This window comes from Miscanthus floridulus, chromosome 2, assembly GCF_019320115.1.
Source record: "Miscanthus floridulus cultivar M001 chromosome 2, ASM1932011v1, whole genome shotgun sequence".
Taxonomy (NCBI): domain Eukaryota; kingdom Viridiplantae; phylum Streptophyta; class Magnoliopsida; order Poales; family Poaceae; genus Miscanthus; species Miscanthus floridulus.
Genome location: NC_089581.1, coordinates 122,808,405 through 122,879,985, shown reverse-complemented (window position 1 = coordinate 122,879,985; position 71,581 = coordinate 122,808,405). Strand labels below are relative to the sequence as shown.

At 47.8% G+C, this 71,581-nt stretch overlaps 3 protein-coding genes and 3 pseudogenes across 3 annotated transcripts; 4 read left to right on the top strand and 2 right to left on the bottom strand.

The window, feature by feature from the left end:
- The first annotated feature begins 19,388 nt into the window (after window positions 1–19,388).
- On the top strand, window positions 19,389–20,647 carry LOC136536985 (uncharacterized; annotated as a pseudogene).
- A 2,632-nt stretch (window positions 20,648–23,279) lies between these two features.
- LOC136536984 (protein FAR1-RELATED SEQUENCE 5-like) lies at window positions 23,280–25,516 on the bottom strand (annotated as a pseudogene).
- Window positions 25,517–28,622: 3,106 nt separating this feature from the next.
- Window positions 28,623–29,435, top strand: LOC136536983 (probable glutathione S-transferase GSTU6). Its single transcript, XM_066529097.1, has 2 exons — window positions 28,623–28,949; window positions 29,043–29,435. Exons 1-2 carry the CDS (start codon window positions 28,623–28,625, stop codon window positions 29,433–29,435), a joined length of 720 nt encoding a protein of 239 aa, XP_066385194.1.
- Window positions 29,436–42,276: 12,841 nt separating this feature from the next.
- LOC136528957 (probable glutathione S-transferase GSTU6) lies at window positions 42,277–43,097 on the top strand. Its single transcript, XM_066521969.1, has 2 exons — window positions 42,277–42,603; window positions 42,714–43,097. Exons 1-2 carry the CDS (start codon window positions 42,277–42,279, stop codon window positions 43,095–43,097), a joined length of 711 nt encoding a protein of 236 aa, XP_066378066.1.
- Window positions 43,098–44,861: 1,764 nt separating this feature from the next.
- On the top strand, window positions 44,862–45,859 carry LOC136528964 (probable glutathione S-transferase GSTU6; annotated as a pseudogene).
- A 19,909-nt stretch (window positions 45,860–65,768) lies between these two features.
- Window positions 65,769–66,949, bottom strand: LOC136536981 (pentatricopeptide repeat-containing protein At5g02830, chloroplastic-like). Its single transcript, XM_066529096.1, has 4 exons — window positions 66,868–66,949; window positions 66,689–66,769; window positions 66,190–66,287; window positions 65,769–65,820 (listed from the first exon to the last, which is right to left on the bottom strand). Exons 1-4 carry the CDS (start codon window positions 66,919–66,921, stop codon window positions 65,769–65,771), a joined length of 285 nt encoding a protein of 94 aa, XP_066385193.1. The 5' UTR covers window positions 66,922–66,949.
- Window positions 66,950–71,581: the final 4,632 nt, after the last annotated feature.

The following is a 71,581-nucleotide window of genomic DNA, read 5'->3' as shown; positions in this document are numbered from 1 at the left end:
CATGCGAAAGGCCAAGAAGCTGGGATGGTCTGTAATTCCTGTGCCGGTGTGTGTATTTGCTTGGCGAAGAACTGACATCCTTCACAGCGTCGTACGAGGTCTTCTACGTCGGAGATGGCCGTGGGCCAGTAGAAGCCAGCTCGGAAAGCTTTGCCAACCAGGTTTCTTGAGGCCGCATGATTGCCACAGGAACCAGAATGAATTTCGTGAAGTAGCTTCACTCCTTCGTCTTGAGGGATGCACTTCTACAATACCCCTTCCTTGACACTCTTCCTCATCAAGTTACCGTCTACCAACATGTAGTACTTACTTTAGCGGATTAGGCATTCGGTGTTGGTCTTGTCGGCGGGTACTTCAGAGTTGGTGAGGTACTTGATGAATTGCTCCCTCCAATCGGCGACCGGCGAAGGCACCGCAAGTACCAATTGCTCGGTAGGGGGAACCTCCTCAACTTCCTTTTCTTCTTTAATGGATGGCGCCAGGAGATCTTGCACGAAGACCCCTGGTGGAACCACGGCGCGAGATGAACCTATTTTTGAGAGCTGGTCGGCTGGTTGATTTTGATCTCGTACCACGTGGTGGTACTCGATACCGTAGAACTTCCCTTTAAGCTTCCTGATTTTGGCGCAGTATGCGTCCATCTTCTCACTGGAACAGGACCAGTCTTTGTTGAGCTGGTTGATAACCAATGCGGAGTCTCCATACACCATGAGGCGTTTGACGCCGAGCGCAACGGCTATACGAAGACCATGGAGACATGCTTCATATTCCACGGCATTGTTGGAGGCCGAGAAGTGTATCCAAAGAACGTAACGTAGCTTATCATTGGTCGGCGTAATGAACAGAATGCCCGCACCAACACCATTGATGTTAAGGGTGCCGTCAAAGTACATCACCCAGTGCTCGGGGCAAGCGGCGGAGATGGGCTCTTGGATCTCGGTCCATTCAGCGATGAAGTTAGCGAGCGCCTGTGACTTAATGGTAGGTTTGCTTCTGAATTCAATGGAATAGGTGCCAAGCTCAACAGTCCACTTAATGATGCGGCCATTGGCTTCTTTGTTGCAAAGAGTGTCCCCCAAGGGAAACTCAGTGACCACGGTGATCTTGTAGTATTCAAAGTAATGCCAAAGCTTGCACGACATAATCAGAATTGCGTATAACAGCTTTTGTACCTGAGGATAACGAGTTTTTGGCTCATTGAGTACTTCACTAATAAAGTAGACCGGACATTGCACCCTGTAAGCATGCCCGACTTCCTCGCGTTCGACGACGATAGCTGTACTCACGACGCGAGAAGTGGCGGCGATGTATATGAGCAGAGTCTCATCTGGCCTTGGCGCTGTCATGATCGGCGGCTTTGTCAAGAAAAACTTGAGCTGCTCAAAAGCTGAGTCTGCCTCCTCTGACCAGGAAAAGTGCTTAGAGGCCTTGAGGAGCTTAAAGAAGGGTAACCCTTTTTTGCCGAGGCGAGATATGAAGCGGCTTAAAGCAGCCATGCAACCTGTAAGCTTTTGTATATCCTTGACACATGTTGGTCGTTTCATATTGGTGATGGCAGAGACCTTGTCAGGATTAGGCTCGATGCCTCGAGCACTGACGATGTAGCCTAGCAGTATACTGGATGGAACTCCAAAGATGCACTTTGAAGGGTTCAGCTTCCATTGGTACTTGTTCAGATTGGCAAAGGTTTCTTCGAGGTCGGCGATAAGCTTGTCGGCTATCTTGGTTTTGACGACCACATCATCGATGTATGCTTTGACATTGCGGCCAATTTGCTAGTCGAGGCACATCTGAATGGCCCTTTGATAGGTAGCCCCAGCGTTCTTGAGTCCGAAGGACATAGTTTTGTAGCAGTGTGCTCCTAAAGGTGTAATGAATGACGTCTTTATCTGGTCTTCTTCCTTGAGGAGATCTGATGATAGCTGGAATAATAGTCAAGGAAAGAGAGTAGTTCGCAGCCGGCGGTAGAGTCTACAACCTCGTCTATCCGAGGCAAGCTAAAGGGGTCTTTAGGGTAGTTTTTGTTAAGATCAGTATAATCAACGCACATTCTCCATTCTTTATTCTTTTTTTGAACGAGAACAGGGTTTGCTAACCAATTTAGATGATACACTTCTTTTATAAACTCGGCAGCTAAGAGTCATTTTATTTCTACCCTAATAGCCTCCTTGTCTGTCGCGAATCGGCGAAGTTTTTGCTTGATCGGTTTGGAGGTCGGTGAGACATTCAAGGAGTGCTTGATCTTCTCCCGTGGCACCCTCAGCATGTCTATAGGTTTCCAAGCAAACACATCGGCGTTGGCACGTAGGAAGGAGATGAGCGCGCTTTCCTATTTGGGGTCAAGGTGAGCCCCAATCTTCATGGTCTTAGAAGTGTCATTGAGGCCGAGGCCGACCTCCTTGATTTCCTTGGACTTGGTGGAGGCGCGGGGAAGCTCAAGCTCTGGAATCTCCATGTCATCGGCGGATACTATCCTGGCTTCGGCGACCACGCTAGCCATCTGGATGGAGAGGTCGATGGCTTCGGCGAGGGCGAGACTCTCTGTCTCGTAGGCGTAGGCGATGGAAAGGTTGGCCTACAGAGCCAGGACTCCTATAGGCAAAGGCATCTTCAACACCAGATACGCGTAGTGTGGTATGGCCATGAATTTGGCCAGAGCTAGCCGGCCAAGTATGGTGTGGTAGGCGGTGTCGAAGTCGGCAACGTAGAAGTTGATATGCTCGATGCAGTAGTTGCTTGCCGTGCCAAACTGTACTGGTAGGGTGATCTCTCAATGTGGCTTGGATGCCCTTCCAGGTACCACACCCCAGAAGTAGGAGTCCGAGGGTGTGAGATTTGATATCATGAGGCCCAACTCCCTTAGGGCTCCGGCGAAGAGTAGGTTCAAAGCACTACCACCATCAATAAGGACTTTTTTGAATAGCACCTTCTAGACGGTTGCGTCGAGGACGAGGGGGAAACGCCCTGTATATGGTATGTCTGCCCATTGGTCGGCCCTACTAAAGGTGATGGGGATCTCAGACCATGGACGATAGCTGGGGTCGGTGGTAGTTTCTTCTGAAGCGACGGCGAGCACTCGTCGAGCAGCAAGCTTGCGTTCCCTTCGACTCTCAGTGGAGGCGAGGCCCCTAAAGATGGTGGCGACCACCTTATCGTGGTCCTGAAAGGCGTTGTTGTTGTTCCCAGGTGGTCGGCGACCTCCTGTTCCATTGTTGGCATCGTCGTTGAGCCTCTTGTCCTAGAACTCTCTAGCTAGACCAATGCAGTCCTTCATCTTGTGTTTGGCGTTCTTGTGAAGAGGGCATGGGCCATCAAGTATCTTTTGGTACTGCTCGTCGTAGTTACGCTTGGCGCAAGGTTGACTAGCGGCGGTGAAGATGTGTTCTGGCCGGCGGCGGCGATTTTGGCCTGGCCTGTGTCCTCCTATTCGATCATGGCCGCTATCGCGATGATAGCTGTGGTCGTCGGGTCGGCGGTCATTGTGACATCGGTCGTTGGGGCGATCGTCGTATCGATGAGGTGGTCGCTGAGTGCCTGCATCCTCGTTGAAGCGCACCTCAGCTTCCTCTGCATTGGCGTACTGGTTGGCGGTAGTTATCATCTCGCCAATACCGGTCGGCGGCTTACGGTTGAATTTGGAGCGAAGTTCACGATGGTGGAGTCCTCGGATAAAGGCGGTGATGACTTCAGCTTCCGTGATGTTGGGGATAGAATTCCTCATCTCGGAGAAACGTCGAATGTAGCTGCGGAGGAGCTTAGATGGCTTCTGGTTGATGTGGCTGAGATCATGCTTCGTGCTTGGTCGAGTACACGTGGCCATATAGTTGTTGGTGAAGACTTTCTTCAGCTCTTCCCATGAGCCGATGGAGTCCGGCGCAAGGCTGGTGAACCAGCTCATGGCGGGTGGCATGAGCATGACAGGGAGATAATTTGCCATAATGCTGGTGTCTCCTCTCGTGGTATGGATGGCAGTGGCATAAGCCTACAGCCACTGAGTTGGGTTCATACTTCCTTCGTAGGGCTCGACCTCGGTGATCTTAAAACCATGGGGCCATCGAAGCATTCAGAGATCCTTTGTGAAAGCTGAAGGCCCCTCAGGATTGTCGACACCGTAATCTGTGGCGTTGTGGTTAGGGATAGGCTCGAGGGCTAAGTCTGGGTTACCGTACTCCCTTTCGGAATCCTGGCAATGGCGTACTTCATCTTTGTGGCGACCAAAGCGATGATGCTCGATACACCGCCACGCATCCCAGAGGTTGCTGAGATGTACTCTAGCATCCTATTCGACCTCCTGGTCGTGTTGGCGATGGTGTTCGGCGCGATGTCCCCTGGGTACCCCTAGGAGAGGTAATGACGGGTCGGTGAAACAGCTTTGACTTGGGCAGCAGTTGAACCTTGGCGCAGCTGATCGGTGAATCATGCTTGTAGAGCACGAAGGTCTCTGGTCCTCGCAGATCTCATTGACCTGACAGTGAGCCGCTTTAAGCATGGCGGCGATTTTGGTGAGCTCAGGCGTTTGAGGGAAACAAGCGAGCTCATTAGCGGCTACTGCCAAATTGGCGCTTGGAGTCTTGAAGACGTCGTGGCCATCGACGTGGAGAAATTCTTTGTCGAGGTCACGGTAGAGCGGGAGTGGTCTTCCTTGAGAGTCAAGCCGATTATTCCAAGCAGCCTCGGCCCTTATGATGGCTGCCTCGTTTTCTCGCCGCTGCGCGCGGTTGACGTTTCGGCTTTCCCGATTCAGCGCGCTCCTCCTCGATTTCGCCGTTTCGAGGTGGGCTATCGATGCTGACGTTGAAGATTGCACCACCCTAGAAGGGTGGGAGGAGAAATTGATCGGAGAAGGTTTCGGCGAGGGTCTCCATAGAGCCCTAAGACTCAGGGCCCGGAGTTTCTTTTGAGATGGTCTGGAGGTGCGCCCCGGGGCCCCAGCCTAAGTGTAGCATGTTGACAACCGGCAAGAGCTGGATGGTGATTTGGTCGGCGAGTCTGCCCCTTAGGGCATGCTAATAAGCGGTGGTGGTGTTGGAGAATCTGAAAGGTAGGGCCATAGCCCTTGCAGTTTCCCGAGGACCCTTCGATAGATCTGGATCGGAGGGTGGTCGGCGCTGAACCAGAGTGCCCAGTGCCGATTCAGCGACAGAGAGACAATCAGCGAGCTTCAGTCCAACCTGATTGATGGATTTGATTAGATCATCATTGTTGATCGGCCTCCTCTGGTAGCAAGGAAGTGGACGGCGAGTTGTTGCCGAAAGAGACCTCGGAATCGCCTCCGAGATCGGATCTGCAGTTGTAGGTGTAGGGGTGGCCGGGGCAGAACCGATCTGCTCCGGCTCGAGAAGCTCTCTGACTCCATCAGCATTGATGACCCACGAGATGGATCCGCCCATGAAGATCTGGCCAGGCTATGGAAGGGATGAAGAGCCTGCGGAAAAAGCCATCTTGTTCGACAAGGAAACAGCACGCACAACCCCTACCTAGCGTACCAACTGTCGATAGATTATCGTCGGCAGTCCTCCGAGGGGTATCCCACGAAGGTAGATTGATCGGTAGAGGAGCGTGAGATCAAGAACAAGAAGGCAACAGAGACACACGAGTTATATAGGTTCAGGCCGTCAGTATGACGTAATACCTTACTCCTGTGGTCTATTGGTTTGTACTAGCTATCGTATGATATGCCGTGATTTTAGAGGGGGTCCCTACCCGCCTTATATAGTCCGGGAGGTAGGGTTACAGGTCGGTTAGATCTAAGAGATAACCGGAAAGTAATAACTGATTACAGGAATCTTGGGATCATACATATCCTAACAGATCTTGTATTATCTTCAGGATATCTTTCCGATGTCTAACGGAAGGCGCCGAGCAGAGTCGTGCCTCGCAAGGCTTCTTCTTGTGGGCTGGGCCACCCCTAGGGGCGCAGCCCATGTAGTCTATCGTGGGTATCCGAGGTCGTACACCCCACAGTTCCCTATTTGGGGCTTAAGTTTGTGTTGTTGATGCTCTAGGGGTTACATACGTATCACTACCGGAGACCGGCTCTTTGCCGAGTGCCAAGTGGTTTGCCGAGTGTTGTTTTTCGGGCACTCGGCAAAGATGCCTTTGCCAAGTGTTTTTTTTGACACTCGGCAAAGAAGCTCTTTGCCGAGTGTTTTTTTACACTCTGTAAAGAAAATTTCAAAGCACATTTTAAAGCAGTAAATTAATTCAAATGAAAAAGTTTTCAACTACAAAGTTGTATAACTCATCAAGATGTACAATGTTTGTTTTGGTCTTTTCTTCATATGACAAAGTGAAAGTAAATTTATTTACAAATCTAACATATCTCTCTTGTAGTTTATGAAACTACAAGAGAGATATATAAGATTTGTGAACAATATTAGAACGACCATGTCGGATGAACAGATGATTAAACAACCAAAATAAACTTTGTATATCTCAAAAAGTTATGAAACTTTATAATTGGCAACTTTTTGATTTGAAATCATCTTGTCATGCAAAACTGTGTTTGAATTTCAAAATTTAAAATTTGAACTTTTCAAACAACCTCGGATGGAAAAATAACCAAAATAAACTCTGTAGATCTCGAAAAGTTATGAAACATTGTGGTTGGCAACCTTTTGATTTGAAATCATCTTGTCATGCAAAACTGCGTTTGAATTTCAAAATTTTGAAATTCAAATTTTGTAAACGACCTCGGATGGAAAAACTTCCTAAACTAAAAGTGTAGGTCTCGAAAAGTTATGAAACTTTGTAGTTTACAACTTTTTTATTTAAATTTGTTTAGGGCCTCAAACAAGCAATTTACACTCGGTTCAGTATAATATATTGGGAACAAAAATGGAATCTAGACACAATTGATAGTGTGGTGTAGTGGTAGAGGAGGCTCACGCGCATGGGGAGGTCGCGGGTTCGAATCCCGTCGGCCGCATTGCTGTGAATTTTATCCGAAAAATGCCAGAGATGGGCGGGCGCTAGCCGGTGGGGGCCTCCACTGATTAAAAAAATTTCCATTTTTTCCCCATTTTTTTGGGTTTTTTTCGGTTCCAACTTTGCCGAGTGTCGGGCACTCGGCAAAGGCTTTGCCGAGTGCCCGACAAAAAACACTCGACAAAGACACCTTTGTCGACCCATTTTTTGCCGAGTGTCCTTTGCCGAGTGCAGCACTCGACAAAGCCTTTGTCGAGTGCAAATTGGGCTTTGCCGAGTGCCCCTGGCACTCGGCAAAGCCACTGAGTCCGGTAATGTGTTGAATTGAACTAGATTATTCATTGTACTGTTATGTTTGAAAAATATCTTTGTTGGCACATGATTCCTATTTCTAATTGCCTAATCTATCAAAATTGGTCATCTTGACATCTTTTTCAGCGTGTAGGTGTTAATCTGTATGATGCATACTTAAGGAAAATGACACCTAGCTAGGGTCATTAAGTGATTTTTGTGATTGAGTGACTACATGATCAAATAGACTAATGTTGTTTGCTACTATACAAGGTTTTAGTCTTATGGATGCAATGATGGGTTTGGGCAAGGCTACAAGAAGATCAAGTGACCAACACCTCAAGTAAATATCAAGGAGCTGCTAAGTACATCCTAGAAGACAAGCAAGAAGTCCAAGACATCAAGTGGAAGAAGCCCAGATGAAAAGACACAAAAAAGCACTCATTGGGCACTGGAGTGCACCATTGAAGATGCCCGGTGCTAAGCACCGAAGATTAGTTGGTTGCACAGTCAGAGGTTGTGAAGAAGAAGACATCACCTTTACTTCCAATGGCACTGAAGTGCACACCACCGCATTTTAGGCTTTGAGGTATGGCCCCATTCGGCTTGCTGAATCTTGGCTGAAACTGGCTGAAAAACATTGTTCTGACTGAATTGTTGTGAGAGAAAAACATTGTTCCGGCTCAAAAAACAAGTCGAATATCGGGTAAGCCCAACACTGTTCTGGAGAGCAGTAGAGGGCATCAAACAATTGCACACTTCCTTCGACATCCGATGCTTAGTGCTAGGACCTTTGCTTGGATGCCAAACGGGGGAGAGAGTGAGACTAAGGGGGTAGTCGTGAGTTTGGGTAGCTTGGACCTTGGTTTTATTGCATTGTATTTAGGTTCTAATATACTTCTGGTATATTTTGTTTGTCTAAGCTCAGTCAAACAAGGTGACAAGTTTTGTTTTAAAACTTTTGTTATATATATCTCTTGTCATGCTAATGCTTGTTTTGGGACCTTTTGTTATAAACTTTGATTGAAACACAAGTTTTAAAACAAAACTTGTCACTAACAAAATTTGGCGATTTGGGCTTTTGGTGGTTGATGAACACAAGTGGTTGTGCACTAACATATGTTTTGCATAGGTTAATCACATTGTGTTAGTTATAAGAATGGCCACAATGTTAGTCAAGAAGTGCATGCCATCCAGAGATTTAACTTTTTTACCTCTAAACTGGCAATACTTCTATTAAAATATGAGAATTTTACAATGGTTGTCGGAAAATGGACGGCTCACGAGGGCCGATCCGACGGCTAAAAAGACAGAGGAGCCAAGAGGAACCAATTAGATAGGCACGGAGTGCATACTAAATGGTGGGATCATACGCACCAAGTGCATACTAAAATTGGTGAGATGAGCCCTTAAAAAATGAGATAATTATATTTTTGAAATTGTTTTATGTAATTAAGGGTAGAATAGTAAATTTATAATAATAAAATAATGTTTGAATAGTATAGGAATGATTGAAGTAGTATAGTTTGTCACACACTTATTTCTCAAATTCAACCAAAGCCACTCTCTCGTATGTCTATCTGTTCTTCATTCTCACCAATTGTGTGTGCTGCGGTGGCACTGGCTACCAGGGCGAGGGTAAGGCAAGGCTGCGGTAGCGCTGACTACTAGGGCTAGGGCGAGGGCAGCAAGAGCAAATGATAGCTTCTCACCAGTCCCTAGCGAACGGCGGCACCACGTAGATCCGGCAAAGGCGGTGGAAGAGGCGAGATCCGGGCCCGGCGGCGGCGGCGGTCCCAGTTGCCAGGAGGGTGTGGGCGGCGTGGTGCGTGCGTCTGCGGCGGTCTGAGGTTGGTCAAATTGACCACCACAAAGACGGTGGAGGAGGCGAGATCTGGTACTGGCGGCGTCCGCGCTCCCGTTCGTCGCGCTGGGGGGCAGGGCCTAGCTCAGCCACCGCGCATCAAGCACTGACTACGAGTGGTTCCTGGAGTGGCCCATGATCACGCTGGGGGTGCACCTCCACGTGCTCTCCCTCACGGGCCTCACGGGGGCGCTCTACCGCACCTCGTGCCTCCTCTGGCTCTTCCTCCTCATCCTGCTCCTCTTTGCCTTCACCGTCTTCATGTTCGTCGTCACCAACCACGGCGCCGGGTGGGTCATCTCCGGTAGGGGGTACAAGAAGTACCGCCTCGGGGACTACTCCACCTAGCTGTAGAGGAGGGTCGAGGACTCACAGAACTGGGCCAAGATCCATAGCTACCTCCAGGATGGCGAGGTCTGCCAGAAGCTCGTGGCTAGGAAGGAGACGGTGGCCCAGTTCGTCAATAGCAACCTCTCCCCGATCCAGGTACATACACCGATTCCCTAGTTCTTAAGTTCTCCATGTTCTATGTATTCCTAGATTGTTGAATTTGTATAGAATTGCTGATTTTGTTCTGCATTTCACTTCATGAGCCAAATGTTCACTAAATATAGGAGTTCTGTTAGTTTTGTCTAGCAATCACTGCATTAAACCTACAATTTCTTATTGATCTCAACCTGCAATTTCTTATCGATTTGATTTGCTTGGTCATCTCAAAGTGATGTTAGCCTGTGATGAGTCAGAGCCCACTTAGTACTTTGAACATAGAATGCATATTGGCAGAGCCTACCCTACTTATGTGCTCCTTTCTTGGCATTGCGTGCTGGGTAAACGAGAAAAACGCTGTGCAAGTTCATTTCATTTCTAAGCTATGTTATGTGAAGGTTCAGAGCAGATGCCTAGGCGAAAGACTTGTGGTTACGATGAAGTCTCAGAGCAAATGCCTAAAGTTCATGATAAAGAATATGCCGTCCTAATTATCTGCACTGACAAATGGCTGCCTTAGCAACAGTTGACTTGTGGTTCTAGAAGTTTAAATGTCAAAAAGGTTATGCCGAAACGTGTCCAAAGTTGCACCTTCTTCCAATCTTATTCCATCACCTTCAAATATTCAAATTCGACCCCTTTTAATCATTCTATCAGCCATATGACTAAACTGTTGAATTTTCAGCATGAAAATGCTAGGCTCTGGAAACAATTGAAATTTCAACACAAGAAAAATGCATATCTGATTCAACAACTTTTCATTTCTCGTGTATTCAGATGAATAGAACAGAAGTACAGAACTACAAGCAGTATATCGAGAAAAAAATTAGAGTGTGTGTACTGGCGCTAAATTTGACTTGTCGAAGCTTTTCCTCCTGAACAAATCACCAAACTTGCGGAATATCGGCCTCTTCTTCTTGTGCTTCATGGAATCCTCCATGTCAACGTAGTGGTTCTCGTCGACTACTATCAAATGCGACTGCCATCTCACTGGGCTACTGTATATGTCTGATAAGCACTATCAGTCTGCTATCATGTCCGGTTTTGTAATTATTAGCCTTGTCGATTATTAAATAGCCAAATTAGTAATGGTACGTACCCATATTTATAGTGAACTTACCCATACTACATTATTAGCTTGTGTACTTTTAGTTATGTCCAATGTTACTGATAATGATTTAGTGGATCATTAGTAAAAATAAAGTGATTGTACTATTTTTTCAGGCTATTGAATTAGAGGCTGAAGCTTACCCATTACAAGATGAGCTGACAGCAAAAATTATTTCCATCAACATGGAACCAGTCTGACGCTGATAATTTGGCAAGCTGGTTGCATTGACAAGGAGAGTCCAGAAGGTAAAAGTATGGTCATAATGATGCTTTTGCTTGGTGCGATCCTTTTAAAACTTTTTTTTCAATATTCCAATCCATATTTTCACTTAAGGTCAGAGATGAGATAGAGCAGCTGATGGATGACGATGGTGATATGGCTGAAATATATCTCACTGAGAAGATTGAATGCTACTTTTTGTTTTTGATAGTAGCATAATAAGTTAGCATGGTTTTGTTAGGTGCACGACTTAGCAAGGTTGAATGCTCCTTTTTGTTTGAGAATGACATGTTAAGTTGGCTTGGAAATGTTAGGCACAATACTTAGTGAGTCTGAATGCTCCTTTGGATTTGTGAGTATAGCATGGCAAGTTTCGGTGATATGATATGATAATGAGCCTAAACTAGCGCCAGTAGCATGAGCCTCAGTTGAGCTGCAGCATTGTGCAAACGAGTTTAATCTTGGCACATATAGAGGCTTTAGGCAAACTCTAGTTGGCTTGCATATCAGATGTCTGCAGGTGGGTGCTTGCCTTCAACTGCAAATACCTTCCATGTTGCTGTAATCATAAGGATTTTTAGATTTCTGTGTGAATTTTTTTTCCTTTGAACCACTGGATGGAGTGCAGTTGTCATGTGTGTGGTCCTTGATTTATGATGAATCTGCATCTAAATGTGATGCATGCCAGCCCTACAGGCACCTTTTAAGCACGGGATGGAGTGCATTTGTCAACAAGAAGAAGCTTGTCTCAAGGGACACCAGATGCATATCTTTAGAGTACCCAAAGAAATGACAATTTACGGAATGACTGGAACTTGTGGGATCATATATTTAGAGTACCCAGAGAAATAACAAGTTTGTCAATTTGGGTCAACTGGAGCACTTGTCTCGGTAGTTGAAGCAAAAAGTGATGATGTAGAAGACTATATGACATTTGCTGATTTAGTATTTCATTTAGAAGGCTAGTTTTACTATGAAGCCTAGCTATTGTTATTTCCCTATTAGTAGTATTGCATGCTTGTATGAGGGATACATTCCATACTTCCAGTTAGACATGTATCATATGGATGTTTGTACGAGGGACACATTTTGTGTTCAATTTTTTTTCAGATAGAAACAGGAGACGATTAGTTTCTTCTTTAATTGTGCATGTTTGGTTAATGTCTCAGCGATTGTTTCCTTAATAATATTAGTAAAATTCATAGAAAATGCTATCTGTTTGATCTATTAGAGGTGACATCCAAATTGTTTCATGTCCACATATCCAAATTGTATCCAAACTAGCATGATATATTATCAGACAAATGCTGGAGAAAAAAAATTATCAGACAACTAAACACAATGTAAGTTTGAACTCTTTACTCGCTAGTAGTTTCACATATGAATTGCTGAAGAAAATGTTTGACTAAGTATTTGCGCCTGAACACACATGAATTTAGTTCAACACATCATTTAGGTCTGAACACACATCGTTCTAGCCATCTAGACAAACTAAAGATGAAATATAGCTTACTAAATAGATAGCACATTATTTCTAAAAAAAGGCCTAAAAGGGCTGGTCTGTTGTTTCCCTGGATGCTTGGCCCTTTGAACTCGTTTAGCGATAGATTCGCTACTAAATTTATCTGCGACAGTAGGAGTATTGACAACTAATTTCGCTAGCTGTCGTCTTCTTTTCCTATTTTGAGCTCATGTTCCTTTTTTAGATCCTATTCCTTTCGTTCCTTTCCCTCCTTTCCTCTATTATTTGAACATCGTTTGAATTTTCAGCCTGTTCGTGCTGGCGTTGTTCATCCGGATTGTTTACATAGTACTCTTCCACCTAAGAAAGGAACAAGAAAAATGTTAGACCCAACATATTTTATACAGTCTGGTATAAGTTGATGCAACTGGATCATTTTTAAGATGAATTAAAAGTTTAGACCGTGATAGGATTTTGGTATGATTGTTGTCGTCTCATGTTGCGATCAGAAAGAAGCAACCTCGTGCATATTCTTCGTTTAAATCCTTGCATTTGTGTCTATACAAGTGAAAATAGTACACTATCATATAACAATTATTGAATGAGTCTGTAGATATTTGAAATTAACAAGGATTGTAAGACTCGCGTTTGTGAAATGATTGACCATTTTTTCTCCATCCCATGCCAGCATATAAAATATTATGAACGCCCCGCATAAATGACTACAATGAACATAAGAATTAGTAATTGAAGTAGAACATTAATGTAGAAAAGGGAAAAGGAGTACCCGTCTGTTTGTTGCGGTATGTTACAATAAGGAATTCATTTCCAGACGCGCAAGTTAACCAAGCCATCATTGCCCGAAGAATCAATGCATTCTTGTATGCTTTCCACCTAGTGGATGGTGAGATAGATGTTAAATTTGATCGAGCTGTAATTGTAATTGAATAGGTGGTACGTAACCAATGCCTTCTCTTGGTTTTCATCTCGAGTTGAGGCTAAGGAGTTAAGTAGTTGTATCTCTTTCTTTATCAAATTTAGTACTAGGAGAGCCCAGTGGTTTTTGTTTATATGCATAGGCACAAAAACCTGAAAACAATAATTGCAATAGAGATTACCAGAAATACAGTAAACCGTCCTAATTGATAAAACTTTGAAAAATAAATACGGATATTATCCTGAATGCAAATGTCAAATAAAAGTGTCCAAACAAAATCAGTATTACATACCAAATGCCTTCGATCACATTTGTCGGCAATTAACTTCTTAAATGTCAGGCGTTGGTCACCTAGATTATCTATAGCGAACTTCCAGGCTTGGTAAGTTGTTATGAATGATGCCTCTTTAGTCTCCACGTTGCTGAAATCAACATAGGCATTTATGACCTACAAAGGGAGGAGTTATTAGTACATAGTAGGTATTTGCATGTTATTATGGACAAAAAGGTTTTGAAATCAGTTTACCTCATCTACTATAAAGCCATCTGTGAAATTAGGGCATAGCTGTTTAGCTGTAAGAACATGGTCACCTATTTGTACAACCTTAGCATGGTCGTAACTCATTACTACGAAGCATCCGGCTTCTGTGTCTATGGGACTCACTTTGTAATCGTTGTCGACAATTGGCTTCCTTGGTGTGATGTGTGTAGAGGCGTCGCCTTGGTGCTGTGTAGAGGGGTTGTTCTGCTGCTGCGTGTTCTTTTCCATCTTAACTTTGTTTCAGTATGTGCTTTAGCATTGATTCTCGCCAGTGCATGAGAGAAATGCAGTGGGCCACCTGGTGCTGACTTCTTGACTAGTATCTGTGGTGATTCATATAGTTGGTATTTTTTGTTAAATTCCAAAATGTCAAATCCAACATTAGACAAAGGAACTGAAGCCACATTTGCATACCCGAACTTGTGCAGATGTAGGCATGGATAACCGAACTTGCGAAGATGTAGCCATAGACAGCTGACCTTATGCAGATGTTGGCGTAGATGGGTCAACAATACTTTGCAGTAGCTGTAGGATTTGTTGTTATACCTGTTGCATTTTCTATTTTTTATAGAAATTGTGTTAGACAATGAAGCACGGATGGGAACCAAAAATAAGTACTCACACTGCTTACCTTGATATCCATTTTCATTTCTGCAGTATTGTCTTCTATCTTGCTCACCCTAGCTTCTAGTCTTTTGTCCAGCCTTTTCTCCTTTCTAATCTTAGCTAACTCCTTCTTTTGTGATAATATTTTCCTATCATATTTGTGGTCTATATCTATAATTTTTTCCATTGCTAGTGCAATGTTTGTTTGGCTGTCGTTTGCCCATTCTTCAAGGAATTGCTTCTACATAAATAGGAAAGAATGAATTAGGCACACAAACGAGGTTGTGCACATAAATAGATGTCATACATACTTGTTCGTTGCTTAGACCCTCCTTGCGTATTGGTGCTTGTTCTAACATTGATGTTTCTATTTTTATATTTTTTGGCTTGGTGGTCTGCTGTAGGGTGGTCTAACCAGTAGTGCGCATCATAAGCTGGAAACAATTAATAAGATAGTTAGGATGTATGCATATGAACAGCAGCATATTGATGGTATGTTTCGAAACTTACAGTTCCTCCATCTAGGCTGGTCTGATTAAAAGCATGTCATTGAAGACCAGCATTGTCTTCAGTCCACCTCGCCATTAGCGGTGGTTGGATTGTCTCGTAATTGATCCCATACTTGGTGTACGCAATGACGCGCTCCTAGTACCAAAACTATGAACACAATGCAAAAAATACATAAGACCAAAAGTAAACATTGTTTTATAGGTGGTTGTAGCTTGTACAACTTACCTGCAGCAAAGTCAAATTGCCATGTATGTTGACTTGTTTCTTAACTATGTAATTATTACATGAGGTTAATAAATGGTTCAGCGTGAATTGGCCCCAATTGAATTTCGGAATGTCTAATACTTTTCTAACCACGGGTAGATAACTAGCTTTAACATAGGGCTTCATAGTTGGTGCTAGAATGACACCAATTGTGAAAAAGACAAATAGTCTTTTGAAGTCATCATTTGGAGTGCCTGATTTCATCATCATTTGTTTCAACTTGCTTATCGTGAGAAGGTGGTCTGCATCTTCATGCCTCTTCATCAATTCAATATCCACTTTTTTATCTTCATCTCTTGTCGCACCCAATTTTGCATAGCAAAACCAAGTACTCATATATGTGCCCCTAGGATGTCCAAACACACACATATATCACAAATTGCAATAGTATCAAAGTAAAGTACTTATTACATCACATATCTCATCATAAACTTAATACAAAGTTTGCTCAATGGCAATATTATTACAATCATAGCTGAATAACTAGCCCAATTTGCCACAAGGACTCCAACTGGTGAACGTCTCCCTAGTAGTCCTGGACATCCTCCGGGAACTCTTCATATCCATTATCTGTTACCTATCTGGGATTTTCATTGGATGTAAAGCAAGTGTAAGCTCACCATGCTTAGCAAGTATATCAAAGGGATCTATGAGGCTCAAAAGGCTTGACACTGTTTGACTGCAGTTCACAATTTTAGTTGATCAAATTTTAGTATCCTGAATCACTACTTTAATGAACAGTCCCAATTCCCAAGTGATATTTAAGTATAGTCATGTTTATCTCAATTCTCAACCATCCACCATCCAAAGTAACCACGAATCTTGAAGGATCCAGACCGCTCATATCCGTGAGCATGGCTATTATAACAGGTCAAATATTTCTGTAGAAATTGTACATCTTTACCCACCGAGCCGTGATTCCCAATGCTGGGGTTTGCAAGGCCCACTACACCTCTACCTAGGAAGTGTGGCAGGGTTTCACTATGAAACCCTTAGCTAGTTGCACTAATAAGTCATAGCTACTAAGGAGTGACACACATGGGCAACGCAGCACGGTACACACATCCTAGCAGAAAAAGGAAAGATACCCTCTTACCCTTACTAGAAGCTACAGACGAGCTAGTACAATCTAGTTAACAGGTTAAAGTCAGAGCCATATAACACTCAAGGTTGTATGAAACCTCCTGGGTTGCCGCTTCAAGATTAAGTCTTTATGGAGAGGCACTAGAGTACTCAACCCCGTACTCTAGGCCCCTATCTGTTGCTAAAAAGCTTCATATTATCATATTGCATAATGTCTTTAGTCATGTTTAACTATTATTCTATATTCAGCGCTGCTGCATCTATCCAAAATGCATACCCAAACCATAGGTAACAAGGATTTGTGGTACAAGAATTCATCTAGGTAAACTCCTTAAGGGTATATCAAATTAAACACATGCATGAATATGAATAGTAATTGTCCATAGGTACAAGGGGCCTTTGGTACACTTGCCTTCTTCAAAATTGTCCTGGAAGTACTGCTAATCCTACGGTGGGTCCTCTGTCACCTCAAATGGCTCACCCTCTAATCTTGTTCCAAATCACCAATCAAGCATCATTCCAATCATTACATGCATACAAGATAGACTTCTATTAGAATAGTACACCAAACAGTAAAAACATAAGTTGAAAAGCTTATAAATCTATTCTACATACTGCTACGAACACATAAGCGAAAGAATCACTCAAATCGGACTTAAAACGCGAAAATTATGCATGAAATAAGGTGTAATGGCATTTCTATAAATAAACTGAATCTATTTTTGAATTAAAACAATTAAAAATATGAATATACATGGTTATAGGACTGTGGGTACTAATTCTAGAAAATACAGGGACCTAAACGAAATAAAATAGGACTAATATGCATTTACATTGAATTAATATGAACTGCGGGTTGATTCTACAAAAACAGAAGGGCTTTAATGCAAAAAGGACGTGGCTTGACTGGATGTTGACCCTGGGTGCTGACTGGATGACTCGTGGCATGCGTGGATTGGATCAGTGCACCACGTGGCGTGGTGGACTGGCCAACGCGGCGCCATGGGCCGGGTCTACGGGTCCATGGTGGACCGGTTATGATCCAACCGATATGGTTGGATCTAGGCCGTCCAGTACCGAACTGATGGCATAGGAGGCACAGGTGAGACCTACGCCGCTGCACAGCACCACCGGCGAGCATGCCATGGCCGACAGCGAGGCAGACACGGCGGCGAACGCTAGAATGGCGCTCAGGACTTTCACGATCAAAACAAAAAGCACGAGGATGATCTACAGAACCTAGCAAACACGGTGGAATGTTAATTTTGGGCTAAAACACGCTGGTGGGTCGGTTCCACAGTGGTGCCATGGCCGGCGGGTTTGGAGGTTGCGGTACGGCATTCTAGAGGGCCAATTGATGAACGGGAAACACGGGGAGGACTAGGAGCTCACCACGAGTCAACTGAAGATGATTGCGACATCCGGGTCGAGCTCCAGAGATGGGTCGTCAATGGCGGCGGTGGCTGGAGAGACAATGACGATGTGGGTTAGGTGAGAACCGAGCATTGGTGACCAAAACAGCAAAATCGGCGTTACCTACGGTTGCGGGAGGTCTCGGTGGAGCTCGGGAAGTCATCGGCGTCGAAGTCCGCAGCACGGGTGTAGGAGAATCACGGCGGCGGTGACTGGAAAGCGTGAGCAAAGGATGGTAGAGGGAAGGGGTGCAGCGTAGAGCTTTATAGGTTGGGCGATGCGCAGAAAAAGGAAGGGGAGCAGGCAGGACTGGTCTCCTGCCATGTTTGGGCGATGGCGGCCGCTTGCCCTGCATGGCCGCGCCATCGGCGGGCGCCGAAGAGAGAAGGTGCACCGGGGAGAAGAAAGGAAAGAAAGGGACGCGACACTGATGGGTGGGCCCGCATCGCATTGAGGGAGAAGACAGCTTGTGGGCGGCTGGCTGGCGGGGCCAGCGCGTAGTGAGAGGGAGAGAGCGGATGGGTGCGGTGCTGCGGGCGTGGGCGCGTGGGTGCGGGAAAAGCCGAGCGGGCCAGGGCGTGAGCTGGGACGTGCAGTGCGAGCTGTAGGCGCGCGCAAAGCGGTGCGGAGGAAGGCGCGGAGCACGCCACCGAGCAGGCCAGCACGGGTAGGCCGTGTGGGAGGAAAAGAGAAGGGAGGAAGGGGAGGCGTGGCTGGGCTGCCAGCGTGCTAGGGCGGGAAGGGGGAGAAAGAGAAGGGTCAGGCCTGTGCTGGGCTGAAAAAAAAAGAAAATGAAGTTTTTCAAAATTAAAACATTTTCTATTTCTAGTTTTCCAAATTCAAGCCAAATTCAAATCGAATTTGAATTCAACCTCAAACCATCTAGCCCTACACTCAACCCAAAACAACATGCTTTGGCATGAATGCAACAAACAAGTTTTTAAACCTTATAGTTAATTTTATTAACCAATGTTTATTATTTGACCTAAGTTAAAAGTATATAGAAAATTTAATAAATGCTAAAAAATAATTGCTAATTTGTAGTTGAAATTTATTATTTCCATGTTAATGAAAAAAAATGTTTATCATTTCCATGTAAATGAACAAACTGATACTGTTTGCCTTCCATGTGAGTAGATTTTAGGTCTCTGTTTCCTCGCTTTGCATGACTCAAATGAATTGATATGCGCACAACTGGTTGACTGACTGATCACAATGGTTACGCCTCGCTAAGTGCTCACGTATGTTGTTGCGTAGACAGGAGAAGCTGTGATGAACTTGCCTCTCGTGGCCACAGCTCCCTCCTGCAACTTTCCTCTGCCCTTTTCTAGCTTTTGGGATCAGGTATTTGTTTTGTTCGGTAGTAAGTGGGTTTCATGTATAAGTTTGCTAACATCTTATTTCACTCTATATGATTGCAGTGCTCTATTTTCCTATTTACACGCTTTCTTTTTCAATTTATCATGCAAGTTCAGTTCTTCCCTCATGAATTTATCACTGGTTGGTCAAGTACATGTATGCTTTTCTGATGGATTTCTGTTCTCATCAAGACATTTCTTTCTTATTTACCATCTCTCCCTATGTTAGTAACACAACAGTGCAATCCTGAAATTACTGAAGCTTCCTAGAGACACATGATGATTTACGAAACTGCTACGTCAAACTTCAGGTACCATGGATCTTACAAACCACCTCAAGGAGTGGGATGAGATGGCTATCAAACTAAAGGCGGACTTCGAGGATATGAAATTGAAGTTACAGCTTGACCGTTCCGACGCTGACATCAGAACAAAACAAGTGTGACAACAAAATGAGCGGTACATAATTTCTCAGCGAAAACTGCTGGTCGAAGGGTCAACCATTGAGCAGAATGACGTTGCTATGAGAATGGAGGTCGCACTAGGTTGCCTACTAAAGCAAGAATTACATGAACAGCGTGCTGCCTTTGTCGAGAAGATGAAGTTGGAACGCACCATCTTAAATCAATCCTTATCAAAGGTTCTCAAAGAAAATGATGCCAACATAAAGAAAGAGCAAGCCAACGTTGACTCCATGATTAAGCAGGCAAGAAAACAAATGGATAAGGAGTTGGATAATGAGATCTCAAAATTGAAGTCAATGATTCAGCCCTTGATCGAACAAGAGGAGGGCCAGTCCTTGATCCAAGAAGAGGAGGTCCGAGCCAACATGAATGTAGAGGTAACTACAGTACGCTAGTATTTCATATTTTGCATTACATAGATAGCCATTTGAACTCCTCGAATCTTTACACTTTTAGGTACAAGATGGGATCTACATACCACGGAAATACATGCATATATTATTGGACAACGAGTGTGGCCCGGTATATGAATTTTTCGTATAGTTTCCGTGTAAGAACTCTGTGTGGCCAAATTGTCCTTATTCATCTAATCTATACATGCAAGATGTTGTAATGCGATTTATCCTTCACTCGGTGAAGGAACTTTATTCGGATCTGAAGAAGTACTACGACACTCGACAAGAATTAGGGTAGTTTACAATTACAAAACCAACCACTACTGCTGAGTTTGTCACGATGTTGGGGGCTTTGAAACCTTTTGGATACAAAGGAGACAGACAATTGTACTACCTCAATCCTGCTCCTGGGAGTCAGCCATCAACTTGGTTAGTATAGATTGATGGGAAAGAAGAGGTAAATGAATTGGTGCTTGCTAATGAAAAAGAGGGGACTAAAATTTTTCATCTGTACCTAGTGAAAGCATGTAACGACGATTTGCACGGCGTGAGTATTGGTTCCTCTCCACAAAAAAAAAGTACTTCATACAACCATATATGTATAACATGAAATGAACTTAATGTAGGACATGTTGGACATGGAAACAGACTACAATGAGGAAGAAGAACAAGGCTACTATGATGAAGAAGAACAAGGTGGCAGTCCCATGCCATGATGAAACGTGTTGTCCATACTCCGAGGAAGAAGAACAAGGCGACAGTTCCTCTACGCTTCGTCTTTTTAGGTTGCATTATGTTTTGGTTTGAAGTTACACTCAGTGTGTTACATCTTTTTTTAAAGTTAGGTTGGAAGTTTGATTATATATTAATTTAAGATGCGTGTGTTAGAACTCTATGTGTGTTACAATCTTGAGGAAGCCTTCAGTACCAGAAGTTTAAATGGTGTGCTTCTAACAGGGAAGCTGATGTGATGACTTTCTTTCACATCTGTTGTGTTGTTGCTGTGCACTAGTTCAAGAATGGCGGGAAGTTGAGATCCGTGGAGCATATAGTGAGTTTCCTACTTGAATGCTTCTTGTAACCATGGCTAAATTAGGCCTGGGTTATTCAAGTTTAGGAAACAGAAGGGCCAACTACCCTCCTGATAATAAAATGAAAACATTGTAGTAAAACTCCTTGTATCTACCACTAGTACTTTGTAAGCACTATTTTCCAACATTCGATTCAGCAATATTAATCTCCGTGTGCCTCATTTCGTGCAGGCGAAAAGACGAAGGTTATCCCACCGCCATGTCAATATATGGAGCATTAAACAGCCTTACAAAGTCTGCTAAATGAGAACATTTGATTCCATATAGATTCTTCAGCTACGAGTCCTATGATCTTCACATAATAAGATTGATCTGTTCTATTATTATGAGTTCTATGGTTGTTATTCAAAGTACATTTTGTGTTCAGATCTAGCGCAAAACCTGAATCTCAGCCTTCTGGTGTTGGATTACAGACGTGCTCCTCTAATTAGAATGTTCAGTGTAATAAGAAATTTTCATGTGATTGGTTTGGTGTGCGTGCCTCTAAAAAGGAGGAGCAAATTTGTGTTTAACTGGTATGTCTGGACCAAGTCATGGGTGAATAATGTCCACAATTCAATTATACAGTGTCGAAAACTTCCTACACATTTTGGGCTGCTTGGTTGGGTTCCAAAATTTTGGCTTGCCATGATTTTAGCATGCCTTGGTTTTTGCTAAGCAGGTTTTTGAACCCGAACCCAACCAAACAAGCTCTTCATTTAGTCAGTCTCTGTCTATCCTAGATTACACACCAATAGAGAGGCACATACACATTGGGTACTCAAATTGCAGAAACACTTTTTGAGAGTAATGAACCAAGTGCACCCCCAATGTCAGAGCCAGATCTGAAAACTAATGGCAAAGCACAAACATAAAAAATGCTATAGAATTTTAATAGATGCTCATTAATGTACACATCATAATCCATAGAACAAAGATAAACTTGTGTAGGCTCATAAGTTGCAACAAGAAGCATTGCCACCACACTAAACCATGCAAGCAAGCTCTAGTTCACCATATGATACACAAAGACATAACGTAGTAATACTTGCTACACCACATCTCAGTTTATACTAGATATAATTGATTATGTAGTTTCCATTCCATTTCATCTTCTACTAGGAGGGGATAGGCTGCATCTTTGGTGCTGGGGCAACGTCAGCCATGGGTTACGAGAACAAGCGGGTGAGCCACTTAGTGGGCACAAGCGGGAGATAGGTGGCCACGGTGTTCCCACGCTTGGTACTGTCACGCACCGCTGAATTGTACCTAGCTAAGAGCTACGCGGCCATGGGGAGGACAGCCCTGGTGACTGAAGGCATGGGCAATGGCTGACTTGGCAAGGCCAATAGCTGTGCCCAACAGGCCAGCCTAACGGACCTCCTTTGCAGCCGAGCGGGCAAGGGTTCGGGCTTCCTTGAACACTAGAGGGACACGGTGGTCAATCTCCACAATAGACTCGCCAACCTGCTAGTGGGGGACAGAACATGCAAATCATGAATCCATTAGTGACACACAAATCGGATGTCAAAATAGTGTAAGAAATTGACAAACACAGTGACTTCAATATGCAATGTGTATTAGTACAATATAAGGGGTAATGACTATTGAAACGTCCACACTTGCAAGAAGTGCATGAAAATCCTAGGCACAAGTGACAACTTTACATAGGTAGGCAAATTCAAGGCGCTGATGAATGTCCCTAAAACATCAGCTAAAAGTGGACCACGCTGATTAATCAACTATATCAACAAACTTGTCCAGAGGTTTTGTGTGTTAGTAGTGTTTACACCAATTTAGTATACTTCCAAATAAAACTGACCAAAAAAGAGTGCTTGTAACCTACAAGCAATAAGCCTCAAATCTTGGCTAAACAAATTTTGGTTGGTTCATCAATCATGGTTGATGCTTCTGCCTTGCAAAATCCCAATTTGCTACTCTAGTTGTCAAACTAATCGTACCATGATACCAATGTCTTGAGACTTACATTATATGTAACATCAAGAACATGTTTCTAGCAACAGGTCAATTAATATCATCCAGAATAACCTATCCAAACCCTTAACTACAAGGCCAAATTGACAAGATTTCAACTAAAAATGATACCAATGCCTTAACAATTAAACCTTTTGAGACTGACAATATACGTGACAACAAGAACATATTTCTAGCAATAGGTCAATTGATAGCATGTCAATTTGCAAAGATGATGGAAAATCATTAGTTGTTCACTAGCATACCTATAAACAATAGCAACAACAAACTCATCATTGGCAAATCATATATCAAGCACATCTTCAGGGAGCTTTGATTCCTACAAATGAAGGGGACAAACATCAGTCATAACTACACATGCCTCGCAGATGGCCTGTTTTCAACTTAGATGAACTACCTCTTTTCTCATGGAGCATGTTCACCGATTGTGACCCTTATCCTTACACAGGCTACATTTGACCTTAGATTTCCTCATATTTGAAATTGACTTTAAATTTTTCTTCGGGCCCCTCTTCCAGGCACATGCAAGGGATCCAGCACATTAGTGAACGCTACAGAATCAACATCCGGGGCTTGTGGTAGCACCGTACCATATCTCTTGCCTCAATTATCTCCTTCATTTGGCAGGTTCATAGCAACTTCATCCTATAGAATGTGTTTCAGCTGCTCATATGATTCAAGTGAAGGAGATGCTGCAAAGGCTGCAGTGTGACTGGTAATGCGTAGCTCACGGTACCTCTGTATGCTTTCGGAATAGTCATACATGGTGCTCTTCCTTTTCAGAGGAAATGCACTCTTCGCCCCCATTGTCCACCTTTTCAAAACACAACAGTCTAGAAGCTTGTCTTCATCCAGATCGCCCAATACAAAGAAGATGTGTGAGTAGGAGGTTCCAATCAATTGTAACTTACCACAAGAACAAGAAATCCCCTTTAGATTGCCTTCATCACAAAATTGACATTTGACATAGTACATCATGTCTCCTTTATCCTTCCTGCCAACAATATACTCACTCATATTATCGCCATCTAGAATGTCAATCAAAAAACACTTCTTGGCTGCCTTTATGCTGAACTGCACCATGGCGAAAACTGTTGGAGTGAATGATTTCACGGCTTCTATCTCAATAATTGAAGCATTTGGTTCTGTGCATGCCTCATATTGCAATGCATTAGTGTCCAACTTTGCCTCATTTGTGCGTAGCCCTAAAAGGTAGTGCTCCACGTGCTTTACCATGTCAAGCAGTGTCATTTTACGATCTAGACGCATATGAAGCCTAGAGTTTAGGCTCTCACTCCATTGGTTGCTCCTCAGTCCTAAGTAGCACTTACCAGCATGATACGAAGCACACCATATTTCCCTCATATCATACATCTGATACAATCATGACTCCTTATTTGTAACCTTATGCTTATCCAAAAATTCCTGCCATTTTCTCTCGGTCTCTTCTATGGACCAACGATCATAAAGGAAACTCCTAAATTTATCCTTGACAACATCATCCTTAAGATTACACACAATGTTCTGCTCAATATGCCACATGTAGAGCCTATGCGATGAATTCAGCCACACCAGCCTGATTGCTCTCTGCATAGCAAGGTCTCCATTAGTGATCACAGAGATCGGATGCTTCTGAGTCATGGACTCAGAAAATGTACTCAACAACCACACATATGACTCAATATTCTCATGAGAAATAATTCCACATCCAAAAATAGCTGTGCTTCTATGGTGATTCACCCCAACAAAAGGAACAAGGGGTAGGTTGTACCGATTACTTTTGTAGGTGCTATCAAATACAATGACATCACCAAATGCTTCATAATCAAGCAGACATTGACTATCACACCAGAATAGTCCCTTCAGGTGTCCTTCCCCATCAACTATGTACTTGAAAAATAAATCAGGATCTCTGCGCTGAAGTTCCGTCAGGTAACTGATGACTGTTTGAGCGTCACCGACAACAATTGTCTCCGCCTTATAGCGATGGCAAAAATTATGCAAGTCCCTTGTTGTACACCCAACCTTATTATACCCACCATACTACATTTCCAAAATATCCATTATCTTATGTTTGTGGATCCTAGAACTCTCCATCTCTATAATCTCAGCTTTCTGCTCATCGCTGATTCTTTAATGTGAACGTAGCAGACAAGTAAGCTCTACTAGCGCCATCAGATGGTTGTGTTCATCGATGAAATCCTTCACAAACCACTGCCCTGTGATCTGATCTCGTGCAATCATAAATTTAGCAAGGCATCCAACACGGGTAATATTCCACGGCTTTTGCTTCTTAATCGCCCTCTTCAGCTGCTTCTCTTCACGAAAACCTTGACGACTACAAACAAACTTCCGAAGAGTCATCTCATTGTGGCCATTGTCCCACTCACAATAGCTTCTCCTCACACTAAATCCTTTCTCAAAACCGTAGTTGTTATAGAACTGAAATCCTTCTTCTTCATTAGCAAACATCTTCTTGACAATTTCATTGTACTCCAGCAAAGACTCAAGATCTGACATTTCCTCCTGTATCCATCAACAACATTAAACAAATTAAAATTCCACATAACAAAATTAAGAGTTCAGAAACCTAAATAGCACCACACAAGGACAAGTTTTAGGACTGCCCTTGTAAAACAATGGAGTGAGCTCAAAGAAAGTAAAGAGGAAGGCTAAGCAGGTTGATGAATGGGGCTGGGCTACAAGGTTTCATGAACCTTCATCAAATTTAGTAAAACAAGACAGTCTGAGAAAACCCCTGAATCCTGCCACTACCCCAGGTAGGACCTCACCAATATAATAGGATGGTGCCCAGCTATTTTTTGTGGGGAGGCAGAGCAAGTTTTTTTGGGTGCATGCCAGGATTTGAACCCTATCTAGCTGATACCACTACTTGGTGACCAACCACAACAGAGAAATTTAACAATACATCAAACTCGAAATATACACAGTTTTCAGTTATTTACAAAGGCTTCTAGACTATTTGGACCAGCATTGACATGTAAAAGGACCATCTGCAAATTTAGCAGAATCGTCCTAGCAATGTCCATCCAATAAAATCATTTTCACCATCATTTCCCTTCCTCAGAAAATCCCATTTGTCTAGGAGTCCACTATTGGAAGACAACAAAGTAAATTGAAATTCAGAAAATAAAATAGCAGCTCATTAGATAACTATTAACATAGATTTGTAATGCTTAGAGATGTTGAACATTATCAACACAGTGTGTTCATACAGAAAAGATATCCATATATCAAGTCTAGTCAATGCTGACTAACAAATATTTGGTCCTGATTGATGTAACTTTTCTATATGAAGTGGCAATCTAAGGCTCTAAGCATACACATTAGATATAATAGACACTTAAGTTGTTAACACATGTCTGACTAGCAGGGGAAGATAACTTGTGTCATCAATTCCCATCAAAAGCAATATGTGATCGTACTCAAAATATATTAGAGAGAAGTATAACACATTTTAACTCAATGACAGAGCTGCTACAGCAAGATAAAATGATCTGATTGTCTATGGTTAAATAAGGAGAAAAATGACATACACTAGAAATGACAGGATAAGAATCGATATGAGTCAGTCCCATTCAATGAACAGTAAATTCAAGTTTCAGGCCAGAGTCTAATCTCCAAAACAAATTCATGGCAATGGGCAATGGCATGAACCATGAAGATGAGTTCGTGCATGTCCGTCGAACCTTGGCCTTGGGGCAGCTCGCGTCAGGCGGGCGCGCCGGGGAGGAGGGAGAGCGACGGCTGGCCGGCGACGGCGGCGCCGTGCGACGGCGAGGGCGATGTGGCGAGGGCGGGTAAAATCTGATAGGGGAATGTCGTCATTAACTATACAGAATCTTAGTGCAGCTCCAAGCAGATAAGAACTATATCTTCTTCATTAGCAAACATCCATGTTCGAAACACAGCTACTTATCAATCATCACTTTGACTCATGCTAAAATAGGATGCGGCCTCAACGGTTTTTGATTAAAAAATTCTTACTCCACAAAATCAGAACATTTGAGAAGAGACAACAAAAAAAAGACATACGAAAGCTATGACATGGGATCCTTAGTCTAATCTTATGTACTATTTTAATACCGCTGCATCATTGAATTTAATTTCTCATCAGTTGTTTACTTTTAATCATGGATAGTACATTAAAACTTAAGAAATTAAACACCGTTCTAAATAAACAACTAAAGTGGTGGATAATAAACACTAAACATCCCACACACAACAGCATGTTGTTCTCCTCCTCTAAACCACTACGAACATACACTACTCACTCCATCAAAAAAATCTCAATTTATGCTATGAATCTAAACAAAACATACGGAAGTGTGGAGCATGGATCGAGCGAAGGTCTAAGTCAAGTTATTAAAATTCGAAACGGTTGATATAAATCTAAACAAATAGTAGGAAAGCATAGACCACTGATCGAGTCAAGTCGAGTTATTAAAATTGAAAACGAAATTGAGGAGCACGGCGTGGTATGTATGATACGGAAGTGAAGAGCAGTACGTAGGCACGTACCAGATCCGGTGAGGACTCGACTCGGGAGAGAAGACGGAAGCCGGGACCGGGACGGAGTTCCTTCCCTTCCCTTGCTGCTGGCACCACCGGAAGAAGATGTCGATGAAGACGAAGATGGTGGTAGGAGTCGGTGCTGCAGGCCGGCGGACGGTGGGTGCGCACAACGGCGATGAGGCGGAGTCGGTGCTGTAGGCCGGCAGACGGTGGGCGCGCACGACGGCGATGGGGCCGAGATGCAGATGCCGAGGTGCTGCGATGGGTGTCGCGGAGGATGATATTCTGTCGCCGCGATGGGGTTCGGGTGTGCGTGGGCAAGGGGTGCCGAGGTGAGGAGGGAGGAGCGACCAGTGGTGGCGAGGGCAGGTCGGTGGCGGCGGCGCCACGCGATGGCGATGGCGAGGTCGAGGGCGAGGCGGCCGTGGCTAAGGCCGAGGGCAGGGAAGCCTCGCGTCCACGGAGCTGCTGCGCGTGGGTGAGGCGTGCGGGTTCGGGTGCGCATGGGGGAGGGGTAGCGGGGGGAGGGGGAGCCACAATTACCATATTAACCTTCCACTCATAAAATTAATTAGCGCTAATTAATTGCTTAGGAACTAAGAGGAACCAAGAAATACCCCCAACCACAGTAAAAGAGCTCTTAAAATATTTATCAATCAGATGAATAATATCAAGATTTTCCTTGCTATAATATTTACGTTTTTTTTTCCAAATAAGGATTTCTACTATCCAATTTCTGCCCATAGAGCCAGCCCACACGAAACGAAAATAGAACCTTCTTCTTCGATCTGTGTAACTCCTGGGTCTTGAACCACTCATGGATTTTCTAACTCCCTCTAGCTTTTCGTTGACTGAACCACAAGTGCGTCCTATGGTTCTTCGCAAAATTCTCATCAGTCAATCATCATTGGCTCATAAGCGTCGATGGAATGACGGAGTAACCAACGCCCAAGCTGTACTTATACCGCTACTCTGCTTTGTCCAAGAACAACCACACAGCAAGGCAACAAACAAACACGTCCGGTCCGGGAGATCGAAGAAGACGACGAAATCTTAAACACGCCGCTAACTTACTGCTGGTGCAGGAAAAATGTCAGGTGGAGGCGACGAGCTGAAGCTTCTGAGCACATGGTTCAGCCCGTTCGGGTCCAGGGTGAAGCTCGCGCTCCACGTCAAGGGCCTGAGCTACGAGTACGTGGAGGAGGACCTCATGAACAAGAGCCAGCTCCTCCTCGAGAGCAACCCCGTCCACAAGAAGGTCCCCGTTCTCTTCCACGGGGGCAAGGCTCTCTGTGAGTCCATGGTCATCGTGGATTATATCGAGGAGGCCTTCCCTGACGCCGGACCGCCGCTTCTCCCCTCCGACCCCTACGAACGCGCCGTCGCTCGGTTCTGGGTCGCTTTTATCGAAAACAAGGTACCATGCATGATGCTTTCTGAACCAACGCACATGTTGTTGGCGACTCGATAGATACTACAAACTCAAGGATTTGTTTATGTGCGCATGCAGTTTGTGGCGCCGTGGTGCCAGATGTTCGACGTCACCAAGACGCGCGAAGAGAAGGCCGAGGGGTTGAAGCAGATTCTTGCGGCGAGGGCAACCATGGAGGGCGCTCTGGAGGAGTACTCCAAGGGGAAGGGGAAGCCCTTCTTCGGCGGCGACAGCGTCGGGTGCGTCGACATTGCGCTGGGCGGGCTGCTCGTGTGGGTGCGCGCGTCCGAGGTGCTGTCCGGCGTCAAGTTACTCGACGCCGCCACGGCCCCGCTCCTGTCAGCATGGGCGGAGCGCCTCGCCGCGCTTGACGTGGCCAAGGCGGCCCTGCCAGACTTCGGCAGGGTGCTCGAGTACGCCATGAAGATGCGGGGCCCCGCGGCAGCAGGCGCTGTGGCGGCCAACAAATGAATGAACCTACGAATCTTGAGCTCTATGAAGGTTTACAGCGTGCAACACCGAATAATGTTACGACTCATGTAGTCATGTCGTGTTCTTTGGTTGCATCGTGCATGCACGTTGCAGTTAGTGTGGTCGTCTGTGTATGCATGTTTTACAGTTATATATGTAATGTAGTCATTTTTAACAATATATGGTTATGATCAAGCCGCACGTCCATGGTTTATTAGTCAATAATGTTATAATCATATAGACGTTTGATTTGGATGTTATGTTAAATAACGGCAGCAGAATACAGGAGACTAGCAGTGTTTTTTTTAGAAAAAAAAGGAATTTTTAAAATTCCCGTCTCCCTAGTTTCTATAACTCATACACTTAACCATTCATCATTACACGTCTAGCATCCAGTTGATAACAACAAACTCCCAAAGAGCAAATAAAATATATAAAAAAACCACTCATGCACCGAACTAAACGCTAAATTTCAGTGTTAGCTTCTACTGCTACATTCAATAAATTTCACTAGTACTCCTCCTATAGGCTATAGAGCGACTAACAACATACAAGTTCGTTGTCGAAGAAACGCCTCCAAGATGAACTATATGCTTCATTCTTAGACATGTGTTATCTCTCCTTTTTATATCCTCACTGGCAGGGCCGGCCCTGGGGGCGGGCAAGCGGGGCGGCCGCCCTGGCCCCCCAACTCCAAGGGGCCCCACCCTAAGGTATGTACACAACACAGGTATATCTATTTGACATGTTAGCAATCAAGGCCCAGCAGCGTTGTCAGCCTGCCCAAGGACGCAATTGGCATCTGCGACCACGAGAAGCTATTCCCACCCAGCCAGTCCGTGGGTGACACGAACACACCGATACGTGCTCTCCTCGACCTCGACTCCTCCTGCGCGGCGGTGATGCGAGACGCGAATCACTGTCCGCGGACCATGCACATGAGACGGCAGCGACGCAACGCAAGACGTGATTCACCGAGATACCAAGACGCAAGTAGCATTTGTCAAAAAAAAGACGCAAGTAGCAAGCTTCTGCAGTTCTGCTCCGTGTGAGTATGATCTAGGTATGCAGACCAAGTCCACAAAAACCCGATGCCAGTGCCGGCGTTTAATCAGAATAGGTTTGTACGTCCTCTGCTGGCCTATTATGCTCTGGAATTGAACGTGATTATATATTTATATTGGTTGAGTTTGACTGATTGCAGGAGTGCCCTCACCATTATAGCATTGAAGCATAATGCGTAATCGCTGATTCTTTGCTCATGCTCAATTAAAATTAGGGTGCAACCATACAAAAATTGATTTAATTTCGGATTTAAGTTAATGTGAATTATCAGATTGGTGTTTTTTTTTTTGGCTAATTCGTTCTCCAAATTTTAACAGTAATGTCATCAAGAAAGTAAGCTTCCGGCGGTGAAAAAAAAAACACGAGTAAATGAGTTGATACAATCACAGAGAGGGTCTATCCATAAGTTTTAAAGATAATTTATATGTATGAATTGTTTCATATGAATGTTGTTTTTGCATATGAAATTATGTGTTTATCATTGACATTGCATATGTATTTTTACGTATAAGTATTGTCACTATCATATACTTAAAGGGCCCCGGATACTGGTTTCGCCCCCGGCCCAAAAAAACTCAGGGCTGGCCCTGCTCACTGGGCTACAGGTATTGAGTAATTTGGGTTGGGCTTGATCTTCCTCTTTGTCCGTTGATGACTCCTAAAAGAGCATCTAGCCCCGTAAATGGTTTGTGTAAACCATGCAATTAAGGATCCAATGATATCTACAAAATTATGACATGTTATAAGTGATTGTGGGTGCATGACAACACAAGAGACCCCAACACAAATTCAATGGAATACGACAAAAGAAAAAAATGAAGGCTTACTTATCTTTCATTTTAGAATGGAGTATATAAGAGAAAAGATGTACTGTCAAGGAGATACAAAATTAGCAGCATACACTACCGGAAACAGGCCCGTTGCCAAGAGCCAGCGTCTTTGCCGAGAGCCAAATGTCGGGCTCTCGGCAAAGAAAGGTTTGCCGAGAGTCGGCCCTCGGCAACGGTAGGCCGTCGGCAAAGAATTCCTCTCGGCAACCGGGCCCTTCGCCGAGGGTCCGGCCGTCGGCAAAGAAAGGCCGTCGGCAACCTGTGATGGCAGGCAAACGGCCTTCACCTGCCGTCTGTTTTGCCGAGGGTCAGAATTTGGCCCTCGGCAAAGAATTACTTTGCCGAGTGTCGTTTCTGTGCCCTCGGCAAAATATATATTTTTTTTTTGCTTTTTTTTCTTCCAAATTTTTTCCCTGGGTTTACTGTTGTACCTTAAAGTACATATTAAAATTTGGAGCTTTTTTATTTTATTAGCTATATTTAATAAGTTTATTTCATTTAATTGAATTCTTCCCGGTAATTCAAATTTGAACTGCAGGTGCATCGAATATTGGAATTGAGTGATTCAAAAAATCATATTTATGGTATTGCATGTGGTGTGAGACCGTATCCAGTGACAGATGCCAAATTTGGCGCATCGTTTTCACGGAACACGGTGAGGAACTTGCGTGTAAAGTATTTTTAAATTATATAAAATGGAAACGAAGTCCGAAATTCACGAAACTTGTCGAGGTGTCATTTCATCGCATGTTTCGTGAATTTCGTGAATTACTTCTTTCACGAAATGACACCTCGACAAGTTTCATGAATTTCGGACTTCGTTTCCATTTTATATAATTTAAAAATACTTTACACGCAAGTTCCTCGCCGTGTTCCGTGAAAACGATGCGCCAAATTTGGCATCTGTCACTGGATACGGTCTCACACCACATGCAATACCATAAATATGATTTTTTGAATCACTCAATTACAATATTCGATGCACCTGTAGTTCAAATTTGAATTACCGGGAAGAATTCAAGTAAATGAAATAAACTTATTAAACATAGCTAATAAAATAAAAAAGCTCCAAATTTTAAATATGCCTTTTAAATATTATTGTTAGCCACCAGAAAAAAATTGGGGAAAAACAAAAAAAAATTTGTATTTGCCAAGAGCCTCAAAGGGCTCTCGGCAAAGAGTTTTAAAAAAACAACTTTGCCGAGAGCCCAGATCTGGGCCCCCCTCGGCAAAGGCCCAGTCCACATAGACCACTCACGGCCTAGTCAGCCTTTCCTCTCGCCCGTGCGCCCCGCATCCCCTTCCTCTCGCCGCCGCCGGTCCCCCACGCCGCCGCAGCCTCTCCCCCGCCCCCCGCCCCGTCACCGCGCCGCCATAGCCTGCCCCCGCCCCATCCCCGCGCTGCCGGAGCAGCAGCCCGGCCCGCCGAGCGCCGTCGTCGCCGGGGCCGCGTCGTCCCCCGCCTCGCCCGGTGGTCGGGCACCGCCGCCGCCCCTAGCCACACCCGCCGGTGGCCCACCCCCGCGGCCAGCGCGTCCCCGGCCAGCCCCGCGTGCCCCCGGCCACGCCCGCCGGTGGCCCACCCCCGCGGCCAGTGCGTCCCCGGCCAGCCCCGCGTGCCCTCGGCTGGCCCCGTGCGCCCCTACCGGCCATGCAGAGAGCATTTGGAGGAGGAAGGGAGAAGAGAGGAGGGGAGAAGGAGGGGAGAAGGAGAGGCCGACGACCGTCATGCCCCCGCGTCGTCGCGTCACGCCGAGCGGTCGTCGCCGTTTACCTCACGTCTAGCCGAAGACGAGGGTGATCCCGACTCCGCGTCGCCCGGCTACACTGCCACCCAAGGTAAAGCCCCCCTCCCGCCTGTTGCTGGCCTTCGTGCCATTTCTGGATTAGTGGGCCTTCGTGCCTTTTGTGGATGTGTTGGCCATCGTGCCATATGTCGCTGTGTCGGCCATCGTGCCGAAATTGTGGATGTCGGCCATCGTGCTATCTTTTTCCTTGCAAGTTTTTGAAGCCTCCCTGTATAGGGGAGGTTCTGCCGAAATTTTGAACTTATAAATTGTGTTTCTTGTTTTGCAGAGAAGAGCCCAACGGAGGGGACCCGGAGTACCCCGAGCGTCTTCCTTCAAGTCTGCCTGCACCGCATCACCTCTCCACTCCACCGCCACCCTAGGTATAAGCCCTTTGTCCGTAACCCTAGCTAGATCATGTAAACCAGTTAGGCGTCTCCCATCCGAAAGAGATATGGTCGTAGGTATACGAATCTCTGCATATCTGCGACTGTATCTGTTTTGGATTATCCACATTATTTGGACAGCCCGCGGATGCGTAGATGATTTAGTTTGTATGGTCCGGTCCAGTCCGAGATGGGGTTCTGGCAGCACCTCCCTGTTGTTCTCCAGATACACACTCTCCCTTCCAGGACGTGTATCGGGAGAACAGTGGGGATGTGCTGCCAAAATTCTATCTCGGATTGGAGCGAAGCATGGAAACTAACCTCATCTACGCATCCGTGGGTGGAATTAGGATATATCCCTACCTATTAGATAGTAGGCAAGCGGTGCATATGCTATTGATGGTTATATTACTCTGTTATATATATGGTAGATGATGGATAACCGTGATTGGATGTACACATGCCGCCATAGTTAGAATCAGGTCACTCGTGAATGGATACAGAAGACTGAGGATTTCTTGGACAAAGCATTTGGTGTGGGTGCTCAAGCAGCGACAGAGGTGTGGTGTCCCTGCAGCGAATGTGCAAATAGGAATAGGAAAACCAGGAAGGTCATTGAGGAACATCTTTGCAAGTTTGGGTTTACGCCAGACTATACCCGGTGGGTGTGCCATGGTGAAGGTCATCGTATTAGAGATGAGGCATTGAGGCCACGCTTGGAGGAGTTTGATAGTGATGGCGGGGTACCAGACATGATGGATGACTTCCACCAAGCACACTTCGGTGTACGATGTACGGACAAAACCGAGGAGTAGGAGCCAGAGGAAACCGCAAGGGCATTCTATCGCATGATGGAGTCGGCTAAGAGGCCCCTTCATGATAAGACAAATGTTTCTCAACTCGATGCCATTGGATGCTTAATGGGGTTAAAGTCCATGCATAACATGAGTCGAGACTGCTTCGATAGTATGCTGGCAGTTTTTGGGACCCTGCTTCCGACAGATCACGCACTGCCGAAGAACATGTGCGAGTCAATGAAGCTCCTCAAAGCTCTTAAGATGCCGTATGAGCAGATACACATTTGTGAGAACGGGTGCGTCCTCTTTAGGAAAGAACATGCGGAAGCAAAGTACTGTCCAAAGTGTAAGTCCTCTAGGTATGTGGAGGTAGAATCTAGTGATGGGTAGAAGAAGCAGCTTGGAATCCCCATGAAAGTCCTACGGTACCTTCCGTTCATACCAAGACCCCAACGGCTATTCATGAGCAAGGAGTCCGTGAAATAGATGACATGGCACAAAAATGGCATCCAATACAATCCTGACAAGATGGTACATCCATCAGATGGTGAAGCATGGCAAACATTTGATGGCATTTATGCTGACAAAGCTCTAGAGGCTCGTAATGTGCGTGTTGCGTTTGCAATAGATGGATTCAATCCTTTTGGAATGATGGTGGCCCCATACACTTGTTGGCCAATCTTCGTTATCCCCCTCAATCTCCCCTCGGCGTCCTTCTTCAACGTCAGAACATATTCTTGTCGCTGATAATTCATGGTCACCTAGGGAAATATATGGCTGTGTTCATGGAGCCTTTGATTGATGAGTTGATTAGTGCATGGGATCATGGGGTACTGACATATGACCGTGCTACAAAGAGGAACTTCATAATGCATGTTTGGTACCACTACTCGATGCATGACTTTCTGGCGTATGGTCTATTCAGCGCCTGGTGTGTCCACGGGAAGTTCCCATGCCCGGTATGCAAGGCAGCTCTACAGTTCATTAGGTTGAAGAGTGGTGGCAAGTTTTCCTCGTTCGACAAACATCGACAATTCCTCCCTCTAGACCATGCATTCAAACGAGACATTAAGAACTTTACGAAAGGTGTCGTAGTGATAGACCCTGAACCGCAGAAGATGATTGGCGCCGAGGTTCTTGCTCAGATAGATGGTCTTGTCGCCAAGGAAGACAGAGTTGGTTTCATGGGGTATGGTGTTCAACATATGTGGACTCAAAAGTCGGGCTTGGAGAGGCTTCCCTATTTTAAGCACCTAGCCCTGCCACATAACATTGATGTAATGCACACTGAGAAGAATGTCGCCGAAGCTCTCTGGGCAACACTCATGGACACAAACAAGTCAAAGGACAACCCTAAGGCTAGAGCGGACCTAGCAAGGCTATGCGATAGACCACACCTAGAGATGCGACCACCAAGAGCCGGCAAGACATGGAGAAGGCCTAGGGGCGATTACGTCTTGGAAAAGAAGCACAGGACGGTTGTAGTCCAATGGATCAAGGACTTAATGTTTCCTGATGGGTTTGCAGTGAATCTTAAGAGGGGGGCCAACCCATCTACTGGTCAAGTCTTAGGGATGAAGAGTCATGACTTCCACATATGGATTGAGCGCCTTCTTTCATCGATGGTTTGAGGCTTTGTCCCTGAGTATGTCTGGGTTGTGCTGGCAGAGTTGAGCTATTTCTTCCGCCAACTTTGTGCCAAGGAGTTATCTCGAAACATGGTGGCTGACTTGGAAAAAAGAGCCCCTGAGTTGATCTGTAAGTTGGAGAAGATATTTCCACCCGGCTTCTTCCTATCGATGCAGCATTTGATTGTGCACCTCCCGTACGAGGCACGAATGGGGGGCCCGTGCAGAACCGCTGGTGCTATCCAATCGAGAGATGTCTAAAGACTATTCGCAAGAAATGTGGAAATAAAGCCAGAATTGAGGCTTCCATGGCAGAGGCGTTCATTAACGAGGAGGTGTCAAACTTCACAACAACATACTATAAGGGCAACCTTCCTAGCGTGCATAATCGACCGGCTCGTTACAATGAGGACAAAAATAAATCTACCCTCAGCCTTTTGAAAGGGTCACTCGGAAGAGCGAGTGCATTGAGCCCAAAGACCTTGAGCAATGAAGAGTGGCGTAGTATCATGCTATATTTGTTGGCCAACCTAGATGAAGTGGCACCGTATATCGAGTAAGTTCTCAATGAACTTGTTACTTACATAGTCACTATTCTACATCCAACCCATCATGTTTCTTGTCTACACAGGGAATTTGTTAATCTATTCTGGCATCAATCAAGGCGACCTCGCCCTCATGAAGTTGATACCATTCTTAAGGAGCGGGATTTCATTTCTTGGTTCCAAAAGAAGGTACCGTCCAACTTCCCCCTTGTTTCTTGATTTCAAGTTGGTCGTTTGTGTGAATAACATAACGCTCTAGCCTGACTTTGCATTGCTACAGGGATGCGTCTATAAGTGCTGAATTGTGGCAGGTTGCCGATGGCTTCAACTTTAGGGTCATGTCATGTAACGTTTATGACATCAATGGGTATCGCTTTCACACAAGCTACGAGCAGAGTCGGCCGCATTGAAGGACCACAAATACTGGAGTTATGACGCCCGGAACTGATGGCAAGGACTATTATGGGATACTTGAAGAAATATACGAACTCCGGTTTCGTGGAGCCAAACCTTTTAGCCCTGTCATATTCAAATGCCGGTGGTTTGATCCTGAGGTATCGAGACAGTACCCTCATCTTGGGCTAGTTGAGACTCGACAGGAATCCGTCTATGAAGGTGATGATGTATGGATTGTGGCCACACAAGCCAAGCAAGTCTATTATAGTCCATATGCTTGCCAAACCGAGGAAAACCTTAAGGGTTGGTATGTTGTTCACACAATATCGCCGCACGGTAGACTACCTCTCCCAAACGATGAAGATTACAACTTGAACCCAAAAACACATGACGGAGAGTTCTATCAACACGAAGAGGGGCTACAAGGGAGCTTTGAGATAGACTTAACCAGGCTAGTTGAAATGGAGACAGACATCGAAAGGGTTGTGGACGAGGACTCTGGAGATGAGGTGGAAAATCCAAAGGACATAGTGTTCCTTGACCGATTACACTTAGGTGTTGATAGTGATGATGAGGAGGCGGATGAAGATTTGGACATGATTGATAGCGATGATGATATGTACAATCTAGCTAATCCCGATCGTGGAGATCGTTTCTAATACATGTAATATTATCTGTTTTTGTAATTATATTCACTTTGCATGTAATTATCTTCATTTTGCATCTCTTTCCAATTATGTATCGTTTATATATGCTAATTGTTTTATTATTTTTTAATGCAGGAGATGCCACCCAGGAGGTCTGTCCAGTCTCTTTACGCCAGCCAGGAGGAGCCAGAGGCATCGATTCAGCCTCCGGAGCCGGTGCCGAGGCGGAGGAGCCGCAGGCATCCGAGCAGGACGCAGTCGACTACCCCTCTAGCCGTGGAGGAGCCTGCGGCCATGGAGGAGCCTGCCGCCGCGATAGAGCATGCGGATGTAGGGGGTCCTCCACCTCAGAGGACGAGGCGACTGCAGGGGGATCCACTTCCTCTGGTGTGTCGACGGTGTACTTGCGTGGTCCCGCAAAGCTCCCACGTCGACCAATACCTGAAGCGGCCCGCCCGCTGATCACACCCTATGGGGATAGGTAAGTAACTTAACATGTGCTCGAAACTTCTTCATTTGAAATGTTGAAAATCAAAATACAAACTAATACTTTTTGCAATCACTTGTGCAGGAACTAGAAACTTGTGGAGACTGGAGCCAAGGCACGCAAAGTGAATGGCATCCTAGGAGGTCTGTGCAGGGAGCACTACCCTGGCCTGGTGTAGGTGAGCCCAAACATGTTCGAGCCGGCCACTCAGTTCGACCACTATGAATTGGCCGCCGATGCCATGGATCGTAGTGGCCACAGATACAGGAACAAGGCGGAGCGGGTCGTCAGGGACCTGTCGGTAAGTCTTTTAGGCACACATTGTATTCTTTTAGCCACAGATACATCGTATTCATTGGGCATTCTTCTAATAAGTAATTGATGCCTCGCGCCTTTATGCAGGATTTCTTTAGAATCGAGGAGGGCAAGGAGCACAGGGCGTACCAGGTGGCGGTCGCTTCTTGTAAGAAGCGCGTCATGGACATGATTCACGACACGCGTCATCAGGCGCACATTTGGCACTACGCGAAGGTCCAAGGGCGTAGCATCAAAAAGGACGAGTCAAGACAGGTGGTACTGAGCAAGGAGGAGTACCTTGCGGTAAATACGGAACATTACTATTGATTTCTTCTGAGATTAAGTTTCCTTAATTTGATCTTCTGATATATCATTTGCTTGATGGCCTATAGGCGATTCCAAACTGGTGCAATCGGCATCCAGATGCCTGGGAGAGGATTGTGGACTTGTGGCTCAACCAGGACTAGAAGAAGGAGCATGATGAAGCACGCGAGCGCCGTTTGCTGATGCAAGGAGTACCACACCATCAAGGCAGCCGCAACCTCTCCGAATTCTCAGAAGCTTGGGTAAGGCAAAACCATTTCTCTAACCTAACACTCAATTCTGCAACAACTCTAACAATGTTATTGTCTTTCTCGCAGTCGGCGTCACATGGTGGCCGCCCTTGTGGTCACCTCAAGGCATATGCCTTGTCCCACTTGGGCAAGGCGACGTCCGCCACCAACTAGACCCCAGAAGTCCCTGCCGAGTCGTTCACCAACACCAGCATTGCCCCTCTCATCTCTGCGTACACAGAGATGGCAAGGTCAGTCCATGGGCCAGACTACGACCCAACCACCAAGGAGCGGCTTGATCCAGAGCTCATGATGAGGGTGGGGCAAGGCAAGAAGCATGGGCGGTTCTGGCTTGGCGACGGTGTCCTCGACACGACCTCTGTTCCTCCGCTGCACCAGATCCGAGCAGCGAGCACGAGCTCAATGCCGGCCATACGCCAGCGCCCGACCGTGGTGTCGACACTCCAGGTAAGTGTTCTCTTCCATTCCTAGTTCTTTGACTTTTACATACCTTAGCTCCACAATCTTGAAACATTGGCGTCAAATATTGCAGGCACAGCTCCAGGCGATGGAGGCCAAGCGGGAGCAGCAGCGGCAGAGGCTGGCAGCTTTGGAGGCTGAGCAGGAGCTCGAGCGGCAGAGGCTGGCAGCTTTAGAGGCCAAGCAGGAGCAGGATCAGCGGCAGATGGCAGAGGTGCTCTCCTACATGCGGGGTCTTGCGATGACCCAAGGTGGAACGGTCCCACAGTTCCTGCTCGGTCAGCTGCAACCTACACCTCCACCTCAGCTTGATTCTACTCCGATGAGTATGACAAATGTTTTAATTTCTCTAAATGTCAAACCTAGTGAAACCTAGTAAAACCTAGTGAAACCTAGTGCTAGTGGTGATGGTGGTGGGTGGTGGTGGCGGCGTGGTTGGTGGTGGTGGTGGCGTGGTCGTGGTGGTGGCTGCGTGGTTGGTGGAGGTGGTGGCGTGGTGGTGTGGTTGTTGTTAGTGGTAGTAGTGGTGTGGTTGTGGTGGTGGCGTGGTGGTGGTGGTGGTGGTGGTGGTGGTGGCGTGGTGGTGTGCTTGTTGGTTAGTAGTAGTGTGGTGGTGGCGTGGTGGTGGTGGTGGTGTGGTCGTGGTGGTGGTGTCGCGTGGTTGGTGGTGGTGTGGTCGTGGTGGTAAAAAGTACATGTAGTGCTTGGTTATCTATTTATGTTGCCTAACACGTTCTGCATCTTCTTTGTTTGTATAGCGTCAGTCGGCGGCGTCGAATGACCCTAACCTTCTCCTCGTCAACTCCCCAGGATAGCACGCGGCGCCTTCTCAGCCCGGACCATCGCCGTGACCAGTTTGGCGCCTCCTATGCCTCTTGTTTATGTTGCTTGTCGAACTTTACACTTGTGGTTGTCTATGTGTCGAGATTTGTTTGTGACTTCGAACTTCGAGACTTCTATGTGATGTGGATGTGAATTATGTGATTGTGGATGTGGTTATTGATATGTGGATGTGCTTATTGTGATGTGGATGTCATATATATGTTTATTTGTTTACTGGAAATGCAAATAACAAAAAAAAATTAAAATTGGCTGTGGCTTTGCCGAGGGCTATGGTCATGCCCTCGGCAAAGCTAGGAATTCTGGAACACATAGAATCCCAGCTTTGCCGAGCGCATGACCATAGCGCTCGGCAAAGAGGAAGCCTTTGCCGAGAGCTGAGCCATAGCTCTTGGCACAAAAAATGTCAAAAAAAATATCAATATTCTTTGCCGAGAGCTCTTCTGACAGACGCTCGGCAAAGTTTTTTGGAAAAAAAATTCAGAAATTCTTTGCCGAGAGCTTGCTAAGGCTCACGGCAAAGATCAACTTTACCGTGATCTCTCCCCGTCACGGCGAAAATTTTTGCCGACGGCCGGCTAACCCTCGGCAAATCCTTTGCCGAGAGCCCGAGATGCGGCTCTCGGCAATGTAGCCTTTGCCGTGAGGTACTGTGCCGACCGGCCTTTGCCGAGAGCAACTCTCGGCAAAGCATTTGCCGAGGGCAAAGGCTTCTTTGCCGAGCGTATCTGGCCCTCGGCAAAGAACCTCGTTGCAGTTGTGATAAGATGATCAAGTGTTCAATTCCTATCCAAAAGTTCAGATAGCTACCTAGAGCATCTTCAGTAGGGCACTCAAACCAAATTTTGAGGGATTAGAAGATCCATTAAGGATCCTATTCAGGCCCTCAAATTAAGAGACCCTCAAATCCTACTCTTTGTCCCTCGCTCTTGCGAGCATAGACACTGAGAGAGCGGGCATAAAAAAATATAGTCAATGGTTTCCAATTTGCCACGCAAGATGCATTTGTCATCCGCTTTCCATCCTCTTCGTTTTGGAATGCATGCATCTTGGATCCTTGGAGCTTGTCATTCAACAATATTTTAATTTTGAGTGGAGTTTTGCATTTCCATATAAGGTCAGCCTCCTTTGCCCCCTGGTAAAGCATACAGAGGTGAAGATAAAATATAGAGATTGTGAATGACATCCACAGCTCGACTTCAGTAGGCCCATGTTCATGGTAGATTATGAGTCATGCATGTTTTTTTTAATTGGGTACAATTTGAACATCTATAACTTACACATTTCACACTCACGCCACATGCACATACACGTGCTTGTCCGAACACATGAGGAGCACCGAACGCGCTAGCGTGCATGTGCCCTAAATTTTTTGGAAAAGTTTCAGAAAAAAATGTAACACCAATGTTTCAACCCTGATGGATAGTATCCACTGAACAGCCCTATCGACCACACGGTGTGGCCATGGGTCTAACTCGGCGTTGACTGTAGGAGACAAAAGCCAGATAGTTGATATGCGAAAAAAGGCCAGAAAGGTCAGATAGTTGGATCGAGACGATGAGAAAGGGGCCCAATCTGTATGGGCCATCCATTGTATGTTCAGTAGATGGGATCGAAACAAGTAGAAAGAGGCCCAGTTTTTTGTATGACGTGCTCCCTTGGTGTGATTCTGCCCCGCGCCGTCCCATCTCGTGTGCGCGATGCGCCGTTAAAACTGCCTGCGAAATCCGAGTGCCCGTCCGAGCCAATGTGCTCCACTTGCCCTGCATTCTGCGAGCCGGGCGACACGACGAAAGGCAAATAGAACCTTGTTCTCCGATCGCATGTTGATCCTGGGTATTGACTCGACCACTTGAATTTGCTTAAAGCTGTCTCTAGTTTTCTCTGTTCACCCGAACCAATACAGCGTCGAACAAGATTCAACAACGTTTGCCCGTAGAAGTCGCACGAAGCCTCAAACGACGACGGAGTAACCAATGCCCAAGCTCTATATATACCACTATTCGCTTGAACGTCTCTCCAATCACATCACACAGCGAGGAAACAAACACATTGTCAACAGCAAAAATTAAACAAGAATCAGCACGCAGGAAGCTAAGGAAATGGCAGGTGGAGGAGACGAGATGAAGCTTCTGAGCACTTGGTTCAGCCCGTTCGGATCCCGAGTGAAGCTCGCGCTCCACCTCAAGGGCCTGAGCTACGACTACGCCGAGGAGGACCTCACCAACAAGAGCCAGCTCCTCCTCGAGAGCAACCCCGTCCACAAGAAGGTCCCCGTGCTATTCCACAAGGGCAAGGCCCTGTGCGAGTCCATGGTCATCGTCGACTACATTGAGGAGGCGTTCGCCGACGCTGGACCGCCGCTCCTCCCCTCTGACCTCTACGAACGTGCCATCGCTCGGTTCTGGGTCGCCTTCATCGAGACAAAGGTTGCCTTACCGGCGTCCTGCGCTACTTAATTTGATCTGACGCATATATGTTCGTGGTTCACGCTGCAGATTAAGCTGGTGATGACGTTTGTTTGCGTGCGTGCGTGCAGCTGGTGGAGCCCTGGTTCAAGATGCTTGACGGCACCAGGACACGAGCGGAGATGGGCGAGGGGGTGAAGCAGATGCTCGCGGCGGTGGCGACCCTGGAGGGCGCGCTGGCGCAGTGCTCCAAGGGGAGACCCTTCTTCGGCGGCGACGGTGTCGGGTACGTGGACGTCGCGCTGGGCGGCCTCCTCGTGTGGGTGCGCGCGTCCGAGGTACTGCTCGGCGTCAAGTTCCTCGACGCCGCCAGGACCCCGCTCCTAGCGGCCTGGGCCGAGCGCTTCGCCTCGCTTGACGCGGCCAAGGCGGCCCTGCCGGACTTCGGCAGGGTGATCAAGCACGCCATGATGAGGCGGGGCGCGGCGGCAGCCGCTCTGGCGCCGAGTAACTGAACCTACGCGGTTCCTAAGCTCGATGATGGTTGCCATGTTGTGGCACGTGCGATACATAGCAAGTGTGCGACTTACGTGGTTACTTGTTAGTGTGTTAAGTAATGATCGAGTATACATCCTTGGTCCTTCGCCTTTCTACGCTTTTTTGGTGTGTAGGTTTCAGTAGAAATGTAGTCCTAAAAAGTAGAGTTAATTAAGGGCCTGTTTGGGGTTTCTATTGGAAATGCTCTAAAGACTATAAAAAGCTATAAATGGCGGAAATATATTTAGATAGATGTTTTCAAAAAATAATAAGGATTTAAATAGCGGACTAAGCTATTTAGCTGTGGTTTCTTTAAAAAAAATCATAAAATGCTATAGCGAGGTATATGGTCAGTTTGGTTTACCTATGAAGTGTGAAAATGCTATTATGAGCTATATATTGTGGAAAAGCTGTTGTAAACTATGTGCAGTTAAAAAGCTACAAGCCGTTTGTTTGGAACAACTATGAAATTTATCTCTTCTCTCTGTCTCCTTTGAAACAACTATAAAATATCTCTCTATTTCCACCTACTTGGAAAATTAGAAAGCTAAAAGTAGGGTCCAAGGTACTGAGAAAATTGTACTACATGAAATAGCTGCTTTTGAAAAGCAGTTTCATGTGCCACTAGTTTAGTTGGTGTTCTGTTTTTTTGGCAGCATAAGCGCTTTGCAAAATCTAAACCAAACACGTACATAGTAGAAATTATTTCATCTAACTGTTTTAAATAAAACGTAGAAATTCTCAACCAATTCTGCACAAATATATGGAAACAAGAAAATTTCATGAATACAAATACTCACATACATATTCACCGCTCTAGGCAAACATATATGCATATTCATTACTTCAATCATTCATTCAATTAGCGTACTCATGAATATAATCAACATTTGTATTCATTCAGCATTCAACAATAATAAATAACTTAATAATTTTATTGGTTCATTACATCATTTGTATTAAGTAAAGACCACAGTGATAAGGTGACTATAGTCATCTAAAGTAAAAAAAAGGAATATTTTTCTTTGCCAGGGTTAGCAATACTAATTTTTTTAGAGCTATCCAAATAACAACATTTAGTAGAGCTAAAAGTGTCCTTAAATACAATAATGGAACAATTTTCTATTCTTTAAAAAGCTATATCGAGCTATTTAGAATTATGTTATATATGTGGATTTCCTAAGTTGGAATTATTTAAAAAAAAACTTATTTTGTAATTACTGCTAGTAGTATATCCCTACACCTAAAAACGTCAAAAGTTTGTCCAACCTGTCTATGTGGGTTCATCTACGTCTACGATACGGAAGAATATGGAAGATCAAAACGATACATAAAGCTTGCTCCATCACCCGACGATATCAAGTCCCGAGGTCCTTGCTCACGCGTTCGCGTCTAATACGAATCATCCTCTACTTGGAGTTTATGTGTCAAGGAAAAAAAAAAGTGTACTCGGCTTTTATCTAGTATAATAAAGAATTCAGCTAAAAATAGTAAGAATTCGCTGTTAGTCAAAATCTAAAAGTTTACAGTATCTGTTGCCTTTTTTCGACGCGAGTGCACGTCATGGATGACGATCACGAACACTGAACGTTTGAACCGCGCACATGGTCACATGGACACAAATCCTGACGTTCGCACACCGGTCCAAATCAGAACACCATCTACTGAAATGGACCGAATCCTGACGCTCGCAGAACGGAAGGACTACTCCGAAATCCAGAGGAACTCCAGAATACTCTAACTCAACAGCAAAACCAATGGCAGGACGAGAAGCGGACAAAGACCAAGAGCTGAGGCTGCTCGGCGTGTGGTCGAGCCCGTTCGTTATCAGGGCCCGCGTCGCGCTCAACCTCAAGGACCTCGCCTACAGATACGTCGAGGACGACCTCGACAACAAGAGCGAGCTCCTCCTCGCCTCCAACCCGTGCACAGGAAGGTGCCAGTGCTCCTCCACGACGGCAGGCCCGTCTGCGAGTCCCGGATCATCGTGGAGTATGTCGACGAGGCCTCCTCCTCGCCGACCCGTACCGCCGCGCCGTCGCTCGCTTCTGGGCCTCGAACGTCGATGACAAGGTACCGTGTCTTCCATGCACTTGCCCCGAACTTGCAATTGCAAATCAACTTAATTCAGATTTGGTACTAATAATTGACTAACCCCGGTAGCTGTGCGCGGCTTGCATTGCAGCTCTTCACCACCTGGATACCCGTGTACATCGGCAGGACGAGCGAAGACAGAGTCGAGGCGGCGAGGCAGGTCGTGGCCGTCCTGGAGAAGTTTGAGCAGGCGTTCGAGGAGTGCTCCGGGGGAAAGGCGTTCTTCGGCGGGGATGCTGCCGGCCTCGTGGACGTCGTGCTAGGCGGCTTCCTCGGGTGGCTGCGCGCGTCCGAGGTGATGTGCGGCGTGGCGGTTATCGACCCCGCCAAGACGCCGCTGCTGGCGGCGTGGGCGGACCGGTTCGCCGCGCTCGACGGCGTCAGGGAGGTGATACCTGACGTGCACAGGCTGCTGGAGTATAACAAGATGAGGCGAGCTCGCCGTGGGCTACCATAGGTGCTGGGCCTTCGGCACTACTACAGAAGTTAATTATAGGGGTGGCTGCATCAGCTGCTCTTTTTAGGGTGTTACTATAGAGAATATCTCTGTAGGGGTGGTTGGTGTTTTCAGTCGTCCCTACAGTGCCCTCTGTAGGGGTGGCTGATAATATCAGCCGTCCCTGTAGTGGACTTCTGTAAGGACGGCTGTATCACCAGCCGCTCCTGCTATGTGTATTTGTAAGGGCGGTTCAATCAAGAACCGCCCCTACAGTGGATTTTCTAGAAAAAAAAATAAATAATTCAAATTTAAATCTTACCACATATATATACTAGCATAATGCCCGTGCTAACGCAACGAATTTATCTTGGAGGCACACATGAAAACAACCAATGTTTTTTTCATAGTTGTCGGGTACCATAGAAAGAGGCCCTCTAAGCAACAACCGAAAAAATCATCTAGACCCCGTCAAAATCAATGGCAAGAGACAAACTATTGGCTAACACCTGGCCTTGACCGAGGCCACCGACTCTCTACCTCGCTCAAGGCCTCGCACGGAAGGCATCGGATGGCCTACCGAATCTCCGTCTTGCTCGAGGCCTCGCACGAAAGGCCTCGGACGGTCTACCGATTTTCCGCCTCGCTCCGAGCCTCACGCATAAGGCCTCGGACGAGATGCCGATTCTCTGTCTCGCTCGAGGCCGGCCCGGCAATAACCCCGTCGCCTCTGCCTCGACCGATCTCCCCAACAGAGCTTCGCGTCCAATTAATGCGACCAACCACTCCCGCAACATCAGACGGATGACGGCTCGACACAGCAGAGCAGCCGACGAGACGGGAAGTCGCATCAGCACCATACCGTCCGGGACAGGACAGGACAGGACAGGGCAAGGGTTATCGGCCGCTGTGCTCGATACTGTGTCCACGACCGGCGCCCGCACTGCACTGTGCTACCTAACCCCTGGTCCAGGAACAACACGGCGTGGAGAGTCAAGTCCGGGTCACTATAGCCTCAGAATCAGTGTACAGGACCAACTGCTCCCTCCACGCCTCGACAATCTACTTCAGGGTCTCGGCAACCTCGGGATTCGCGCCCGCTGAGCCCCCCATGATGGCTCGGCCTCGGCACCAACTGAGCCTCGGCTCTTCACGCGGTCAACACACAGCGACTGGCACGTCGCCCGCCAGACCCTGCATCAAGCTATCACTGGAGCTCCCACGTCACATAGGATCGGATGTGACCGGCACGTTGCTTTAGCACTTCAAGGACAGGACCACTCCATCGACCATACCGCCACAATGACAGGCTATAGGGCTCGGATATGCCGCCTCTATTCGCACAACGCTATGTAGCTAACACATGTATCACCCCTGTCCCCCCTTCAACTATAAAAGGGAGAGACCGGGGCCATTTCTAAGGACGGAGGACAGACTTACTCTCACGCTCGCACATACTCACGCATAGGGGAGCTCACGAGGTAGACGGACACACGCTCGACACTCTATAATGCGCGCACTTCCCCGCTGCCTGAGATCAACATCCCAAGCAATCCACGCCGCTCCACGCAGAGACTTGGGACTAGCTCCCTCTCTCACCCTGCTTGTAACCCCCTACTACGAGCATTTCGGTGTAAGGAATACAAGATCGATCTCTTAGACTGGACGTAGGGCACCTATTGCCCGAACCAGTATAAACCTTGTGTCTCTTTGCATCACCATCCGGGATTAGGGGCATGCAGTACATCTTCACTAGTTGGTTGAGGGTCTGCCAGTCCAAAACACCGACTGTTGGCGCGCTAGGTAGGGGAACTACTGCGTGTCAGCTTCATCATCCCAACGAGTTCCGGATGGTAGACCCCATACGATCAATGCGTCTCGACATGGTGATTTGGTTTGGGAGCCTAGAGTTCATGTCTCTAGGATGTGAGTACGATATGGTACTCCTCACACCCCGAGCACCACCAACCGACGACGACATCACACACCCGTAGCCCAGGCGCAGACGGCACCTGGGTAGCCGCTCTTGTCGCACTCGCCAAGCACGACGTGAGCGGGGCCACCCCAACACTGCACGAGCCCATGGCGACGCACCGTGTTCTGCCGGTATCCCATGCCCAGCTGTTGGCACAAGGTCTCTGGTTGGGGACCTGTCTAGCCTGAGCCTAGATATGGGAAAGGCACCGGTGGCACACGGCGACACCCCATCATCAAGCTCTGCCCTGCCACCTCCTGAGGAGCCGACTTTGGCGGAGCAAAGCCTGGCGATGGCACCATCCCCGTACCCCTTCGGGTTGAGAAATGCCACCGCCACCTATGCTTCCGCCTATGCTTCTGCTCATGCAGAGCCCTCAGGACACCACCAACGCTTCGCCCTCGACTTCGACACCACGACTTCGACCCACACCCACACTGACTCCTCGAAGGAGGATGAGGCGTGGGCCGGAGTGGACTTCTCTGGACTCCGAGATCCTGAAGCCATGCGCCGCTTCCTGGCCACGAGCGACTACTACTTCGGCTACTCCAACTCTGATGACAAAGGCACTTACGACCCCACTCACGAGTGCTTCCACGTCAGACTCAGGATGCCGAGAACGGGCGATGAGGACGAGGGGGCAGGCAACCATTCCCCGCTTCGCTAGGGAGCGGGCGACGCCACACCTCCACGCGTTGTCTCGCCGGCAGCACGGAACGAGAACCCGGCTCCCGAACAACTTCGACGCCTGGACCTAGAGCAGCTCCATGAGCTTCAGGCCAAGGTCGAACAGGACCGACTCCTTCTACAACAGCTTTGAGACACTCTCGAGCAGGAGCAACGAGGTCGCGGTGATGGCGGAGGAGCCCGGTGGAGGGCCCGCGACGTCCACCACCGCATCAATGATGACGAAGGGGGTGAGCAACCCGCAATCTTCAATCGCGCTAGCCAGAACGTCGTGGTTGCAGCGATGCTAGTCTGAGTGATGCTCGAGCCCTCTACCATAGAGGGGCGACAGGTCCACGGCGAGCTCCGAGATCTCCTTGAGACCGCTACGGTACAGCAGGCTGAAAGCTCCGCCTCTAGACGGCGCGGGGGTGCTTTAGAACTTCCCATGGCACCGCCTCAGCAGGATGGGGGGCCTCGGTTCATCCTGAGCCCGCTCAGGCATCGACAGCCAACAGGGTCCCCTCGATGCGCGACCGCCTCGGCAACCGATGCGAGGCGCAAGGCGACCACGATGTGGTCGGCAGGCGACGACACCACGACAACGAGGGGCCCACCCAAGGCTCCCATCCGCACCAGGGTGGCTGCTACGATAGTGGGGAGGACCGTAGTCCTTCTCCTAAGCCGCCTGGCCCTTGAGTTTTTAGCAGAGCTATCCGCGTTGCATATTTCCTGGCCCGGTTTTGGCAACCGGCCAACCTCATGAAGTACAACGGCGAGACCAATCCTAAACTTTGGCTGGCCGATTACCGTCTGGCTTGTCAGCTAGACGGCACAGACGATGACCTGCTCATCATCCGCAACCTCCCGTTGTTCCTGTCAGACTCGGTGCGAGCCTAGCTTGAACATCTCCCTCCCTCACAGATCCATGACTGGCGCGACTTGGTAAGGGTCTTCGTCGGGAACTTTTAGGGCACATATATGCGCCCTGGGAACTCCTAGGACCTCAAGAGTTGTTGCTAGGGGCCGAATGAGTCTCTCTGAGACTTCATTCGGCACTTCTCCAAGAAATGCACCGAGTTGCCAAGCGTTGGCGACTCGGAAATTGTCCAAGCTTTCCTCTCCGGCACCACTTGCCGAGATATGGTTCGAGAGTTGGGCCAGAACGTGCCAACCTCGGTAGCCGCACTCCTCGACATCGCCACCAACTTCACCTCGGGCAAAGAGGCCATTGGGGACATCTTCCCCAACAACGACGCCAAGGGGAAGCGGAGGGATGAGGCCCCCAGGGCCTCAACTCTCCACCTCCCCAAGAAAAATAAGAAGGGTCACTAGGAGAAGCAAGAAGTCCTCGAGGCCGGCCTAGTCACGGCCGTAGAGCACAAGAATCCCCGAGGCCTCAGAGGCCCCGGGCTCTTCAACGATATGCTTAAGAAACCCTACCCTTACAACCAAGGCATGGTGAAGCATGCCCTCGAGGAGTGCACCATGCTCCGGCGTTACTACGCCAAGCTTGGGCTGCTCGATGATGATGCCAAGAGGAGGGGCGCCGACGACAGGGATGATGATAAGGACGACGGGTTCCCCGAGGTCCACAATGCCTTCATGATCTTCGGCGGGCCCTCAGCGTGCCTCATGGCACACCAGCGAAAGAGGGAATGTCGGGAGGTCTTCTCGGTGAAGGTGGCCACTCCTCGGTACCTCAACTGGTCTCGGGAGACAATCCCCTTTGACCGGGACGACCACCCCGATTATGTCCCGAACCCTGGGCAATACCCACTTGTTGTCGACCCCATCATCGGCAACACCCGGCTCACTAAGGTATTGATGGACAGAGGCAGCGGCCTCAACATCCTCTACGCCAACACCCTGGAGCTCCTTGAGCTCGACCAGTCACAGCTCCGAGGCGATGCCGCGCCCTTCCACGGCATCGTGCCAGGGAAACACATGCGGCCCCTCGGGCACATTGACCTGCCCGTCTATTTCGGTACTCCCTCCAACTACCGCAAGGAGGTCCTCACCTTCGAGGTGGTTGGGTTCAAGGAAACATACCACGCCATCCTAGGGCAGCCATGCTATGCCAAGTTCATGGCGGTCTCCAACTACACCTACCTCAAGCTCAAGATGTCAAGCCCCAATGACGTCATCACTGTCGAGTCCACGTATGAGCATGCATACGACTGTGACATCGAGTGCATCGAGTATGTTGAGGCTATCATAGAGGCCGAGACTCTCATCATCAACCTCGATCGACTTAGTAGCGAGGCGCCTGACTCCAAGCATCGTGCTGGGACTTTCAAGCCACAGAGGCCGTCAAACTCGTCCTGGTCGATCCCATCTGCCCCGACGACCGGGCGCTGAGGATCAGCGCCACCCTCGATATCAAATAGGAAGTCATGCTCATTGACTTTCTTCGCGTGAATGCTGATATGTTCGCATGGAGTCCCTCAGACATGCCTTGCATACCGAGGGAGGTCGCCGAGCATGCCTTGGACATCTAGGCCAGCTCTAGGCTGGTGAAGCAGCGTCTACGCCGATTTGACAAGGAAAAGCGCAGGGCCATCGGCGAGGAGGTGTAGAAGCTTTTGACGACTAGATTCATCAAAGAAGTGTCCCATCCAGAGTGGTTAGCTAATCCTGTATTAGTTAAGAAGAAAAATGGGAAGTGGAGAATGTGCGTGGACTACACCGGTCTGAATAAAGCATGTCCAAAGGTCCCTTTCCCATTACCTCGAATCGACCAAATCATCGACTCCACTGCGGGATGTGAAACCCTATCCTTCCTTGATGCGTATTCCGGTTACCATTAAATCAAGATGAAAAAGTCCGACCAGCTCATGACTTCTTTTATCACACCATTTGGCATGTACTGCTATGTAACTATGCCTTTCGGCCTCAGAAATGTAGGGGCCACATACCAGTGGTGCATGACCCAGGTCTTTGGTGAGCACATCGGGCGAACCGTCGAGGCCTACATGGATGACATCATGGTCAAGTCTAGAAAGGCTGGGGATCTCATTGATGACCTAGAGATAGCCTTCAGATGCCTCAAGGAAAAGGGCATCAAGCTCAACCCCGAGAAGTGTGTCTTCGGGGTCCCCCGAGGCATGCTCTTAGGATTCATAGTCTCAGAACGCGGCATTGAAGCCAACTCGGAGAAGGTCTCAGCCGTGACCAACATGGGGCCGATCTGAGACCTCAAGGGAGTACAGAGGGTTATGGGATGCCTTGCGGCCCTGAGCCACTTCATCTCGCGCCTTGGCGAAAAAGGCTTGCCTCTGTACCGCCTCTTGAGAAAATCGAAACGTTTTTCTTGGACCCTCGAGGCCGAAGGAGCCCTCGCCAAACTCAAGGCATTGCTCGCCAATCTTGCTGTCCTGGTACCGCCAGCCAAGGGCGAGGCCCTCTTACTCTACGTTGCCGCAATGACCCAAGTGGTCAGCGCAGCCATAGTGGTCGAGAGGCAGGAAGAGGTACATGCTCTACCCATCCAACGACCTGTCTACTTCATCAGCGAAGTGCTCTCCGAGACCAAAACATGCTACCCCCGCATCCAGAAACTGATCTACGCCATGGTCTTGGCTCGACGCAAGCTGCGTCACTATTTTGAGTCCCACCAGGTGACTGTGGTATCGTCTTTCCCCCTGGGAGAGATAATCCATAACCGAGAGGCCTCAGGTAGGATAGCCAAGTGGGCCATCGAACTCATGGGGGAGGCTCTGTCCTTTGCGCCTCGGAAAGCAATTAAATCTTAGGTCCTAGGTGATTTCATGGTAGAGTGGACCGACAACCAACTACCACCGGCCCAAGTCTAGGCGAAAAACTAGACCATGTACTTCGATGGGTCCCTAATGAAGACCGGGGCGGGTGCGGGTCTGCTCCTCATCTCACCCCTCGGAGTACACATGTGCTACATGATTCAGCTCCACTTCACTGCCTCCAACAATGCAGCTGAGTACGAAGCCCTAGTCAATGGCTTGCAAATCGCCATCAAACTTGGAGTACTGTGTCTCGACGTACGGGGCGATTCGCAACTTGTTGTTGACCAAGTGACGAAGGAGTTGAACTGCCATGACCCTAAAATGGAGGCATATTGCAAGCTGGTACGTCACCTTGAAGACAAGTTCGACGGTCTCGAACTCAACCACATCACGCGGCAATTCAACGAGGTCGTGGACGAACTGGCGAAGATGGCGTCGGCGCGGGCCCTGGTCCCCCGAACATCTTCACCAGAGACCTCCACAAGCCTTCCATCGACTATGCCTCAGCAGCGGAAGAGGGCCCACCGGTCGAGCCCACCACAGGGCTCGAGGCCCCCTCAGTCGCTGAGACCCCCATGGCCGAGACCGAGGTCATGGAAATCAACGCGGAGCCACCCGAGGCCAACCAGGGCACGGACTGGCGGGTTCCATTCCTTGATTGCCTCATTCGAGGAGAGCTCCCTACAGACAGGACCAAAGCCAGATGGCTCGTGTGGCGAGCCAAAGCTCACATCCTCAGCAATGGCGAGTTGTACTGGCGAAGCTCATCTAGCATCCTCCAACGATGCATCACTACCGAGGTAGGTCAAGCCCTACTTTGGGACTTGCATGTAGGAGCCTATGGGCACCATGCGGCACCTCGGACGCTCGTCGGAAACACCTTCCGCCAAGGGTTCTACTGGCCAACGGCTGTTGCTGACGCCACCAAGCTCGTACGCTCCTGTGAGGGATGCCAATACTACGCTCGGCAGACGCATCTCCTGGCCCAAGCCCTCCAAACCATCCCCATCACATGGCCATTTGCCGTGTGGGGGCTCGACATGGTTGGGCCTCTGTAGAAGGCCCCCAGGGGCTTCACCCATCTGCTGGTAGCAATCGATAAGTTCTCCAAGTGGATCGAGGCTCGTCCGATCAATCGAATCAAGTCCGAGCAAGCGGTGCTGTTCTTCACTGATATCATCCACAGGTTCGGGGTTCCAAACACCATCATCACCGACAACAGGACACAATTCACCGGCCACAAGTTCCTGACATTCTGCGATGATCATCACATCCGTGTGGCCTGGTCGGCCATAGGACATCCTAGGACAAACGGCCAAGTAGAGCGTGCCAATGGCATGATCCTACAAGGACTTAAGCCAAGAATATACAACCGGTTGAAGAAATTTGGCAAGAAATGGTTTGCTGAACTCCCATCGGTCATCTAGAGCCTGAGGAACACCCCTAGCCGAGCCACGGGGTTCACACCGTTCTTCCTAGTCTACGGAGCCGAGGCCATCCTCCCCACTAACTTGGAATACGGCTCCCCGAGGCTATAGGCCTACAACGAGCAAAGTAACCGCACCGCCTGCGAGGACGCCCTCGACCAACTAGAGGAAGCCCGAGACGTTGCGTTGCTACATTCGGCCAAGTACCAGAAAGCCCTACGACGCTATCAAGCCTAGCGCATTCGAAGCCGAGACCTGAAAGTGGGCGACCTGGTGCTGAGGCTGAGGCAGAGCAACAAGGGTCGCCACAAGCTGCCCCTACCGTGGGAAGGACCATACATCGTCGCCCAAGTGCTAAAGCCCGGGACCTACAAGCTAGCCAATGAGAAGGTCAAAATCCTCACCAATGCTTGGAACATAGAATAGCTACGTTGCTTTTACCCTTAAATTTCCAAGCATTGTATACATTGTTTCTTGAAATACAATTAAGAAGCGTTCTTTAGTTGTCCTAATTTTTCGAGAAACCCCCTGGGCCCATCAAGGGCCTCAGCGATATGATAACTTCATTAGGGAGACTCAGCTTCGCCTCTACAGAGGTGCCCACTACGGGGCTCGAACAAGACATGGCTCTGCCTCTGCAAAACTGAGCCTCCCTCGGGGGCTAGTAGGGGGGACTCCCCCTAAGTCCCACGCACCATTTTTTAGTTGTTTTTTGAAAAAAATTCTACGCCAAACTCTCTAGCATGCTCTGACAAATCGATTGTAAAAAACCTAAGGACCGAAAGACTGTCTCAAGGCCAAAAGGTCAGCCGAGTCGCGAGACGACCTACGCCTCCGGGCTACAGCACTCCCTCACCACCTTTTGCCCGAGGGACAACTTAGGCGCTGAGGAAGTTTTTTGCAAGAGATATGTTCAGAGATGAGATAGAGGGCAGAGGCTCAGAAATACAATAAAAATGATTAAGAAGCATAAACGCATAAGTACTTTAAAAAAGGCCTCGACAGGCCACAAGCGTCATGGTACAAAAATAATCCTAATCTGCTTACATGGCCTCTTGGGCCTAGGTCAAGGCTCAGGGTCTCTAGCGTCGGTGGATGGCATGGGAGGGACTACCTCCTCCACAAACAGCTTGGCTAGCGCCGTGCCAGGGCCCTTAGCTGCCTCCATCAGCTTTGCGACCTCCTCATCGGCCTCCTCGTCATCCTCGGCTAGGACGTAGCCATCGCTGACGGCCTCAAGGTCGACACCGACGTAGTGCGAGGCGACGACGGCCAGGGCACACTTGACACCTGTGTGCAGTGCCCCTCAGAGTCGCTCGCGTACTTGGCCTCTCAACGCGATCAAGCGGCTCCCAAGGGAGCTGCCCGACTAGACCCCCTCCACCCCTAGGGCCTCGCAGGCGATACGGGCGGCACTCTGCAGCGCATTGTGCTCTCCGATCTCGGCATCGAGCACCGCCTGCACTGCGACAGAAGCCTTAGCGACCTGGGAGACCTCCTTCTCCAACCCTGCACCAAAACAAGCATGATGGGGTTAGGCACGAAAGAAAATAAGCCAAATAGGGGTGGAGCCCTATGGGACTCACCCTCGGCTTTCTCTTCCTAGCGCTGGGCCATGACCCGAGAGGCCTCGGCTTTCTCCTTCTAGCGCTGGGCCTCGACCTGAGAGGCCTTGGCTTTCTCCTTCTAGCCCTGGACCTTGACCCGAGAAGCCTCGGCCGCCCTAGAAGCCTCCTGCTCTAGCTCTGCATCACACCTGGGAGTTAGGAGTCGAACGCAAGGAAAACAAGTAAAACGAGGGGAACATGACTCACCCTCGACCTTTCCCTTCTAGACCATAGCCTCAGTCCGGGAGGCCTTGGCCACCATGAGGGCCTCTGCTAGGGCGCCTTTCGCCAGCAGGTGCGCACCCTGCTCCGCCCCCAACTGACCAGCGAGGGCCTTGGCAGAGGCCGTCGCTTCTTCAGCCCGAGACCTAAAGGTGTCCCGATCGCCGGCCACCCGAGTTAGCTCCTCCTCTAGCTCCATGACCCGTGCCGCCAAAGGGGCGACCTGCTCCTGAGTCGTGGCCGCCTCGGCCTTCATATCAACACAGCAAAGGTGGAGGTCCTCCACCTCCACGCTCCACGCCGACAGAAGCTCATTGGCATCGGCAAGCAAGTCCTTCTGCCATTGGAGCTGGTCCTAGACGTCCCTCTCCCATTTGAGGAACAATGACTTCCTGAGGGACCGGGTCTTGAGCTCCTAGATAGGTAAAATAGGGGTCATTCAATGCGAGAAAACTTAGAAAAAGACAACACCACACGAGAAAAGAAGGCGCGAACCTAGGCGACCCCGGGCAGATCGTCGGTTATGACGAACAGCGTTGTCCACGGCGACCGCTCCGCTAGCTGGCGGTATTGCTCGAAGTTGTCCCAGCGCCCCCCTCGGTCGCATCCTTGAGGGCAAACAGAGGCTCCCCCTCAGGGTCATTCCGGCTCTACCACAAGACACACGGGTGATCCCACCCACGGGGCTCGGGTCATACCTGCACGAGGGCTGAGCTTCCCTTGCTAGAGGTCAGAGCCAGCTGCTCCACAGTACCACCCGCCTTGGCATCGACCACCTCCTTCGCCCGAGAAGTATCGTCGAAGGAGATCGAATAGACCTCCACTTCCCGAGCGCTCTCCTGCAATGGCGGCGGGCCTTGGACCGGTGGCGGTATTGAGGCTTGCCCCGCCTCTGCCTCCACTTCCTGGGCCGCCGGCTTCGCCGCGCTCATGCCAACTCCCGTCACCCCAACCTCTATGGTCTCAGGGGCTCCGATCCCCGCCACTTTGGCCTCAGTGGTCCTGGGCGCCTTAGCCTCCATCGCCTTGGCCTCGGAAGTTTAGGGGGCCTCGTCCTCGCCCTCGGAGGCCTCGGTGACTGAGGGCGCCTTAGCCCCATCTGACTTGCAGGCCTCGGCCTCACGAGTTGTAGGCTCCTCCTACTCTGCTTGCTCCATGGCTGCCTCGACAGCCTCTCCCTAGGCGACCGGCTCCTTTGGGTCAGCCCCCACCGACGTCGCGCCACATTGTATGGCGGCCTATGCCTCCACCACCCATTGAGCGATGGAGCCAGCTCTCACCTTGAGCGCCTTATGTGGCGCCAGGGCGGGCACTTCCACGTGATGCTTCCAGCTGAAGGTACAGACTCGCAAGGTCAGCATGCGGCCGAGGGATGAGTGGGAGCTATTGCAACTCCATGGACAAAACACTCACCTCGAGCGGGGGTGCAACCGCTTTAGCACTGCGACCCTCCTCTGCAATGGCGGTGGTGGTGGCGATGGCATGGCCCCCATATCCGTGGGTGTCGGCCGGCCCTTGCCGGACTCCGGCACCCCCTCTGTGGGGGTAGTCGCGTCGCCCCCGCTGCCACCTGCTCCACCTCTGCCGTCGAGCCCACCAGGCTGGCGGCATGCTTTCCTAACGCCCATGCCTTGGGCGTGTCGGCCTCGGCCTCGGGGTGGGCGGTCGCTGGCCCCGAGGCGTCCTCTCCTCCTCCTCCTCCTGGAAGTGCTAGGCTGCTCGCTGACGCCTCGAGTGCTATCCCCCCAACGTCAGGGAGATAGTCCAGGGGACCCTGCCCCACCTCGCTCTCGTCCTCTTCGCCCAAAGAGTCCGTCGACAGCGACGGTGACGGAGACGCCTCCACTGGGAGACCGTCCTACCTCTACTATCGGTGGCGCTTCTCTAGTCCCTCGCGCTCAAGGATCTTCCTCGTGCGCTTTGCCTCCTCGGCATCCTTCCGCTTCTTCTACGCCTCGGCGTGCGCCCGGTTCACCACCCGCCACGCTGCGTCCTCGGGAATGCGTGGCGGAGAGGCTCGCACGTCTCTCATCCCTTGTAGGAACGGCGAACACAAATAAGGGACTTAAAAACGGTGAGGAACAAGGAGGCCTTGGGGGCCGCAGCAGCGCGTGACTTACTAGAGAAAGGTAACCCCGCGATGGGCGCATCACGAACGGGGTCAGACCACCGATCTTCAACCACCCCTCCACCATCTCTCTCACCCGACAAAGAATCTCCTCGTCGGAGAGGGCGGAGGCGAACATCCGGATGCCCTCGATTGGCTCATCCGGTCTCATTTCGAATAGACGCCGCTGCCGAGCCATCAACGGTAGCACCCTCCGACGGTGGAAAGCCGCCACAACCACAGCGACCGTGAGGCCACGGCCGCACAGTCTCTCCAGTCCCTCTAGGAGCGGCTACAACTTGGGTTGATCCTCCTTTGGGACGCCATACCTCCACTTCTCCGGCTAGCTCTCCACAACCCGCCCGGTGTAGGGGGGAAGTCTGCTGTCGTCATTACAGAGGTAGAACCAGCTAGTGTACCAGCGGCGATTGGTTGACGCGAGCTGGGCCGAGATGTAAAGGTGCTGCCGGTCCTGGTGCACTTGGAGAGTGTAGCCGCCGGCCCTCACCGCCTTCCTCGTGCCCGTCAGCTTGGTGGTATGCCCCGCCCGGAAGAGGTGGAGCCATAGCTCCCAATGGGGGACAATCCCTAGGTACCCCTCACAGACGGCGACAAAGATAGCCGCCTGCGCGATGGAGTTGGGGTTGAAGTTGTGGAGCTCCACGCCGTAGTAGTGCGGGAGCGCCCACATGAACCGGTCCGCCGGCAGGCCAAGACCGCGCTCGTGGAAGGACATGAAGCTCAAAACATAGCCATCACGCGGCCTCAGCTCTGGCTCGCCTGATGGAGCAATCCACTTCGGCCTATTGGGGTCGGTAACTGGACGGAGAAGGCCGTTATCGACAAGCGACTGGAGTGTCTCCACGGATATGTCGGACCAACCCCAAGCATCTGCCTCAATGACATCAGTGCCGGCCATAAGTGCGGTGGAGAATGCAACTACAGCGGTAAGCCTCTCTCTCCCTGCCTCGCCCTTCTCCCTTCTTCTCCCCGGTGCTCTCTATTCCTAGCAATGGCTCAAGGGCGGCAAAGGCGAATGCAGGCAAGGTAAGGAGGGGAGGGGTGAAGCTCGTCATGTATTTATGCAGGAAGGGGGCGAAATGAGCGGGCGACGAAATCGGGGAAGTTTCCCTCAAATCCGGCACAGTTAATCCAGATCCGATTTTACCGCCCACGTACCCACCTTTTCCTTATTAATCGCGTGAACAATTATGTCCCATCCACTGATAGAGCGTCGCGTCCGACCGTAGTAGCGGTAGGCGCCGTTCCGCCTCCTCGAGAAAATCACCTCAAAAGGTGCGCCTGCCATTGTCAAGCCGATGGGGGGGAATATCCCCCACCCGATTCCTTTCAGACAAAGGAACTAGGCACCAAGCTCGTTACGCTCTAGGGGTTCGAAGGCTGGGCCTCGAGGGTTTTGATAGCCGTCCTAGGGCAACAAAGTCAGGGACGACTACGGGCGAGCCCATATGGGGCCGAGGCCCAAGCAAGCGAAATGCTTGGGATGCCCTAAGTCGTGTTCGAGACCGGTAGGGAGGTCTCCGAATGGGATCCCATCGTAGGGAGGCACCGAGCCACCGGGGCCCATCGAACGGCCCCGGCACCCACTAGAGAAGCCCTTTGGTACTTTTGGAGTGTGTCTCTAGACCGCTAGCTGACCCCTATCGAACGGGGCACGGGCCTCCACTCTGACTTACCCGATAACAGCTCACCGAAAGTGTCACCGCTCGCGCCCACCGAGGGTAGCCTGGCATATTCCACCCCTCCTTCCGAACGAAAAGGATAGGGAAACCCCTGATCGCCCTCTTGCTCCGAGTAGAGGCTCGGGGGGCTCTTCCTACAACCAAACCAAGGCTCAGCGACCCGAACACGCACTCATGGGTTCGGCAAACGCAACAAAACCCCTTGCACGATGTGAGAAAAGCCCCTGATAGAATCAATCCATTTCTCTAGGGCCTTGGGGGTTACACCCGACGGGTGCGCTCGCGCGCACCCACCGAGGCCTCGAGTACGAAACACCATCCCGCCAGGAGCTACCACGAGCCGAGTCTCGTCAAAACCTCAGGGAGAGCGCTCACACTCTCCCTGAGGCTCGGGGGCTACTGTTGGGTACCATAGAAAGAGATCCCCTAAGCAACAACCAAAAAAATCGCCTAGACCCTGTCAAAATCAATGCCAAGAGACAAACTATTGGCTAACCCCCGGCCTTGACCGAGGCCACCGACTCTCCGCCTCACTCAAGGCCTCGCACGGAAGGCCTCGAACGGCCTACCGAATCTCCGCCTCGCTCGAGGCCTCGCACGAGAGGCCTCAGACGGTCTACCGATTTTCTACCTCGCTCCGAGCCTCACGCGTAAGGCCTCAGACGAGATGCTGATTCTCCGTCTCGCTCGAGGCCAGCTCGGCAATAACCCCATCGCCTCTGCCTCAACCGATCTCCCCAACAGAGCATCGCATCCAATTAATGTGACCAACCACTCCAGCAACTTCAGATGGACGGCGGCTCGACACAGCGGAGCAGCCGACGAGGCGGGAAGTCGCATCAGCACCATAACGTCCAGGACAGGACAGGACAGGGCAGGGGTTACCGGCCGCTGTGCTCGGTACAGTGTCCATGACCGGCGCCCGCACTGCACTGTGCGACCTAACCCTTGCTCCAGGAACAACGTGGCATGGGGAGTCAAGTCCGGGTCACTATAGCCTCGAAATCAGTGTACAGGACCAACTGCTCCCTCCACGCCTCGACAATCTACTTCAGGGTCTCGGCAACCTCGGGATTCACGCCCGTCGAGCCCCCCACGATGGCTCGGCCTCGGCACCAACTGAGCCTCGGCTCTTCACGCGGTCAACACACAGCGACCGGCACGTCGCCTGCCAGGCCCTGCGTCAAGCTATTACTGGAGCTCCCACGTTGCACAGGATCGGATGTGACCGGCACGTTTCTCCAGCACTTCAAGGATAGGACCACTCCATCGACCATACCACCACAATGACAGGCTACAGGGCTCAGACATGCCGCCTCTATTCGCACGACGCCATGTAGCTAACACATGTATCACCCCTGTCCCCCCTTCAACTATAAAAGGGAGAGACCGGGGCCGTTTCTGAGGACGGAGGACAGACTTACTCTCATGCTCGCACATACTCACGCACAGGGGAGCTCATGAGGTAGACGGACACGCGCTCGACACTCTGTAACACGCGTGCTTCTCCGCTGCCTGAGATCAACATCCCAAGCAATCCACGCCGCTCTACGCAAAGACCTGGGACTAGCTCCCTCTCTTGCCCTGCTTGTAACCCCCTACTACGAGCATTTCGGTGCAAGGAATACAAGATCGATCTCTCAGACTGGACGTAGGGCACCTATTGCCCGAACCAGTATAAACCTTGTGTCTCTTTGCATCACCATCCGGGATTAGGGGCACGCAGTACATCTTCACTAGTTGGTTGAGGGCCCGCCGATCCAAAACACCGACAATAGTTCAACTTTTACACAATATCTTTGAGCATGTACTCAACATAATTTTGCCCTTCCCTGACCACTTCTTTTGCCCTTCTTTGACTGTTGCTCCCTTCTCCCTTTTTAAGTTGCTTGTTGCTTGCTTCAGTTTGGTCAGGGACAATGCATTGCTAAGATAAGATGTCAATCTATGAAATTCCAGAGAAGACAAGAATGACTCTTTGTTTTTTGAGAACAGGGATGCATGGAACTTAGTAATTTGTACAAAGAAAAGCATGATGGATACATGCATGATATGATAAAGTAACTGCATCTCTGAGACTGCTTTACCTAGCACATGACGAACCTGAGGTAGCCGAGCAGGGCTTCCAAGGAGCCGAGGTGGTGGTGGTGGATGAATCGTTAGGCGCCTCAAGCATGGACACCGAGCTCAAGTTGTGCTGCGCGTCGCACTCCGCAGCCGGCATCCTGACGTGGCCCGTCGACTCTGCTTCACTGTCGGCGATATTATGTCTGGAGTTAGAACATCTGAACTGAAAGTGGTGGCGTAAACAGTGAACATCTTTGAATTCACTGTCTCCAATATTTGATGTAACAATGATACTGGGATCATTAGAGCTGCATGAAGCAAAATGTCATTGGAACTTAACAGGGCACTTAAGCAATTTATTACAACCAGGCTGTAGTTCTTATTAGGGACAGGAATAGCAAGGTACAACCTAAGTGTCATAGGAAAGGCAAGCAAAGCAAAATTAAAAAGCTATCGTGGCTGTAAATTGTAGTAAGTAATAGGGAGATGCTGGATTCCTTAACCACCTGTGTGGGATAGCACTTTAATCAATTTAATCAATCTTACCAAATTGACTAAAGTGCTATCCCAGACAGACTAATGGACAAACCACCGGCCATACAAAAGCATGATCCAGGTACATAAATATGAAGCCACATAAATATCAACCATGTCGTCATACCCTACGCTGGTCACAGGTCAGCATGCCCTACGCTGGTCACTGGCCTTGCTTTATTTCCGCTGACCCAGTTGCGGTAAGCTAATCTTTGATTTCATTTTTTGGGCTGCTGCACAAGAGGAAGAAACCACTTAGTAATATCATATTTGTTACAACGATATCAAAGGCTTATAGAAAAGGTATTGTATCATACAGGATATGAATAAGGTTTGCGTAACCCAATCGATTAATTCATATGTGACAAGATGTTTCAAAATCAGGCAAACGGGCAACACAAAGCATGTTTGAAGACTACAAAATTTCCATGGCAATGGCCCCACGTAGCACAAGGGTCATTACAAACTCCAGATGCTCTAGCAAGAACAGTGTGCCTGTTCGGCAAGCTGTGCTGCTGCTGCAGCAGCCAACCAGCAAAAGCAGCAAAGGCAGTAGCAAGCAAGCAACGGCAGGAAGCTACGAGCAGCAAGAAGCCAGCAGCAGCAGTGGCTTAATGTGGAGCGAACAGGGAAATAAAACTGAGATGAACAACAAATTGATTTCATTTCAGGGACAGCATGATACATTCATTTTTTGAAGCTACGAAACACTCCTGTAACATTACTTCTACATTCAGACATCTTCCCTGACAGATACATTTATGTAGAGCACCACACATTCTAGAACTGTGATTAAGCAGACCACCTGGACAAATGGATGACTGCATACTGCGCACAGCAGGGCAAGAATCCAGAGACAACATTATGTGAAATGGAGAAACCACTCTATGTCCAGGTAATGCGACCTAAAAAGTATGTAGGCAAGCGTTTTTTTATAAGGCAGAAAACCAATTAGTCCTATACATTTGAGTTGAGTAACCATCAAAAAGTTCGTGGTAAAACAGTGATGCTAGAAAAAGTATGTAGGTCACTCAGCTCTTGCCTGCGAATCGTTGCCTAATGGAGTTTCCTCTGCGGCTTTGATGAATTTGTCCACCTCATCACGGAAAAGAGCGTCGTGTCTTAATGAACCATACATCCAAGAGTTCCTATAGTCCATCTTATAGAAACAAAACAATCAAAGAAAGAATATTACTCGAGAATAATTGTATATACCCGAGACACGCACTATGGTAGTAGAGGATAGTTAATTAATTGACTATTAATGCATAAATATTTTAAAATATAAATTAATTGGTTCAAATAAATAATTTTAAAGAAAACAATTAGCAACATTTAATATTTCATCCACTACCTTTCATGCAAACTCCATTCTAATTTCATGGTAGAGGATAATTAATTAATAGCCTATTTATCCATAACTAATTAAAAACACACATTATAGAAAGGAATCAAAATAAATATTAAATGATAATTAGTAGCCATGGTAGAGGATATTTTACACATTAGCAACAATTAAAATCTTACACATTCACCTACATGCAAACCCTAGTCACATAAAGAAAAAATTGAAAAAGAAAAAAAAAACAAAATCCTAGATCTAGATCTAGATATAGGGTTTCATGACACATGCACCAAACTTCACTAATACTACACTAAAATCAACAAATATGTACTAACAAAGGGTGCAATCTTACTTCCCTACCTAATTTACCCTAGTATAGTGAAAATTAGGGTCCAATTTCACTCATAACTAGCTTAAGCTCCATGGAAGAGAGAGAAAACCAAAAATCAAATTACTCACTAACCAACGAATTAAACTTCAAATAAAGAGTTGGAGAAGCATTTCCTTAACTTTTAGAACCTCTCCACCAAAGGATTGGAGATCAAAACCTTCCCCTTAGTAGAGCAATTTTTAGGAGGAGCCTAAGGCCTCCCAACTTTTTTTTATGTAGAAGAGTGTGTCCCGAGGTGGAAGAAGGGGGTGGCTGCTATTTATTCGTGCGCCATCAGTAGGGACGGCTAGTGATTCAGCCGCCCCTACAGTTGAACAGCAGGGGGCGGCTGATGGCAGCCGCCCCTACAAATGGGCATTGCAGGGGCGGCTGGTGATGGAGCCGCCCCTACAGATCAACCCCAACTGTAGGGGCGGCTTAGGTTACCAGCCTCCCCTACAGTGCCATCTGTAGGGGCGGCTAGGCTGCTGGAGCCCGAGGACGTCCACTGTAGGGGCGCCCTCAATCCCAGCCGCTCCTACAGTAAAAATGCCCCATTCCTAGTGTGAGAATCTGGTGTAGTGGGGCCATCTATCTGCCTGCATGTAGGTGTCAGACAACTCTAAATAAAACATGAATGTCTTCCGACATTTGAATTGAAAAGAAGTGATTGCTTTTGTCCTAAAGATGCTGCAAAATTTCTCTTTCGTCAGCTCTGCAATGTAGATTTGACTGGTACACATTTACGATGAAATGTTCTATAGCCGATCTATAGTTGTATGGCCTACCTCACATGCCTAGCTAGGCTAAAGGCCTATTTGGAACAGATTCTAGCCGGATTCTGTTAAAAAAATGCGACCCGAGTCCCTAAATGCCGCGTTTCATGTCGGGCTTTCTCCGGGTGATTCTCTCCGCGGCGCCAATTGCACATGAACGCTGAAACGGCAGGGAGGAAGCAGTGGGAAAAATCACTACAGCTTCTACCTCTGCCCGCGTCGCCCTCCTCATGTTCGCCTCCGACCGCCTCTCCTTCCTTCATCCTCACCATCCGTGCCCACCTCATGTCTGCCGGCAGCCATGCTCCCTCACTACACCACAACACCAAGATTAGCGATGGACGATTTGATGCTAAAAGTGGCTACAGCGACAGACAAACTGACGCTAAAAAGGTACAACGACAGACTTGCGCAGACGCTGTAAGTCCTGTCGCTAAAAATATTTAGCGTCAGATGATACTTTTAGCGACAGATAGTCTGTTGCAGTAAATATTTACAGCGACAGCGACAGATAGCATGTTGCCACTCTTTAACGACAGATAATATGTTACCACACATTCAGCGTCAGATCATCCAACACTCCATACATTTACAGCGACAGACTGTTCAACAGAACAATTTAATATAGAAAAAAATATAATTTTTAACACACATCAAAACGATATTCAATGCTCATATAGTGTCCAAGTGTCACATGAAGATACACAAACACATATCACATGCAGCTCAATACATATAACATCCAATTTGTCTTGTACATCACATCCATCAAAATCAAGCACCAAATAAATTTGTCTTGTACACCATATGTTTGTGTACATCACATCCAGCAAAGTCAACCACCAAAAGAATTACATGAATGTACTCCTCAGGAAACAATACTAATACTTTGTGTTTCACATCTAAGGTTTGTGCACACAATCATTTCTAGGAACTCAAAAGCCAAAAGTAATGACGTGCCAAAAGTAGAGCACATCCATCAGATTATGAGGAGAATCATTTTTCAGAAACTCAGGCCAAAGGCTAGTGCCCAGCACTTCCTGAAAAATAACTATGTAATTAGGCAAGTGGAGAAAATATATAAAGCTGTTGTACAGATCAGTCAAGTGTAAACAACCATTTTCCAGAAATTGAACCAAGAGACTAGTATAACAAAAAAAATTCACTTAAGTTTTTTACTTTTATAACCATGGAATCAGAAAGTGTAGACAAGTTATGTAAAACTGAAGTACAGTATGAGTTATCATCTAAAGCACTAGGCCTCATTTGCGCCTAAGTGCGACAAATGCCTCTAACCAATTTAACTTTCAGTCAAGTTTAAATTTCAGCAGTAAATTATCCCATCAACATGCCTCTGGTTTGTGCCTAAAAGTAATCAAAACTCTAGTCCATTGCTGGTTCTTAGCTGTCCTATGTTCCGAAATCATCACTTCTATAGTAGTACATGCATACAGCAGTGAGTTAAATCAATACTTGAGGATGGAACAGAATGTTAGTAATTGTCTTCCAAATATATTTCTATATGTTGAATTTAGTCACTAGGTTTTTACAATTTGTCACTAGTTTTGTACGCAGTTTGATTCCTTGAGATAATAGTCATTTGCCTGATACCTGGAATGTGAAACTAGGCTGTCAGTATGTTTCCTACAATGGAATAGTGGAATAAGAAGCAATTGACACCTAGGCATGAGATAACAACTAAAGCTTCAGTGGATTACATCCTCTGCTGATACCTGTTTGTTGTCAAAACAGTTGTAGCTTGGAGCACTTCTAGTTTTCCATTATTTATAGTGTATTCCATGAATTTTACACTGGAGCATTTATATCAAATAAACCTTTGTTCTTTATTTAATGCAATCACGAATTACTGTCAAAACGGTAATCTTATAATAAGGAAAGAGTAGAGCTGTCGAGGAAAAAGCACTTGTACTGACTTCAAAAGTATCAAAGAAACAGCATATTATCGTTCTAGTCACATACCCTGCTTTCCTCATTTCCTGATATATTGCTAAACACTGCTGGACCTCCTGTAGTGATCCATAATTGCTGCGTGCTGCCAGGAGAGTTTTGTACGTCACCTGAAAATGAACTACTATGTCAAATGCAATTTACATCGATGGAATTTTTGCAGGTTGATGTAGAGTAAACCATTGACTATGCCATGTTTCATATCATAATGTCTAACATCAACAAGCAGCAGAGGATATCCAACTAATCAACCCAAATAACTTGACACCAATAAATTATGCATGCATCCGAAGCATTTAGCGGTCAGCAACAGGCACAAGCTACTCTGGATGAAATTAACAACACATTAGTACGATATAAAGCCTAAGCTTTCATACGAACCTTAAATGATGCGAGGTGCCAAATAGCTCATGGGCCAAACAATAAATGTTACATCAGGAAGCATCAAATCTTATAGTTAAGGAAAAGCAAAGCATCAAAGCTTTGTACCTAAATTTTAGATAAAACTCACCAAATTGGGCTTCAGTTGGTGTGTTTTCATTTCTTCAAACAAGTGCAGTGCTAACTTCGAATCTTTGTTTTCAACACATGCCTGGAGGACATTGTAGAAAAGCTTACTGGCAGACCATAAGTCTATAAATAAAAAGAAGTGCCCATTAACCAAGTAAAATGTGTTCTCCAGTGACCAACCTTAATAGCAACAGTATATGCAGAGACATTAAGTCTCATCCCAACTCGCTGCATTCTCCTTAGTGCCTATGTCAAAAAGAAAAGGATAGCAATAATTAATTTATTATTTATTAAGAAAAATAAGAAATAAGGAAGTAAGTGTTATGTTTATCCAGATGAAAAAAATCACATGGACATTGTCAACAGTGTAAGGGCAGTACTGAAAAATGGAAAGACATGCCACATAGATACTGTGATACTGAGAAAGTGAATTACCATGGAATGCAAATTAAGGATCATTTGCAGCCAGAACTCCACAGGCTAAGTGGATTCATAAAATAATTCAGTATCTATTCCGTCATCTATTTAATCTATTAGTTCTTTGATTCTTTGTCCACAAGAGGTACATCAAGTTTTATAAAATGGAATACTTCAACAGGATACAAACAAGGAAGGAATATTTAGTTGACACAAAAGTTGATATAAGGCCAAATGTCATAGCAGATTATATTGTGCAAAAGATATCAACATAAAACTTTGAAGCATGAAATCTGAACAGCTCCATCCCTATTTTGAGAAGTTCCATAAATATCCATGAGTATAGACCAGCTAATAAGATCAGGACAAAGGCCATTCCGCCTCATTTCGTTCATTACAGACTTTGCACGTTCTGCATTAGTACCACAAGCCTTCATCAAGATGTTATAGGTTGTGACTGTTGGCCTGAATGGAACCACCAATATAGTACTGCCATTACTAGGATACTCTTTACAGAATGTAAAGCCACCATCAAGACCTCTCTTCTGTTCAGGGGATAGAGATATCTTGATACCAGACTCCTTCCAACTGTAGAACAATATTAAAGCCAATAGGGACAAAATTATGTGAGAATATGCTAAATAAAGCAAATACCTTTTTTTATAAGCATTGCTTGCTTCTTTGAATTACCATGACCACTTCCGCTATACCATTCTCTAGAAAAGATATAGAGTAACATTTTAATATAGAGTTACAACACAAAAGAGAAATACTTATGTCAACGATTGACCCTGCTAAATATACTACTTGTTACGCAAAGTGTACCGAAATAGCATATGCATCAATGATCATATATCACACCTTAGCAATGTAATACAATTGAATACCAAATAAGAGAAAACCTCTCAAGTCCCTTTCGTTCCCATAGATCTCACCTGCCAGCAAAAAGAACAAATTAGATTTAGCAAGGAAGTTTCTACTTCCTAGCAATATAACAAGTGATCATTATGGAAGTTTGCCATTATAGGAGGCCGATAACAGGATGCGCTCCTGCTCTTAGGGCAAGCTTACAGAAGAAACAGGAGACCAAGATCTCAATTGAGGTCTGCTAGGTCCCAGAAATAAAATACGGGACTAAATGAATAATAGCACTAAGATATAAACTTGCAATCAAAACTAAGCCAGACAACAGAAATTATATGCAAATTCCTTTTCAGGCTATCAGGTAATCAAATGGTAACTGGAACTGCAAAACATAGGCAAACTGAAGCCAATGCTAGCAAACTGCTATTACTGTCAGTATGCCTCAAGGGTCGTACAACCTATGATGATTTTATTGGGTGAAAGCACAGAAATAGAGGCAACACAATTTTCAGTAACTATGAAAATATTAACCAAGTGCTAACTTTGACCACTAAACAAGTTGCGGTTCAAGAGAGCAATCAAATAAATACTTGATTAAGTTACTGCAACCCCACAAGCATATTTGCCAAGCTATCTAAATCAAAAATCAAGACATGAATGGAGTTAAAAATCTAGTGATTGAATAATAAGATAAAGCATAACTTGAGCCAGCGAAACTTGTATTAGAAAATAACCTGGGCTGCCGCTTTGCACATGAGCCAAGCACAGAGGAAAAGTCGATCGAGTTGAGCTACTACTGCACCCCTGGTGCTGGCCTGCAGATCTATAGACCAAATGGTGACTGACGGTCTCTAGAAAAGAATAAAGATCCAAGAGGACCAAAGCTGTGAGTTGAAGAACAAAACAGAGATCGGCGTGTTCCTCTAGCCTGCAGCAACGCTCAAAGGATCCTGTGAGCACACAGCCACTGCCTTCACCTTTCTTGCAGAGCGGATGCCATGGCCGCTGGAGGTGGGGATTTTGAGCCTCGGGGAAGGGACGGAGGGGAAGACGGGGCGAAGAACAGTGGAGGTAGGCGAGGTTGGCGATGTGGGGCTTCCTCCATGGAACACAGCCCCAATACTTCCCATAGCCCGCCACGAGTCGATGTAGGCACCGCTGCCAGCAATGGAGGGCACGCCGCGGATCCGGCTGAGGGGAGAGGAAGGGCAGCCCCCACTGCGTGGATCCTCCCGCAGCCCGCCATGAGTCGATGGAGGCGCCGTTGCCAGCAATGGAGGGCACACCGCGGATCCAGTCTAGGGGAGAGAAGGGCAGCCCCCACTACGTGGATCCGACCGAGGAAGTTGAAGGGAGGCCGCCCTAGCGTAGATCAGGCCGTGAGAGTTGAAAGGAGGTCGCCCCGGCGTGGATCTGGCCTTAGGAGAGGAGGGCAGCGTGCGTGGGGGAAGAGAGGGAGAGGGCGGCGTGTGTTGGGGAAGAGAGGGAGAGGGCGGCGTGCGTGGGGGAAGAGAGGGACAGGGCGGCTGGCGGTGGATTTGGGATTTGGGATTTTGGGGCTAGGGTTTTCACTGTACACGTGGGCCGGCTAAAATATGCGCGCGATGTCGATGTAAGCTGGGCGCGGGAGCTCAATGTAAGTGGCGCGCTCGAGCTAAGTGGGGCCCACTTATTTTTAGCGACAGACAGAGGGACGGTATACATATGTTTAGCGACAGACGGTTCAACGTTAAATATGAATACCTATAGTGACAGACACTAAATCGCTAAATGAGGATTTAGCGTCAGATGGTCTCTGAGTTATCTTTAGCGTCAGATCATCCATCGCCAAATATAATTTTTAGCGTCAGATGTCTGACGGTGAAGCGGTGTTGTAGTGTAGTGCCTTGCCCTCCTCCCTCCATCCCCGTCGTGTCACGCTGTCGGCTCCTCCGTTGCCTCCTCTTCGTCGAGCGTCGCCCCTTCCTCTCCTCATTATTGGTCAAGATTTGGACGAGAAGCACCTCCCAGTTGAGATCAGGTTGAGGGGTTGTCGTGCACACGCCTCCTCACTAGCGACCGAGCAGGGAGGCATTTCCTCCTCTTCTTTGGTGCGCCCCTTCCTTTGTTGTGCCTCCTCGTGGCAAATTGGGAGACGGCAACCTCGCCCCTTCTACACAGATCCAGGAGAACTGGCAAGGGTTCATCACTGCACATGCCCCCCTCTTCCTCCTCTGAGCCGGAGCCAGAGTAGGGAGGCACGGCCAACGCCCCCCCTTTACCTCCTCTTCGTTGCTGCAATGGCGGTTCTTCTCCCTAGAACTGAGCATGCCAAACAAGAAGCTTTTTCTGCCCGTGATTATTTTGGAAACCAGTGGTGAGAGAAAGCAAACTTCAATTCGAAGCATGTTGGAGATAAGTTGTCCCAAACATGGCCTAAACCCGCTAAACAGCAACAAAAGCGCATGGTTGGAACCACTGCAAAAATGGTTTTAAGAGATAGCCCCATTTATTTACAATAGACGCACTTCAAAAGCATCTATGTCTCCTAAAATACCTAGCTAACTTCAGAGACAGTTGCTTTATTTTGGAACCATCTCTACAAAACTTAACTAGTTTGCCTCTAAAAGGCGAAGCCCACTAGCCCATCACTATGGTTCACATACATTTGGGACACTCATTTTTTTCCTCAACCATCCGTTTCACCCTCTCGCTCCTCTTTCTCCTCGGCTCTCTCATCTCTAGCATCGCAGTAGAGGCGGCGTGCCGGGCAAGGGCTTGGCAAAGGTGGCGCGATTGAGGGCCCAACAGTGGCATTGTGGTCGAGGGCCTAGTGGTGGCCTATGCGGGGTTAATGGAGTGGCAACGGATACCCATCTCTACTGACGACAACCTCTACATCCTCTTCGACGTTGACGGTACCCACCTCCACTCCAATCCTTCAGACATGGCGAGATCCCCATCCACAATGACGAGATCTAGCATGGATGAAAATATCCACTTCCTCCTCTCAACGAGATCAAGTGGCAATGGCTTTGGATCCGTCCCTCCTCCGCACTCATATGTAATGGATTTGGGTGCTCTCCCGCCACTAGACCATGTTTGGAGTGCTGTCTTGCTCGCCCTCATTGACATCACTGATCACCCACACCCACCTTATCCCTAGTTCCCTACCAGCCTTGTTTTCGATGAGTCTATCCTCCCGCTCTCTTGTTCAATTCGATTTGCTCAGTGTAGTGGATTCAATTCGAGTAGTACTAAAGTCCGCCGATGAGTTCTACATGGCGGGTTTGATGACGAATATGAAATGCGAGGCTGGTGTCCGACGTTGTCTCCGACAGGAAGAATCTTGGTGGGTTCGACATCAGTGGGCCTCCTGACAAGCATGCTGGGCTCACTAGGCTTAGCGATGGGCTCACTGTCGTCGGGCTTCCTTTTGTTTTCCTGCCTGGATTTTACATAGGTGGGCATGAACCATGAACTGCCATCTCTTTTGTTTGCGATTAACAGTGACCACGAAGTCTGCTCAAAAAAATAACAGTGACCATGAATTAGAGGCAGGCCCCTGATATTCAGTCTGGATTACCTCTGAAAATGTGTTCTGTGGCCGTGATACGATAAGAAATCTTGTAAG

What these genes read in the sequence shown, in the direction of transcription:
- LOC136536983 (XM_066529097.1), top strand. Translation starts at nt 28,623, where the DNA reads ATGTCAGGTGGAGGCGACGAGCTGAAGCTTCTGAGCACATGGTTCAGC. An exon ending in TCGCTTTTATCGAAAACAAG is followed by an intron (nt 28,950 to 29,042) that starts GTACCATGCATG and finishes GTGCGCATGCAG; the next exon opens with TTTGTGGCGCCGTGGTGCCA.
- LOC136528957 (XM_066521969.1), top strand. Translation starts at nt 42,277, where the DNA reads ATGGCAGGTGGAGGAGACGAGATGAAGCTTCTGAGCACTTGGTTCAGC. An exon ending in TCGCCTTCATCGAGACAAAG is followed by an intron (nt 42,604 to 42,713) that starts GTTGCCTTACCG and finishes GCGTGCGTGCAG; the next exon opens with CTGGTGGAGCCCTGGTTCAA.
- LOC136536981 (XM_066529096.1), bottom strand. Translation starts at nt 66,921, where the DNA reads ATGCAGCGAGTTGGGATGAGACTTAATGTCTCTGCATATACTGTTGCT. An exon ending in ACCAACTGAAGCCCAATTTG is followed by an intron (nt 66,288 to 66,688) that starts GTGAGTTTTATC and finishes GTTCATTTTCAG; the next exon opens with GTGACGTACAAAACTCTCCT. An exon ending in CAGGAAATGAGGAAAGCAGG is followed by an intron (nt 65,821 to 66,189) that starts GTATGTGACTAG and finishes TTCACATTCCAG; the next exon opens with GTATCAGGCAAATGACTATT.